At 35.7% G+C, this 72,089-nt stretch overlaps 1 protein-coding gene across 1 annotated transcript; it reads right to left on the reverse strand.

The window, feature by feature from the left end:
- Positions 1-1,662: 1,662 nt before the first annotated feature.
- LOC148952663 (protein PBDC1) lies at positions 1,663-29,138 on the reverse strand. The gene is made up of 5 exons (XM_089087349.1): positions 29,039-29,138; positions 26,773-26,838; positions 25,515-25,574; positions 18,552-18,692; positions 1,663-1,905 (listed from the first exon to the last, which is right to left on the reverse strand). Exons 1-5 carry the CDS (start codon positions 29,057-29,059, stop codon positions 1,687-1,689), a joined length of 507 nt encoding a protein of 168 aa, XP_088943475.1. The 5' UTR covers positions 29,060-29,138; the 3' UTR covers positions 1,663-1,686.
- Between the last annotated feature and the right edge of the window lie 42,951 nt (positions 29,139-72,089).

Genomic DNA, 72,089 nt, shown 5'->3' on the forward strand with positions numbered 1-72,089 from the left:
GGAAACCCCTACAAAAACAGGGAGACATAGCAAAGTACAGAGTAGTTGCTAAGAACTATCAACTTTCTAGTTAAACAATCCTTTCTCCCGGTTTCCTTCTATTTCTATAAACCGAAGGATTATGAGCCCTGGCATTCCTAAACTGCATCAAAGGTTAGAATACGCTTACTGCTCTTTACTTTTAGACTTGACAGAGACAAAACACTTGGCTTATGATTAATATTAATAATAATAAAACAAAAATTGTAAGAGTCCCAAATAAACAGTGTAGATAATATCTTGCGTTGTACATAATTGGATTTATGATTTTTACCGAAGTTACTCACTTTCACTGGACTTGGATAAACCAGAACTGCAGCATTATAATTGGATTTTAATTCGTTGAACAACTTGTTTAAATTAGTCCACACAAAAAGTGACTATAACTTTAAGAATAAACATTAAAGGTAAAATAATAACCTTAATACTAGGAATGACACATCTTAAAAATTCTTAATTTTCTTAACTCAAGAATTTTATAGTATTCTTCATCAGCATCACCAAAATAGCGTCAGCTACAGAGATGAGGGCACTATTTTACAACCCTGGAAAACTCTATTACTCTCCAATTTCTTATTATGTCATAGCTTTAACTGGAAATTAGATGGCTTTGTCATCAACTCTACATAATATATGAGTAGACCAGTAGCTGAACTAAGTGACTGCCCGCACAACAGTTTCTTTAGTAAGAGGAATCCTTGAATATGTCTAAAGCAAATTCATCTTCATACCTCCTCTGGTTGCAATTAGGTTGACTCGAGCATAAGTTAAATAGTGGTCACATATTGGGTAATTGGATCTATCGCACTGGTTTACATAGGTCTCACAAGAATCTAAAATTGTTTCTAATTGGTGGATTATATTTAGCTGGCAAATTGGAAACTATTTTGTATTCGTACGTTGCGGGATGCCCACTGACACTGGTGAAACCTCTATTAAATTTAATGGCATAATCTCATTTATTGATATTAGTCTTATAGGAGCGGATCCAGGGGATGGTTTTTCGGGCACGTGCAACCCCTTGAAGGTTTAAAGTTGCACAAGCTATACGGGGTGAAGAGGTAAAAAACAGCCTAAGTTTCATTTGTGCGTTTCCCAAACATTAATTCTGGATCTGCCCCTGTACATTCAACGAATTATTTTGTGGCAAAATATAATAAACAAGTTAGATGAATACATTTTAGCAAGTATAGTTTACGAAGAAACTCTAGGCGTAATCTAGAACCAAAGACAAAAAATATGTTTTTTTCAGTGATTTTTTAAAGAAAAAAAAAGACTTTTTTTTGTTGTTTTCGAAACTTCTTAATTTCATGAAAGACATTATTTTATATACTAGCATTATTTCTCCATTTTAACCCTCTCACTTCAGACCCAAGACGGGGCCAGAGTAGGAGGATGGCAGTTAGACATATTTTCATTGGTCCGTTAAAAGTATTCTCACCCCTGCCTTTACCACTATCAAACGCATAGAAATAAAATTTGAGTTTTCCATGGTTAACATCTCTCCTTATATACACCCTTAACCATAATTATGTTAGTAGCCACCCCCCCCCTTCCAGACAGATTATTCTTAGTTGTATGTGTGCTTCACCCCTTAAAAAAGAAGAAGAAAGAACACAAACATTACAAGAGTGATAAATCAGTTTATTAGCTATTTTTTCCAAGTTTTTGGGGTTTAAATTTTTCTTTTAAAACCTCATTAACACCTTCTCTATTCCTCGCAAGCTCGATAGCTAAAAACTGGACTCTAGGGACAATGCACGTGTTTTCTTCACTGTAATCTTGATGAGCATCTAATCTCAATAAAGTTGCGAAGTTGAAATCTTCAACCAAATCTTTGAATGATTCACAAAAGGGCCGCCATTTCTAAAACAAAAGATAAATATTTGAAGTAACAAGAAATTATAACAGACACTCAATATTAGATTATATAGGTCCAATTCCACACATACTTAGCTAGACATCAATATCATTATCAACCAATCGTGATTCGCTTTCTCTGTCATAAGCAGGCCACAAATCGTTCGAAGTGATGATGGCTAGAAACTAACGTTTAGATAAGCATATGTGTGAACGAAACATAGAAAAAAAGAACAAGTCCATCATCACAACTCCCTCCGAACAGACAATCGCAAAAACTTCCCGGAGGGTGTGGGGTGTGGGGGGGAGGGTGTTGGTGATTTGGAGGAAAAGTGGGATAATTTAAAATAAGTTTATTTGCCAGAGAAGCATAACATTTTTTCGTGCCTTTTTTTTATATATTTGGTTCTTAAGGTTGAAAGACGATATCGCCGTCAGTCCCCGTTATGAGCAAATAGGCTGGGTAGCCTTAATTAATATCCCAAGAAACAACAGAGTTAAAATTATAAAGCAGTTTTATCGATTCGGCCTAAGCTAATCTGGTTCAGCTCAAAAACTCAGAAACATAATTTTTAGCAGCATTAAATTCTTTGTTCTTTAAATGAAAACCAAATCAACCACTGTACCTGGAAAAAAGAGTAAAAACAGAGTTAAACCATTACAACTGTTTGAAAGCGCAGAGTTTAATTTAATTTAATTTTGCAAATATAGCTTTAGAATTTCATAGACATCTCAATTTAAAATAAGGCAATGTACCTGTTACGCAACATACCATGCTACCGACCACTAGAACGCAAAGCTTTCATTAGTTCTTGGAGGTACAGAAAGCTGGTTCCCCAATGAAACCTAATTTGAGGCAATTAAATTTAGATGGCGATAATGTTATACAGAGGTAGCAAAACCGAACATTCAAATAAAGGAGAACAATCTATTTCAACTTGAAAATAGATAGCGTAGTGAATAAAGCCATGACTGGAAACTTTCGGGACTGAGCTTCAATCCCGTTGCAAGGAAATTCAGAAGAATTGCCAACGTAATTTGACATTTTTTTTCCTTGTGATAACGCAGTAGACGAAGCTGCACTCCCCAATCAGAAGTTTGACGGTTCAATCCCGCGTATCGCAAGGAACTGTCAGAAAGTATCACAAATTTGTATAGTTTTCGGGAGTGAGAATTCAAAATTTTGGCACTTGACAAGCTAAATTTGATCAGAGAATTTTCTTTATGATACTGAGTGAAATATAGTTTATTCATAGCTGAAGAGATTGGACTATTTAAAGCGTAGTTGAAAAATAGTGCCAATATGAACAACCAAACTGGCTCCTTAGGTAGGGGCCCAGCAGCACCTATTAGTGTTGGACATTACTCAATGGTTCAAAACCCTATGCAAATGCCTATGAACAGGGCTCTAGGACCTCAGTTAATACAAATGCAGTGGAATGTGCCAAGCACTATGCATTTACCCAGTATTTATGGACAACAAGCACACAGCAATGGATCTATCCCCAACACATCCAACTCATCTCAATATGCTTGTAAACAACATATATAGTCGATCTGAAGTCAGCCAAGTAATGCCCCATGTTTACGGAAAACAAGTCTATAGCAACAGTCCCATTTTTAATTCAAAGGAAGCATCAAATATGTTACAGTATGCATGTAAAATAAGCAATAGATATAGTGAAATAGAAGTAGAAGAGTGAGTGTTAGATGGAACTGTTCAATCCCTTCCTGAAACATAAACAGGTGACATGGCAACGATAAATCAAAGATAGCATAAGGCCTATATCCTGTATTATTTGAAAAAAACTACGTTTTCTAAAGAGTTAAAGAGGCTGAGTTACAAGGTCGAACCTTAAAACGTACAGGGATTAGGAGGCACAGTTGGGGGCTGCCGCCCCCAAACCCCCGCTTTCGCAGCCTTTAAATATAAAAAAAAATTTCTTTAAACTGAAAGTAAGGAGCGACATTAAAACTTAAAAAGAACAGAAATTATTCCGTATATGAAAGAGGCTGTGCCCTCCTCAACGCCTCGCTCTTTACGCTAAAGTTTTTATTGTTTAAAAAAAGAGTTGTGAGAAAGTCAAACTTTAGCGTAAAGAGCGAGGCGTTGAGGAGGGCACAGCCTCTTTCATATACGGAATAATTTCTGTTCTTTTTAAGTTTTAATGTCGCTCCTTACTTTCAGTTTAAAGAAATTTTTTTTATATTTAAAGGCTGCGAAAGCGGGGTTTGGGGCGGCAGCCCCCCACTGTGCCGCCTAATCCCTGTACGTTTTAAGGTTCGACCTTGTAACTCAGCCTCTTTAACTCTTTAAAAAACGTAGTTTTTTTCAAATAATTTCTGCACGTTTTTGTACAGTTTATTACTTATTATTGCTTGACTAACTGTTAGCTGATCGTGTCAGGAGTTAAAGTTGGGGGGCTGCCGCCCCCAAACCCCCCGCTCTTGAACATTCTTGTGTTAAGGCTTTTAATTCCTGAATACTCAAATCACGTCGTACAGGGTGCCTCCTAATCCCTGTACGTTTTAAGGTTCGAACTTGTGACTCAGCCTCTTTAACAGCCCCCCAACTGTGCCTCCTAATCCCTGTACGTTTTAAGGGTCGACCTTGTAACTCAGCCTCTTTAACTCTTTAGAAAACGTAATTTTTTTCAAATAATTTAAAAAAGAAACTGAGTTTCTTTTCAAAGTATATAAAAAAGTTGCTCTGATGGTGAATCGAACCCGAGTTTTCCGCCTGAAAGTCTAAAGTCTCAGCCGCTGGACTATACAAACACAATAGTAATTGTTGTTTAGCAAATAGAAGGTATTTTCGACGCAAGCAAATTCCCAAAAATCTTGATATGGGGTTTTTTTAAATTAGTTAATGAGTTATAAGATGGAGCTTAAATTTCGACGAGAAGCTTACCGACCAAAGTATAGACGTTAATATTAATTTCATACCTTTAAGAAACCTTGCTAGGGGGGGGTTGTGGATTTACATATACAACGTTGATCAGCTAGTACACATAGGTTTTTCGTAAATTTAACTTATTTTTATAATATTTTATTTCTTAAAATATCAAAAGTAAATATCAGTTCAATGTCTGCTTAAAATGAGTCATCAGTCACCCTGATCCGTTTCCATCGTGTGACTGTAGGAGTTGATAAGAAACAAGACAAGCGCGGTCTAGTACTGTTCGCTCTTTGGTTTTTTTGACAAAGGTGAAGGAGTTATCGGAGTCAGCTGAAATTTCGATGATAAGATCCCGAGCCCGAGAAACGCTTAACCTCTAAATTTCAGCCCCATCAGACAACCGGAAAGGGGGGATGTGGTTAGAGGGTCCAAACTTCCGGCCCAGTTTACCCCAGGAAGAAAAAGTCGGAGGAAGATGAAATTTTGCAAGTATCTTAGTTTGAGCTTGTTCTACAAAATGCAATTACCGCCGTCTCTCTGCGACCTCTAGGACATGAACTCGCTTAACATTGTGGTGGGTCGCCTCTTTATAGAGGCACAAGTGTGCCTCCTTGATAAAATGAAAAAAACTTAAAAAGAAGGGTGATATAACAAGAGATAAAACAGAGATACAACAGAGATCTTAAAAAGCTAGACGACCATCTATCAGTCAGGGGGATTTTTGAAGCTAAAGTGATCCCAGGCAGCATATGGTGTTTTGCCATACCACAGAAAAGTCATGCAGTGATACAAGTGCCAAAAGTATGGAAATTTAAAAGAATTGCCAATCGAAAGAGGTTTGCATCAGATGTCCATAGATCCATCAAAGCTGAGATTGCCCTTTAAAGATGGAAAGTGCAGATGAAAGGACCAACAAATTCAAGTGTGCGAATTCCAAAATGAATCCTTCAGCAACTTGATCAATTTGGCAAGTAAGAAGGGAAAATAAACACGTGCTAGAGGTGACTGAAAAATATGGAATGGATATTAAGAGAGCATGATCTACATATAGAAATTATGCCTAGACAGTACAATCAAGTTTGAACCCAGAGAAAAAAGGTATAAGCGAAAGCGCATCAGAATTGCAAAAGTGGACAGAAAATAAACTAGTGATTGGAATGGTAACAGCTCCTGGGATGTTGAATATCCAAAACTTACCGCTTAGCTAAAAGATTGACAAATTGTGTGACTTGGTAGAACTACTGAAATTGGAAAAACTAAATCGCAGTGATATATCAATGGCCTGCCAAATTAATAAAGAATTGATATGACTATTAAATCAAACCTGAAAATTATGCCCTGGAATGCAAGATCATCGGGTAAAGAGAATAAGGACTTAGTACTAGACTTTTGTATTAAGAATAATATTGATGCATTCAAGAGATTTATTTAATAATCTCTTGAATAAGAGATTATTAAATAGAGAGATTACTATATGAATCCATCATTCAGAGATTATAAAATAGTGAGATTAAATAGATGGAATAGAGAGAAAGGGGGAGTGATTACTCGAATAAACAATAAAATCAATTATATTACAATTAATTTGTCAATACAGGAGGATTATCAGATGGAGGCTGTTGGATGCAAACTATATCTCAAAAATAAAATGAAGCTAAATATATTCAATATTTATGTACCAAATGGTAACTCGTTCTTAAGTGATCGAGTTATTGAGAAAATTATAGAAAAAGTTCCCGGGAAGGAGAAATTGCTGATTCTAGGAGGTTTAAATGTACACAATAGTCTTTGGTGTGGATGTGGAAATGATCAGTTGCAAAAATTAGTTATTAGAGGCAAGAAGAAGGTATGAGCAGTTTCCAAACTTTGAGGATTTTCTATTGTGTCAGAGAAGATATGCAGCCTTTAGGCACCAAAAAGTGGAACCAAAGAAAAATTTATACCAAGAATTTCTAGAGAAGTTGTATTTTAGACAGACTGCAAGTAGAGTGTATAAAACAGAGAAAAAATTAAGTACATGAAAGAAAGAAGATAATGGTAATCCACCCTTGTTTGTCAATGGAGAGGAGTTAGTGGAAGAACAAGAGTTAGCGAATAAAGCAGTAGATTTTGTAGAGTCGGAAGACCAGACGATTTTAAAGATGATGAATCTACATTTGCTATGGTAATAAGACTCTCTAAAATAGAAAATGATACAGATTATAATAAATATTTTACGTTAGAGGAGTTAAAAAAAGTGATTCAAAACTTACCCCTAACAGCACCATGTTTAGACATGATTTACTAACAGTATATCAAACATTTAAGTGACAAATGGATAAAGACATTGCTAGAAATCATTAACAAAGCCCGGGAACACGGAAAATTCCTAAAAATATGGAAAGATGGGGTAGTGACTCTGATTCCTAAACAAGGTTAAGATAATTAAAAATTGAAAACCTCAGGATGATTACTCAACTAATTTTGTTAGGAAAAGTCTATGAAAGAATTGTTAAGGATAGGTTTACATGAAAATGAAAAAAACAAACACATTGAAAGATGTCCAATGGGGGTTTAGAAAGGACAGATCTACTATAGAAGTGTTACAAATGTTTGTGAACGACGCAGTATGGAAAATAGGAAAATCTTATTAGCAGTGTTCTTTGATGCGAGTAGTGCTTTTGATAGTATGGACCATCGACGAATACTAGGAGTGATTGCAGCAAAAGTTAGGTGACGCTTACTAAGATTTTCTTATGATTATTTAAAACAACGAGAAGTGACAGTAAAAGTGGGTAAAGCATATTCGGAAAGAAAGGTGCTGAGAAACCGTGGCGTTCCACAAGGCTCCTCATTGGGACCAGATTATTACAATATAAGTGAATTTGATATACGACTGGATACCTGAGAGGATGGAGCTGGAATTTTTGCTGTTGATAATGGAATATAGATAGTATGTGATAGTGTTGAGGAGGGGCAACAAGTGGCCCAGGAGAATTAGTGGAAACGTGGGCTCAGAAAAACTGTGTGCAGTTTTTGGTCCAGAAAACAAAAGCAATGGTTATCAGGCGAAGAAAAGTGCTCTGCTATTCATCTTTTTCTAAATAGGGCACAAATTGAAATCGTGAATGAATTTAAATGGCTTGGAAATACCATTGATATAAACCTGACATTTAAAGACCGTATAAAACAGTTAAAGAGAACATGTGCAAAAAGATTAAATGTTATGAAGATGAGCAAATTTTAGCCCAAAACCTGACTTTTTTCTGGAATTTTACACAAAATACATCAGAGCGAAATTGGAATACAAAGGAATAATCCATATAGCGGGATCTAAGTCGTCGCTAGAGGAGCTGGAAACCAGTCAATATAGTACTATTAGGACAGCTTTTGGAGCTAGAAAAACAACTCCAAAGAGTTTTCTCAAACAAGAAAGTGGAATTGAGAGTCTAGGTAGCAGGAGAGACACAACAACATTTAAGCTTTTACGCAAGACATGAATAGCTTACCAGTCAAACCCAATTAAATCAAGGATGCTAAAAGAGGGAACTTTATAGAGTTCATGAAAAAAAAAACATTTGGTATAGTGAGGGCAAAGGAGATAATGGAAGAGTTTCAAATGGATTGCCAGTTCACATATATGTTGAGCGTACCTAATATGTACATAACCCCTCATTGAGAATCCATTCCATACCGTTGCAACACTGAATTTCAAAAGTGGGATGATCTGGATTATGATCGATCATTCAAGATGACAAAAAAAATGTATTACATTGACACTGTGGATATATTCACAGATGCATCCAAAGTTGATAATAATAAAGAAGGGGCTGCTTTTGTAATTTCCACCCAAGAATATAGTTAACTTGATAAAATTAAGTGATATAACTACAGTGTTTCAAGCAGAAGTAGTGGCTATAGCCAAAGCAGTGAGATACCTTATAGATTCTGCATCAACAGGTGAAAAATATAGAATCTGTTCTGATTCAAAAAGTGGTTTGAACGCAATCAAGAAAATCTATCTAGAAAATAAAGCAGTTCCTGAATTGATTTTTTGCCATTAAGAAATACAGAAACTACTGGAAAAAGAAGTAACCATCACATTGGACTGGGTACCGGGCGGGACATGTAAACATTAGTGGAAATGAAATGGCTGACACTGCAGTAAAACAAACATTCATAGAAGACGGGCAAACTTGTGTAACTAATACTCCCAGGATGGTTAACCAGATTGAGGAAGTGATAAAGAAACTGAGAACAAGGGCATTCGAGGATAGCAGGGCGTTCTCAACAAATATATTAGCGACGCAGAAGAAAGAAAGGCGATTTCAAAAGAAATTATATGGAGCGCTAAGCAAATCCGAGGCCAGAGTGATATTTAGATCAAGGTCAGGTCATGCAGGAATTCAGACATATAGAGCCCGTTTTTATAATGAAGATCCGGGATGTGCATTTTGCGGAAATGAGGAAACCGTAATACCACCTATTATTTGAATGTACGGGAACAGAAGGTAAGAGAAAGGCTATTATACAGGTTATTAGAGAATAAAGAATTCCACAGAGTAGTGACATACTGAGTGGAGCAGGCTTGGACAGTGACTGTGCTGATGAACTTGCAGCTGATATGCAAGTTTTTAAAGGATATTAATCGGATAGATTCTATATAAACCAAGTGATATAGTGATCATAGTCGTTAAGCCTCCTGAGTCGTTGCAGGAAGAGAGGAGAAATCATCTACTTCAATTCAGTTTGGAAATACTCTTTATCTGTAAAAATAACAAAATTAACAATCTGTTGGTTTCCAGAGACAAGTACACATTCAAAGAAAAGGCACTTCTTATTAAACTCTTTGGTGCCGTACGCTATTAGCTTATTTTTGCTGTCTTTTTACGCCCGCGTTTTCATTTTAGTTTCGTACCCACTACTAAAAATTGCATAACCAGATATGGAGGTCTTTTTCATTAAGTATTGAATTCCCAATTTTTCCTAATTTTCTAAAATATATACGACTCTGAAAGTTCCCACTTAACCAACTCGAACGATCAGAATTCATTTTCACTGTCTTTGATATTAAAATATCTTGAGATCTTTAAACCGATGGATACGGTCTTTTCACCTCTTCTGCTCAAGCGCCCATAAAGCAGCTAACAAAAGGTGTGCTTCACATGGAGGGAGCTACAGTTTGACTAGTCGTCCAAATATACTAATGGACATTGTTTCTCTCTAGTATCTTTATCATTGACACATATATTAATTTCTCAAGTCTAGAAGGGGGGGGGGGGGGTAAGTGCTGAGATGCGATGCCACTAAATCTTTCTGGGTTTTTTTTAATGTGACACATGCAGTATGTTCTGCACGTTACTATTAGATGTTGGTCATAAGCAAACAGACATTGTTTAACAGTTTCTTCACTATCCAAGCACTTGTGGCAAACAGGAGGGGGGGAGGGATCTTGGAGTCCCCTGGTGAGAAAATTGCTAGTCAACATCGAGTTTTCAAACTGTAAAATAGAACTCCATTTTCTCTTGCTGGAGAGAGACGTAGACTACAAGAACTTGGGTATCATAGTACAGTTTGACTCTTGATAATCTCTTGTGTTGACTCTGGCGGTGCTAGATGCTGGAGGGAGTTTAACAGCCTTTTTAGCAAACAAGTCTTTCAAATCATTATAATTTACAGCCTTGTGATTAGGGACATATTGAAAGCACCAAGGGTTAAATTTATGCGATGGGGCTCTTTTGACAAGATAGATGAGCCAATTGGGAGAGAAGCAAACCCATTAATGTTTAATTTATCTATGCATGTACCCAGTTCAGCCTCTTGACCTTACACTTGTGCATGAACATGACCCGAGAAGGAAATTTTAATAATCGTCGCTTCAACTTCCTGATTCATGGAAGATCTGGTCACATTTGCAACTTTTGACAAAACATGGACAATTTTCAGTTACATCTTGGAATTGTATGTCGTTGGTTTACAGTGAGCAATCAGTGTATAAATTACGCTGGTTACCAGTTACCATATTATCAGTGAAAATGCATTGACCTGAATTTCTAGTCATATGTACCAATTAGCTCGTGAATTAGTTTACACTGACGTCTCACATATTTTAATACATTTCCTTGAATGTCCCCTAGAATTGGCTGACTCGTGTTGCAGAATTTCCATACCAATTCTTACCGTTTGCTTGAAAAGAAATCTATTCACTGTAGTTCAGGTTCACATGAGGATATTTTCCCATCTACAGATCTTACTTTTGCCCCCCCCCCTCCTGTCAAAGGTATGAATAATGATTAGGAAACAGTCCATTCAATTACCATCGATAATACAATATCGATAGTACAAAATACAATGTAGGATTCCATTGAAAAGATCCAGCAGGAGATTCATTCACAAACATGAAAAGATTCTTAAAATAAAATGATATTTACTAAATATCTACAATAATATGATACAACTACGTTAAAAGGTGTCAGGATGGCTTCAAAAAACCTAAAATTATACATATTTTCAGTCTGTATGGTTGACAATCCTCCCCCCCCCCAATACCCCTTCTCCAGACCCGAAGGAAAAATATTATTGCCCAAAACTACGGTTGATCGAACGTTTTGACTACATAATCAAATTTAAAATTTGCATTATAATCCAAAATTTTAGTTCTTCAGCAGAAAAACTGAAAAGAAATTACAAAAATTCTTACAATTAACCTGTGTACAAAAGATGATAATTTCTTAGACCACACTTCTTTTCCATTTACGAAAATGGAAAAGCAACTTTATTGCTCACTGCTTTATCTAAATTAAACCATTATTTCTCTCTTAACTTTTCGATAATAAAACCCAAAAGAAGAGGAGCAATAAAGTCAAATAACGAACAGGTCAAACTTCAAACGAAGAGAAATTCTCGCATATACGAGCAAGGCTACCCCCTCTAAAGGCTAGAGTAGCGGTCAACAAGTTATAACCTGCTGATCACCAAGTGACTAATATCAAGTGGCCAATTTAGTTCACAAAAAAGCGCAATTCAAAAAAATATTGTAGCACATATCTGAACAAAAATCTGTTAAAACACATGTTAAAAAACGTAGCTTAAAAAAATGTACAACAAAAACAAGAAACGAACATTTTGACAGCAGAACAAATGAAAATAAATATTAATAACAACATTTTAGTTCGATGGCAGCGATAATAATAATACGAAATAAAACGAAATTCTTCGAACTAATTGTATCATTATTAGGAATGTGGCGTGACATTCTATCAGTCATAGGTCGTATTCATTAGCTCAAGGATAGTGACACAGTGTTGTGCAGCTAAATGATTATTACGCATTTATCTAAAGTGGCGTTCACATGCGTGTCTAGCTAGAATCCCATATATAGACATGTGCTTGGCTAGACATCAATGTCTAGACAACTAGTCGTTGGATTTTCTTTCAACAATGCTCGCTTGTGGAACATTACCTTCTGCATGCATTTCAACTCGCATTACTAACACTACTGCTTCTTTGCTTGATAATATTTTTTCATCGTTGACCTTGGTGTAAAATGTTGTGTCGACGAGTGATATCTCTGGCAATTTTCCTGTTTTTTCGACATATGATTTTTCAGATGCGTTGCCGAGCAGGAACCAAGGAGCAGGTTTTTCCACTTTAAAATTTAATGATCAGGGTTTGCATCTTCTTAGATCACGGTTGGCGGGTTGTTTGTGGTGTATTTCTGAAAATGAATCTGATATAGATTCTTTGCTTAATTCTTTGAAAGAAGTTGCCTGGGATATATGTGTTGCGCCCTAGTCGAATCTGGCAAAGAACAACCCCTTTGAATCCTTGGATGACTCCGGGACTCCTTAAAAGTTGGAGGAACAAAAATAATCTTTGGAAGGCTTACAGGTCCTCTAAGCCATCTTCTCGTGATTCTCGACTTCAGCTTTTCAAAGCTTATAGAAGAGTTCACGATTCGCTTTGCCGAAACGCCAAATCATTATTTTATTACAGAAAATTCTCAGCGTGTGGTAAAGACAGTAGGAAGACATAGCCAGCAATCAATTCTGTTATCAGGCCATCTTCTCTGCCTCCATCTGCCCCTTCAACTATTGTGATGGAAGGCGAAAATGTAGAGGGTGAGCTAAAAGTTCAAGATGCGTTTACTTCCTATTTTTCTAATATCGGCAAAACTACAGCCTCTTCTGTAAGTCCTTCTTCTTCTCTACCTGAATTTAGTTCTTACCTTGGACCGCCTTGTCCTAAATCTAGGGTATTGGAACCTGCCTCTGAAGCTGAATAGCCACAATTGTCAATGGTTTGAGGGGTTCTTCATCTTCTGGCCCAGACTGTATTCCGACTAAGGTTGTAAAGTTCATTCTTCCTGTCATCATTTCTGCCCTCACGAGACTTATCAATGTTTCCTTTGAAAATGGTGCTTTTCCAAGTGCTTTAAACCCTGTTCGCGTAATTATTCTTCTCAAATACGCATCAAGGAATTATCATGCAAATTGTTGTCCCTTATCTCTTTCATCAATTTTTAGTAAAGCTGTTGACAGGGTTAAGCCTTCTCGACTTCTTAATTTTCTTAATTCTAAACACTTTTTTCATGATTTTCAGTTTGGTTTTAGGACGAAGCACTCAACTGAGCACGCATGCGCAACTCTTTTGAATTATTTACATTCAGTTCTTGACTCTGGTCTGATACCTGCTGCTCTTTTCTCGATGTACGAAAAGCATTCAACTCATTAACACACAAGATTCTTCTATGGAAACTGTCCCGTATTGGTATAGGAGGGAATGCTTATTCTTGGTTTCTATCATATTTATCTGGTCGAGTCATCTCGGTTGATCCGCACTTTTCTAACCCTTCGGGGATAGAGTTTGGCATTCCACAAGGATCTGTTATTGGGCCGATACTCTTTTTAATCTACGTCAATGACCTTATTAATGCGGTTCAAAATCTAAAACCTACTATTTGCTGTCGTCTTTGTCAACCAGCATCCGTCACTAATTGTGACAGGAGTTCGTCTTTACCGGATACACTTATTGCTTTTGCTGATGACAGTACTCTTGGCATAGCTGGTAGAACTGAGTATGATCTTCGTTCAAAGATAAATGCCCTTTTTGAAAGAGTTATCCAATAGTTTGATGTAAATTATCTTGCCCTAAATGTCAGGAAGTCATTTTTTCTCATTTTTCCAGAGTTTCAAAGACTTGCCCTGACTTAAATGAAATACACATATCAAGAGGTTCTGTAAGTCGACCTAAGGATCGTTACGTTCAATTCCTAGGCATCTTGCTTGACGAAAATCTTTCCTTCAAGCATCATATTGACCTCATTAAAATGAGTCTCCAGGAGTCTTGGAATCCTTAGAAAGCTCAAACACATATTTTCAGGGTCGATTCATAGAATCTTGTTCAACAGCCTAGTTCAGTCTTATGTTTCATATTGTTCTCTTATTTGGATGTCAACTTTTTCCTCGTCTCTGATGCCACTTTCAAAACTTTATGATAAAGCAAGGACTCTTATTAAGGAAACTAACCGATCTTCACTTAAACCCTTGCTTGATTTGAAATCCCTCTATTTTCTTTCTTGTTCTTCTTTCATTTTTTTACAGTTGCACGGGCATCTTCCTGCTGCTCTATGTAATAACACATCTTTTATTTCTGATCAATCGACTTATCATCTCCGCACTTCCAGCAATTTACAGATTATCCATACTCCTTCAGTGAGGTCTGACTTCAACCCTCTGACAACTTGCAACAGGATTTAGAACACGCTCCCTGTGTCTGCACGAAGCTGCCACTCGTTTGGTATGTTCAAAAATTATGTTAGAGATTTTCTAGCTAGTAATTAAGTTTTTTTCCGGTTTCCCTCGGAGTTGGTGTCTCTGGATTGAATTGGATATTTATTTGAGTTGGTGTATTCATGTGTTATCCCCTAGCCAAGCTTGTCATTCTGGGGATTATTAAGGTGGGCGACTGGATTTTTTTTTTTTTTGATTTTGTTTATATATTTTTTTGTGTTGGTATTTTTTTTCTTCCCTGTTCTTTCCCGGCCATGGAGCCTTATGAGGGATATTTTGTTGATGTAGTTTTTTGTTTATGATTTTTATTGTTAAATAAAGAACTCACTCACTCACTCAATTCAATTTATCAATTCAATTTATTCGAATAAAAACATAACACAAACATAACACTCACTACTGTTCACAAGTAAAATCTGGTGCTTGACTAGACAAGTTACAGCTAAGCATCCAGTTCTAGATTCTAGAACTCAAAGTCTAGGATTTTCGATATAAGCCAATCAGAATGTGTCAAGTTCCACTATTTTCATCATCTATGTTTACATTTTTAAACTGAAATTTAATTTTTGTTTTCTCATCAATAGTTTTTTTTTCATTTTAGGCAAATATGCAACACCAGACATAATAGTGAAGCACAGTAAAGCAATTCTTTGGCTTATTTCATCCATCATCTTGTGACAGTAAAAATAGGGATTACAATTTTGAAAGTTTTGCCGCATAAACTCTCTTGATTGGCTAGAAATGACAACTGTAATCTATTTGAAACTAAATTTGTAGTTTTAGCTAAGCACTGAATTCTACTTGTGAACGGTAATATCCTAGACATTGATTTCGTGCCAGACACGTGTCTAGACACGAGATTCTAGCTAGACACACATGTGAAAGCCGCTTAAGAGATATAAACAGCGTGGTAACCATGGATTATCCAGGATTTTTTTGTTTGGGGAAGGAGGAGAGGGGGGGGGGGCAAATGTTTCTTTTTTACAAAACGCATGAAAAATTAACTTATACGTCTTTTTACTACTTTTTTACGGGTCAGACAAAAACTTGGGGGTTGGGGGTTCAAATCCGGTACCCCCCCCCCTGGATACTGCCTTGATGCTAACACTAAAAAAAATAGACAAAGGAGAAACACAAAACAAGAAAGAGCCTGCAACAAGATGTGCAGCCAGACAAGTTTGGATATATTGGAAATGGTGACATATTGATATGTAATTTACGTAGACATTATTACAGCCAATACCTACGATATCGGGCGACACTTTTCTTTAGAACATGGGGGGAAATGACAAACTAATATTAATACATTGGTAAAATCATATTCAATTTTAGTAAACAAATAAATTATTATGCCTTTATTGCCAGTTACAACGACGCTATACCTACTAGCTATATTGCAGCTCTTCGCATTGGTAATTAAGAAATACCATTTAAAGACAGCGAGTTTTCGAAAAAAGTATTCATAAATTGCTTCGAACACTTATTTAATGACTGCAAACAGAAAAAAATCGAAAGAATCGAAGAAATGTCTGCTAGAACAGTTCGACATCGCCTAGAAAATATGGCAAAAATATTAACGAACAAGCCAAAATGGTTTATTATATAGTGACAAGTATGTAAGATGAGTAATTTACAAGTATATAACTAATAATATAGTTAGTCTCATAAGAACTTAACCGGAAACCTTAAGCTATAATCAGGGAAAATCATTCAGACGTGCATAACATATATTTTTAACATATTAAGATTCTACATATTCATTAAATACTTAATAATGTATTTGTTGAATTGTAATCGCGTAAGGGTATTGGAAATTTAATATTTTTCTCCGCCTGAAACAATCATTAATTTAATTACTGAAAAAAAGATTAATTCTGTTTTTATCACAAATCAATGTAAAAAAAAAAGTAAAACAATACCTTTATTAAGTTGATAAGGCTACTTTGTATTTGATGTTTTAACCCGTATTGTATAACCCGAATGTAATATATATCTGCAATAAGAGGGAAGCTATCACCCACAGCACCCCTATTACAAACTTCGTCCAAATATACTCTTCAGATTAAAAAGAGATCAGGTTTCTGAAGTGTTTCATTCCGTTCAGATATGATAGTAATATTCATACCTGCGCCCAGGGGTGGAAATAGGGTAGTCTTTCAGATTTTGTCCTGAGGGACTCCAATGCAAAAAATAAATCTTAAACGGTGACCCATTTTTTTGTGCTTTGGCTCCCCTTCATCGAAAAAACATATAATACCACCTCACCCCATGCTCACGCTCCTATGTCAAACACAATTTTTTGTTTTATATATATATTTACATTTAGTATTCACATCTGACTAGTTTGGACCCCACAGTAAAAAAAAAGTCGCCGACAATTTTGCTAGAGTGTCATTTGCGCTCTACTGAAAGCAAAATATATTCATATATCTGACAATTTTCATCAGTGTAACACGGAATAATTGAAAACTGTTCAAACGGCCAAATTTTTTTTTATACATCTTGTTTTTTACAAAATCAATAGTTTCATTAAACTAAACATACTAACTTCATTTGCTTTAAAAAACTATGTTGCTTTTAAAAGTTTTAATTTGTCACTGATGTTCCATACTTTGAATAAAATACAACCAAAAGGAAAATTGTTTAACAAAAAGAGTCTACTTTTAATATAACAATATTAAGTTGAAAGCATAAATATAATTACACTAAAACATGTTCTTTTATTTCATATAAATTTTTTCAACGTTGTTTTTGCCAACGTTTAGACAAACATGAACATACTGTTAAAAAAAAAATTATTATTTTTAATAGATCTCAAACGACACAAGCCCATTAGAGGATTTGAAGGGGAGATAGCCCCACCCTTACAAATGATGGCTCTTGTTTGATAAGCGCTGTAATTTTCTGTTTTTTTTAGGATTGGGTAGGCTAACCCCTACCCAATCCTAAATTTTTCCAAATTTCTCGACTCCTTTTATTCAAAGTCTCAAATAAAATTTGTTTATTTTGACTGCCCCAGCAAAAAAAAAAAAAAAAGAGAAAAAAAAAGAAAATCTGGCTATGTGTCTGATGACAATGACAAATTACACTTTTAGAAATACGAATCATTCTCATTAAAGCACAAACCAGGCAAATTGTGCACAAAAGAGCCAAATTGTGCACAAATGACTAAAGTAACTTCACCTTAGTCTTTAGAGGTAAGTTCTTGTTTGTGGTAATTTGTGGTCATTTCATTCATCCATATTTGTTACCTTTTAAGTTTGACTTAATTATTTTAATACGATTAATATGACGTGATTAGTTTGACTTAAAGCTTTCTCCAACCCCATTATTGTGACTCATACTGCAGTACCAGTACCAAAACTACTCTACTTTCCAAAAGCCTTTTCAGGAACAATATTTCTCTTAATCTCCCTTTAACCTTTAAACGTCTATACTGGCGTCTATACCGTTTAGACGTCTATACCAGTGAAAGGTCTCCCTTTTACCATTAGACGCCTATACCATTAGTTCTCCCTTTCACCATTAGACGTCTATACCATTAGATCTCCTTTTCACCATTAGACGTCTATACTGTCTAGACGTCTATACCGGTGAAAGGTCTCCCTTTCACCATTAAACGTCTAGAACATTACAACTCCCTTTCACCATTAGACGTCTATACCGGTGAAAGGTCTACCTTTCACCGGCATAATTTGTTCTGGTGAAGAGGAGCAGACAAGTTAATACAAAGATTTTTTTCAAAATGTGTTTCATTTATTTAGAATATTACGAGGTTATTTCCTTTATATGGTTGAAGGATCTGGGAGAGGGAGGGGGGATTACACCCTTTGGCCTGCACTATATATGCTGTTAATTACATTCTGAAAAAATTACCTTAGAGCCTACATTACTTCAGTAAGGTCAAGATATGTAATATTCTTCATATTTTCTCTAGTTAAAAAAGCGTTTATTAATTTATACAGAAAAAAGAAAAAGGTCACCTCTTTACTTTCCGCAGACTTTAGCTCGTCTTCTCTGATTTGCCGTACATCCAAATTTTTGAACTGGTTCCTGAAGTCTGAAAAAATCTTGTCGTCATGAGGAGTCAATCTCAGGAGCTTCGTCAGGATGGCACAAACCAGCTGAAGAAACAGTAAAGTTAGATACAAAGCAATACATAAAATAATCTATTTCAAAAGGAAAGGAAATAACGAGAAACAGCCTCCAAACAGGGACGTACAGCCCCCAGAGATCCAAATCTTGAATTTCTGGACACCTCTTATTAAACTAGTCAAATAATTTTGCTTTATTATTGGGTGCCCTGAAAAAAAAAGATACATACGCACCTGCTTCCAAGCTCCTTTTCTTACTTAAAAGGTCACAAAGTTATTTTAAAGCTGCTTTTTACGATTTCCAGCTAGTAAGCTCATTACACTTGGTGATAATCTATAAAGATCCCCTTGTGCAGATTTATTTTTAACCAAATTTGAGAAGAGCTCAGCCATTCCTCCATCCCTAGTCGTTCATACCATTACATAGTTACTGTCCAATTTAAGTTTTGGTCCCAAGTCCTTTTTATTCTACCTTTAATTGATGAACATCGTCATAATTTCAGGGTTAATCTTAGATTCTGCTAATTCAAAGACATATCACAGGTACAGAGAAACAAAGGGTTTACTTGTACAATATTTTATGATTCAAAAACAATAACTTTCAAATACTGTTCAATCTTACCCAACTGTCTAAAAATTATCCCTCTGCAAAAGTTACTGCTGACAGGGTGAATGATGTCGATCAAAACGTATATACAAGTTCTTGAATATAACAGTTTTTGTTTATGCGAGTCTTTGTATATGCCAAGATGTAAGTAAATTATTAAATTCATAAATAAAATTAATAAATTATTAATGATCTTTGATGATAATTGTGTTCTGGTAAAGCATAGTATATATTAAATACGTAACCTAACCTAACGTAGGTACCTCTTGCCCCCCCCCCTAAACCCCAAAAACACAGAAGAACCAATCAGGTGAATTCCAATTTTGTTCTTTTTTACTAGGTTACCAGCGGAAGCAAATGAACTTGCTTCCGCTGTGTTAACATCTAATTGGTGTTTTCACTCTTGGTATTTGCCAGTCCAAATTCCCCGTGTGTAACTTGAGCATTTACAGACCGTGCATGTCCCTGGACTTTCCTAAGTGATACTACTGACCTTGGTTCTTGATAATTTGATTATAAGGTCTGTATCATAGTTCTTTACAATTCAATAAATAAGAGACGATACTTTCATTTTAACAAGTCTCATGTCTGCCACAAAGGAACCACCTGAAAACGACTCTGATGTCTCACCTTTCCTGCGTTCAATATGCCCCTTAACTCTAATTACCCCCCCGGCTCATATGTCTAAATCAACCACACATCTTAAGGGGATACAAGCCCTAAACATCCTTCAAGCTAAAAGTACTGGTGAAACCCCTGGCAAAAAAAGAACAAATTATTCAATTAGATCACCCCGTGAAGAACCCCAACCCGAGATTATATCACTCCCTGATGATTCCTAACCAATTGAATTACTTCCTAGCTCTTTAGATGAGCAATGTTATTACATTGCGAACATCAAGAAAACCAATGGTCGACCCTTTACTAGAGAGCAGTTAATGGATATTAGAAAGCCTACATTTCTACTCGCTAACTCAACTTTTGAAGTAGTCTTACAAAATGACAGTCTGATAATTTTTTATTTTACCTCTCACAAGGCCGCAGGTTCAGTCCTTTCAAGGTCCAAGGAATTAATCGTTGAGGGTTCCAAAATCTTTGCCACTTCAAAAGAAGTAGAAAAGTCGTATAAATGCGTGGTTTATGGTGTTAACACCAGTATACTAATAGAGGAATTTACAACTGAACTAATTGATTCTTCGGGTCATCCCGTCCATCCAACAACAGCTACAAGACTCCGCTTGAAAAATGATGGTAATCTTATACCAGTCGCTCGGTGCTCGTTGCATGCAAAAACGAGTCGCAAAGAGAAGTTTTTTTTGTATGGTATGGCCCTTCCCCATAAGTCCTATAAACCAAAGCCCCTACAATGTGCAATTTGCCCTAGCTCATGGTCATAGCAAAAATACTTGTAAACAGTAACTCCAATCATGTCGAAAATGTGACAAACCTAGCCACGTTACAGAAAATTGCACCGAGAAAGACACCTACTGTAAAAATTTTACTAATAAGGGGCACATGGCACTTGAGAAGCAACTTTTTTCTACCTACAATAAAAGTACCAAAATCCTCCAAACCTCTGGGATATAAAAATTGCCCTACTTCGTCTTAGCCGCTAGAAGCCCTAGACAACTAACTCCAACTCGACCCTTAAATACCAAAACTGAATTTTCAAAGAACCAGAAAAAATAGGTACCACTCTCAATAGATAAAGGCTTCTCATTTATTCAATGTTCCACTCAATTTTCTTCACTTGACGCCAAATCGCAACCTTCCTCTTCCCAACTTCCAGTTTTATCACATCCACAAGTTATTCATCATCACAATCAAGAATGGCAAAGGTTAGCCACATACCTCGCAGTTTCCCATCTTATCGAGGTTGGCAGTGAACCAGTTGAACTGAAAAATATCCCTAAAAACAAGGTCATTACTACGTTCCTAGGAGAGGAAATCTGGCAAAAAGCTACGGTCCAATTTTTATCCTTCAAAGAAGGCATGGAATGCCATTCTAACTCAACATTTTCTACGATTCCAACTGTTACCAAATCCCCCAGAGATTTGAAAGAATCACCAGCAACTGAAACAATGATTGAAGCACCAAGCCAAAGCAAAAAAAAAAAAAAAAAAAAACAAGAAAAAAACCGACCAACACAGTAACACAGAAATTTACGACCCCACACCAAGTCTCTTCGGGCGAGGATGAAGTTCAAAGCAAAACCCAAGCGAGAAGATATCCAACAAAAATAACTGACGACGAATTAATGTGTGACTTTTCGTTTTTAACTAATTTATACCTATCTAATAACAGTGCTTTAAATTATCCCGATATAAATATTAATATCACGCCAGCCCTATAAGAGCCCCCCTGGTACCCTACAAAATCCTTGTTGTAAATACCTTGATTTTCTCGACTTTGCTACCAATGTGAAGCCAAAACTAATAAATAATAATTTCCTTAATGTTATTTGTTTCAACATCGGAAGCATCCGCGATAATTGGCTCAAGTTTAAAGATTTAATTTCATTCAATGGTGTCTGCCCTTTTGACGTAATAGGATTAACAGAGACATGGCTTTCCGATAATGATGACACTAGTGATTTTTCAGTCCCTGGTTACCAAATACCAAATATGGTTACCAAATATGCCCAAGAGGTTGACAAAGTGTTCTGGGGGTATCTCACTTTACATCCGTTCGAATGTAAATTTTACCAGGCTATCAGAGTGCGAATTTATTTTCTCTACACAAATAAATCTCAGAAGTATTTATTCAATAATTGTTAACATAGTTATCGGCCAAAACTCCTATATACTCTCCTTATTTTATAAACCTCCACCATTTCCGACCTCATGTTTTTGTAATCTGTTTGATGATTTCTGTAATTTTAATAATCTACATCATGAAAACGCAATAGTTTTTGGGGACTTTAATTGTAACCTACTCAATGTTGGTAAAAATATTGAATCTGATACCTTTTTTGAATCAGTGACCGCGAATGGTCTTCTAGCCACAATTTTTTTCCCCAGTAGAGTCGATCCTGTGAGATCAACTTCATCATTAATTGATAACATTTTTGTATCCACTTCCCTGGGAAATGACCTGTCCTCAAATATAATATTTTCGGATCTGTCAGACCATTTTCCTATTTACTTGTCACTACCTTCACAATCACTACCTCTACGCTCTAGAATTAATATCCCAGCACCAACTAGAAACTATAGATCTGTAAATATAACCCATTTTATCGATTGCTTAAGAACCACTGACTGGTCCGATGTTTTAAATTGTCAAGAGGTAAATTCTGCCACAAATGGTTATGCGCAAAGGCTAAGTGAGATCATGCATTCAACTTTTCCTATTCGTAAACCTAACTGGAAAAATATCCCTATATGTCCCTGGATGTCACATAGCCTCATTGTCTCCTCATTTCGTAAAAATAAATTACATAAGTTAGCCTGTAAGAACTGTAGTGATATTGACCTATCAAATTACAAAAATTATAAAACCTTATTCACTAAACTCATCCGTGAAGCGAAGAAAGATTATTATTATACAAAAATTTTCAATTACAAAGGAAACCTGAAAAAGATTTGGTCCACCATTAACGATATACTCTCTCAAAAAATAAAAATTCAAAGTCACGATATAATCACCCTAATAACACAAATTGCAGATGAGCTGACCCTTTACAGTCACCTGGCACATTTAATAATGGTCTTTCTAATATTGTCCATACTAGTTTACACACCTTCTCGTCTGATTGGCGCACCTGCTTCATGTCTAAATCTATGTTTTTCTGCCGAACTGATAGCAATGAGGTACTTCAAATCATGGGTTCTCTTCCTAATAGTTTTACACCTGACTGTCTTGGATTAAGTAATAAGCTCCTGAAGACCATATCTCCTTTTGTTTGCGAGCCCATCATGCATATTGCCAACCTATCTTTAACCCACGGAGTTTTCCCTGATTTACTAAAGTCAGCCATTGTTATCCCAGTTCTTAAAAAGGGCGATCCAACTGAGATAGGTAATTATCGTCCAATCTCAATTCTCCCTGTTATATCCAAAGTGCTCGAGAGAATTATCTTCAGACGTCTGCCTACCTTTCTATTTGGCAGCGAACACTCTATTTCTTTGATTTCTTCTCACCAATACGATTTTCGGGCATTATTTTCCACTTCTCATGCTCTAATTGACGCCAAACAGGTAATACGCTCACAACTCGACCTTAAAAAAAACTGTATTGGGTTTATTTTTAGATTTTTCTAAGGCCTTTGACACGGTCGATCATAGTATTTTAATAAGTAAATTAAATAGTTACGGTATTCGTGGTATTCCCCTCTCTTGGTTTGATTCTTTTCTATCTGGAAGGGTACAGAGTGTGAGCTTAGGTGGAGTATTCTCTCAGCCCTTATTTGATCGGAGGAGTGTCCCACAAGGTTCTGTTCTAGGTCCTATTTTATTTCTCCTGTATATCAATGATCTTGTTATGGACCTGGGCCCTTCACTGTATCCTGTACTATTTGCTGATGACAGCAACTTCTTCATCACTGGCACCAATTTGCCATCGGCAATAACCTCTGCCCAAGTCCTTCTGAACAGAGTCCAGGCGTGGTGCCTTACGAATAACATGACCATTAATAGCAAAAAAAGTTAAATAGTATTATTCAGAACCCCTACAACAAAGACGTAATTCAACCTGCTCTTGGTCTCAAGTACTCCTCCGACATCCTCCCACAAGTGGAGGTTGCCAAGTTTCTTGGTGTATTTATTGACTCATGCCATCTCCATCTCTAATCTAATCATGCTTGTCCAAAAACTTTGGTTATCTTATTTTTCATACCCTAATTACCAGTTTCATTCACTTGCGTGTTAAATCAGCACGATGTCGCTACCTAGAAAGTTAGCAATCAATCTCAGCTTCCTTCTGAAGTTCCAGATAGAACTTGGGCATTTTAACTTTTGCTGGTTTTGTTATCCAACGTAGATTGGGTCTAATAATCATAAAATAGGTGAAACTAAAACTTTTGAACCTCTAGACTGATAGCCTGAACTAACTTTGAATTTATAGTAGCCTTGATCTAGTCACCATTGACTGATCAATCAATTTTTACTGAAGCATCACCCAACTTTAACAAAGACTGATAAATTTTTACCAACATTTTTGACGACTGAAACCGATGTTCCAGGATGTTGGTTAAATCAAAGTTTAATTATGCTAAAATCGCCATCCTTTGAACTGCAATTTTATGGTCTCATTTTTCCCTCAATGCTCCCTAGCTCAATCATGACATTTTAATTACGATTATATCATTCTAGATTAGAAGGGGTGTGCATTCCATTGGTCATTTGGAGTTGATGTAAAGTTTGTTTTTTATTTTACCTTATAGACTAGGTTATGGAGAAACTGTGTGGACAGCAATCTATCGTCAGGGGTACCTATGGTGAGAGAGAGATGCATAAAAAAACATCATTTTTTAGTAAAGAAAAATCGTAGTGAAAAAAACCGCATAAAATGTAAGGTTGAATCTCCCTGAATTACTCCCATGAGTCATTTATGAAAGTGAATTATGAGAGCTTTCAGGAGGGGTTTTAATCAGGCAAAAAGACGGAAAAATTATCGAATTTCATTTTGAGTATCAAATTAATGATGAATTCCATTTGAACCTCCATAAAAATATAATCGAACCAACAAAGTTTTACACAAGCCCAAATTGAAAAGCTAATTTTTACTATTCCATGGCATCTCACAACTGCAAACCAGAACTGGTGCCCAAATATTACAAAGAACCACTGCGACTACTTACGACTCCGACTATTTGCTATTGCGACTACTTGCGATTGCAACTACTTACGACCGCGACTACTATCAACTGGGAGTAATTGTAACTGCGACCTCCATGGCACCTCAATACTGCAAACCAGAGCTGGAGCTTACACTGGAAATTTGGTGACAAATCCTCTGAACATCTCCAGTCTTCACCAAGGCCTTAGAAGAATGTTTCCGTAGTGTTCTTCCTTTTGTTTGGTATACATGGAGACGCTAGTGTATAAATCCGTGCAATTTAAGGTCCCAAGGTAGCTGGGATCGAATCCCAGGCCATCAAGTAGACATCAATCCACTGTGCAGCCACAGAGTTATGCTTTGACAGTTCAATTATTTATACTTTTTTCTAAACCAACAAAAAGACACTTCAATCAAATTGACTTCCAAAAAGCCAAGAAAACAATAAATTAAAAGAATAACTTACGTTAAAGTAAACTTGAGAATGCTCAAACGCCTTTATTGCCCAAACTCCTTCAATTGTAGACTGGAAAAAAATACTATCATTTAAGAAGTATACTTTTCATATATAATAAAAAGGAACTACATGAAACAGCAAATAAAACTGACAAAAAGTTTTTTATTTTTTGTTACAAATTTCAAAAAGTTTGGAAGTATGAGAAAGGGGGGGAGGGTGACACACACGCTTGAAATATACTTTCTTTTTATGAAACCACACAACATGAACTTTAAAATTACTTTCGAATATTTTTCTTAAAGTTATATTTCAAATGTTTTGAACAATTTCTGACTTCTTAAACTCTCCAAATGGCAAAGATCAGGGAGCCACAAAGAGAGAAAAAGAAAGAGAGAGAGAGAGGGTGGGGAGGGGGGGGTGGTGGTAAATATGGATATAATGTTTCATGGCAGTCTTAATGTCATAATAACAGTAACTCTTTCAAAAAGTACTCAGGGCTAGCATTTCCTAGTACCTCATTTTGACATCTTAAACAAAAGTCAATGGTCTAACTCTAACACAATAGTTCCAAACTAGCTGGTTGTGAGTCATTTTTGGAGAGGGGGGATTTCACAAGTGGTTTGGGTTTGAGTGAGAAGGGTTTGTCTGGAAAAGTTCTGTTTTGCTGTGATATAAGTAAAACCCACCGTATACAGTGACAATTTATGTGCCATATTGCACTTTTCTTAGATTGCTTTCAATCCATTTGGAAGAACACTTGAAACTAAACTCCCAAAGACTAAACAATCTCGATTGGTAAAAAACGTTTTACTCTTGTTGCTAGCAGTTGGTTCCAAAGGTATTATTCCAAGCAAAGACAATTCAGGAAATGCATTGTGAAGTCAGAAATGACCAAGGTTTTGATGCAAGAAGGATGATCCTTTGGTTTGCTTGCTTTCCAAATGCTATAACAATTATGACCCTGTATTAGATCAGACCCTATAATTATTCAATGTTAAGAAGCAAGCAAATAGCTGTAGGGCTAAAGCCACAAAACAAAAAAATAATAACAATAGATTGGAGGCACATAGCTCTTCATTAAGTAATCACTAATGCATTGCTTCTGATTTGGTACATTAAGATTTGAACCAAGAGCAAAATCTGTGGATAACTTTATACAACCATTTGCCAAAAAGAAAAAAAAGAGGATACATTAAATTCTGACCAAAACCAGTTTTAAATTTCCCTCTGTTTGTTTTAAATCCAAAAAAGAAGGGAAAATACTTACATCATTTCCAAACTCTTCTGCTGGGCGACTAAGGACAGATGCTCCAGCTACCAACTCACTAATTCCCTGCAAATGAATCAATTAAATTAAAAAAAACAAACAAGATAAAAACTTATAGTGATGGCACTTGAACAATACCATCAGAACTAGAATGAAACTTATGTTAAAAAGCCTAACCTTGCTTTCATTAGGGGATTAAAATAGTAAATTATTTAATTAAAGGAAATATGAGCCTCATAGGAGGGAGTAATGAGGCTACCTTTGAAAAGATTTAGATAGTGGAGAAGTGTATGGAGTTAAGTTGGACTTGGGCAGCTTTGGGCTTCCAAGAGTTATCAGCAGAAGTAATAGCAATAGTACAACACAATATATAACTGAGTCAAAAACAGAGAACAAGATACACAAGTAGAAGAAAAACAATAAGATAAGAATTGTAAATACTTAATCAGGCATGCAATCCCATGTCAGAATTGTCCAATAAACACAGCTCTTTAGCCCAAGATTAGAATATTGGAAGCCTATTCCCTCTCTCTCCAAAAAAAACCTTTCAATGGTTTTTTAATTTAACTTTTTAAGTTTTAGCATAACATATATAACACTAGGCTTTAAACTAAATTCTGCTGATTCTGTGGGCTTCTATGTTTTCTCTTGCTTCTCATCTAGAGTTGATTCATAAATCCAATATTTGAAAAAAAAATCAGAAAAGTTTTGCATATAGCCTAGGGCTATATCTAGATATTACAGAGGGGGGGGGGCTGATTTCCATGGTTGTGCCTATTAAATCCAGAAAGAGAATTTAATAAGGAATTGAATGATATTACACTTTTGTTGGTAACAGTCTTCTGAAGGCTCTTCTGAACTAAACATTAAAATGGCAAAATAGTAGTACCATTTGATTTCTGATTTAATACTCTTTCTAAATATAATTATTGTTGTCATGACAGTTGCATCCCATTACCTCAACTCTAATGATTTCACATTTGATCTTAGTCTATATATGTATAAATACATTATATATGAATAAATAAATATATATATATATATATGCTGTTTCAAATATAATAATCACTTTTGCCAAAAATGAATTTCACCCCCACCCCTATATATATATCATTTCAGGGTATATATTTGCATATTAGGGGTGGGGGTAAAATTTATTTCTGATGCAAATGAGAGGTAATTTTAAACTTTAACCCCCCCCCGATGTGCAAATATATACCCTGAATTGGTATATATAGGGGTGGGGGTAAAATTCATTTGTGGCAAAAGTGATTATTATATTTGGAAAGAGCATAAAAAAGGCATAAGTGGTATGTTCACTTTATCTATAAGTCAATAATATGAACAACAACAACTTTACCCCTACCTCCACTCCTTCTCTCTCTAGAGGGTCCTGACCTTTAAAAATATGTGTGTTATAAAAGGGAAACCTTGCAAAATAGATCTTCTGTTTAAACAAAGTAGGCTACAAAAAAAATTGTTATCAGTTTCACAACTTTGCTCAATCCTAATTTATAAGGTTTTAAAGATATACAAATACATTTCATAAATCTTGAAAATAAAAACATTGATATGGCTTAAAATTCTACTCAAATAACCAGAATTAGATTTTCAGAATTAAAGCCAGAAAAAAAAAGAAACTGATAACTGAAAATTAATGTGAAATGTTGTTTTGTCAAAATTTCAAAAGGTATAGACCTTTAGTGTAGGCAAATTTCATAACCCTCTAGAGGGAGAAGGAGTGGATGTAGGTACTTTAGAGCATTGGCATCCATAGCCTAAGCTGAATTTTAGAGGGGGGGGGGGGAGGGGCTTAGCTGGTCTAATTGCCACTTCCAATGCTGTATAGCCTAATAGAAATCTTAAACAAAATCATAAAATATGAGGCAGCATCATTCAGCCAGGGGGGTGCTAGAGCCCCCCACATGGGCAACCCATGCTTCAAATTACCTTCCCTGGACACATTTTAGCCTGTAGACCCATTCCTGAAAGTTTGGTATTCCTAACCTAGCCCCTTTCCAAGATAGCCAGAAGTAGCTGAAGTAGAATTTTACTGCCCAAATTATATATTTTCTGTGTGTTCGTGCCAATGTGTCTCTTGTTTTAACTAGTGCACCCATAAATTTAATTAGGCTAACTGTAACATAGCCTAACAAGAACCAGAAAAACTAGAGTGACAGGAGACAGCATGCATGGGAATTATATAATTTGGGCTATAAAGCAACAATTATCCCAAAATGACAGTAAATAAAAAATGAGATCTTACTAGGTGTGAACTTATTTCCATCTTGTTTGTTGTTTTTAATTTAATTCTATTTTACCTGCAGGGTTGCCGTCAGACTGTAAATAATTGCTGCAACTTTGAAAAAAGTTACTAGACAAGCCAAAAAATTATTAAATTTTAAACTTGACTTCTTTCTTGAAAGTGTTAGAAAAGGTAAAGTTCGTATTATCTACTTCTTTAGTAAAACTTTATGTTAGCTGTTTCGTAGAAATGTAAATAATTCTGGATGCAGACTAAAAAATTGTGTCAATTCACGAGAACTAGGGAACTGGGCAAAATATATTTTTTTAAAGTGTACGGGTGGAGCAATTTTACTGGTCTGAAAATTTTTAATATGTATATCATATAAAAGTTTAACCTAGAGGCAGGAGATAAAATTAAGGGGACACGTCCCCCCTCGGAATTGAGACCGCTAGTGACAAAAAAACATGCTTGTTTATAATAGTAATAACATTATGCCAGATGTTATTACTTAGATTAGTTTCATCCAACTAGAGGACACAGGAAGTTGTAGAAATCATCACCACAGTAGGTTTCATGTTGGTTCGTTGTAGAATATCACTAGCCCCTTTTACTGACTAGTTCTATTTAACCAATAATTCGCATAACAACCGTTTCCTTAGTACTTTATAACTTTGAAAAATATAACTTTGTGCATTATTTTACTGCAAGAAGCAAAGAAGGACACCGCAGTGTTCAATAACATAGAATGGTTTGCAGTTTTTCAGTGATTCGCCTTCAGAATGTGGAGTCGCCTTAAAAAATCCTGGTTCAATTTGTCACGGTTCTCGGCCATTTGACTCGTCTTCTCGTTCCAAAACCGTTCAAAGAGAGGGGAGGAGCAGCTGCTTTAGGCGCCATTGCTGAATGGGGGTGACATGGCTGGAGGGCTGCCTAATTCAATCAAATTTTTACTTTGATTCATTATTTTTTGCTTTTATTTGAGCTTGGAGGGGGGAGGGGGGGGGGTACTGTAAATAATTTTTTTGCAGGTAACCTACAGCCTTAGGAATGGCTCTGCCTCATTCTTGTGACACTGTTCACTTTTTGTCCATGCATTTTTGGTCTTTGGATCCAGAAAGAAACGACTTGAAGGTTATGGTACCAGAAACAGCTATGAATCATATAAGTAAGATTTTTTTGGGATGGAGGTGGAGTTTTATCAGAAAAAATTTAAAAACACAAAAATTACATTAAATGTAAAGCATTAACAAATATAGTATAAATATCAAGCCTTGGGATCACATTGCAGCAATTGTTTATAATCACTTGGTCTTGGATTTATGGGTACACTGGATAAACAAAAGAGACACATAGGCAGATTGCATGGGAAACATATAATTTGGGCTATATATTTGCACCCAAACTGGGGGAGGGAGGGCACCCAAAGTAAGTATTGCGGAACAGCAGTCTAAATGTCTTAGCTACAATTAATCTGTATATTACAAAGTAAGAATTGTTTTCTTAACATGTGTCTTTCTCGATACTAGTATTTCAATACCATTATAACCTTTACCATTATTTCGAGCCCTTAACAAATGCCTTCATTTCTACTATGTAATGTTCAGTTATATGAACTTATGGTGATGGCTGCTCTGGTTATCAGAATTTTCCTTGTTTTGATAAAATTCTAGATGATGGTCATTTCGCCATCTTAGAAAACTGGGATGAGGAGACACAGGTAACAGAGCAGAGTTCCAGTCTTACTGAAGGGAAAATCTTGGTAAAGATTTATTGGTTGGCTCAGGGCTAAGTTTAATACTTTGACGCTTCTAGGTCTAAGCAATTTTGCCGCTTCGTTATTGCAAGGTTTTCGGGAAAATTCCCGGAAACTCGAGAATAGTGGAAGCGCTGATCAGAATGCAACTGATGAGTCAGAAGTAGTGAAAGATATTAGTGATACTGAACTCTAGCTGACATTCTTGGGAGACTGACAGTTCATAAGCGGCCACTGAATTCCTATGTTGTTTTAAAATATTTTTTTTGTGAATACACTGCTTGGCATTTAAGTCTATCTGGCACATTGATGATAAATTACAGCAGTCCAGTTTTTGTTAAGAACAAACTCACTCAATGATAAATTAATTGTGCCCTCTCGCATTACATGCCCCTAGGCCCAGACCTGGGGGCCTATTGGTAAATCTTGGTCTGGTTTGGCTTCTCCTAAAGGGTATGCTATAAAAATCTAAAAAATAGGAATTTATAATGTATAGTTGTATTGTTTTTCAACACGAATCATTTCACTTTACCTATTCCCAACCTCCTTCCAATGGTCAAATATGAGGCCCAAACTGTAAATATTCTCCAGCAATTGTTCCTATTGCTTGATGTTTTGACATTGCTTGTTTGCCAAGCAATTTTAAGAAAAAGTAAGTAGGCTATTATACAATTTTAAAACTAGGCCCGTTTTAAATTTTACACTGTTTCTGGAGAAACTTTTAGGGAATGTTTTAAAGGAGTTTTGATTAAACAGAAAGAGTATATTCATGGAGGTTTCCAAAAGGATATATAAGCAATATCATAGGCAGCACGCCACTATAATTGATGATTTAAAGGAGTTCGTTTGCTTGGAAATTAAAATTTCAAGTACCTTCTTTAAATGTCAAAAGTGACTGGAGGGCAAGAGGCTCTCCTCCAAAGCTCATTGATTATCAACACATATCCAATAAAAATGTCAAATAGCTATTTTGTTAAGCATAATTGAGCGGTTCAGTAACTGTGTTTCTAAAAATATCGGGTATGTCAAGCCTCCACAGTTATAAAATTTGCCCTATTATGCTTTAAAACTAAATGTTGCTTTAGAACTCGATCAAAAGACACTGTATGTATCGTGATTGCTAATAAAATGTCTCAGCAATATCCAAAGAACGATTGATAGTATTCAGTTTAAACTTTCAAGGCTACAACAGTAATTATAACCCATGCTCTTACAATTTAACTGAATCAAAAGAATGTAAGCGTATCCTGGTTCTTAAAGAGGTGAGATACACTATTTGGAGAATGGTATTAACTTTTGTTTAAATGCCAACTTGAGAAGGTATAAAATTAATTTAAACAATACTATTTGTTTCCAAATTTCTGAAAGGGTGTATGCTGTTAAAAATTTTTGAAAAAATTCTCTTTAACGTACAGGTAGCAGGCCAATTAAAATGAGCAGGAATAAAGTCCAATCTTTCTCCAAGCGTAAAAATACCACGAATCAGTGTAAATAACTAAATGGAATCCAAAACCAACAGAAATTTACATGAGCAGGGTTACAGGATTATGATATTGTGTGGGGATATCCTAGCCAGTTCAGTCGTTAGGGCAAAGTAGAAAACATCTTTTTTTTCGGCGTCGGCTTTGTTTGTGGGGGACAAGAGAAGAGAGGAACTATACAGATGTACTGCACAAGAGGAACTACTTGTAACACTTCAGAGATCTGTATATATTGTTATTTCAAAGGCTCTTACAAACACGTTCTACTATATCGAAATTGTCCGAGGTCCACTTTATGGCACTATGAACCTAGTTTTTCTGGTTCCAATTTCCAAAAGACAGAGCATCATAAAATCTCTAAGCCTGTGTTCTACTTAGGGTTTATAGAGTCCAGTAGGCTATAAATTTCAAAGATAAAGTTGACCCACATTACATTAAAATTAGGTTTCATGTTTCCTGTTCCAAGACTTACATTCTAAAGCTTACATCATTAGCAACAATTACAGTCCCTGGGTATTCAAAAGAAATTTAGGTCAGTAGGCTAATGCCCGTGCCACATTATAGTCACATTTGTTGATAAAATCAAAATTACGCACGACTACAGCGCCAATTAAGTTCGCCGTTCGTAATTTCTCGAGTTGAACATTGTTCACTTTTCAAACATAAATTTATTGACTGACCAATCAGGGTCATCGTTTAAGGCATAATTTTAAAACTAGAAAAGATGGAAACTTAGAGCAGCAGTTTTTCTATCTGGGAGAGGAATCTGACAAAAGTTAAGAAGACTTGCAATTAGTAGAGAACAGTTGGACACAAATTACTGTTGGTACAACCTCTTTAAATTAATTTCTTGCAATTTAAATTTTTTGCTCTTTAAATACAAGTGTGACGTCAAAATCAAGAAAATTTGCAAGTCATTCATAACATTTGGCTTTCTTTATCGATAGATGTGATTATGATGTGGCACAAGCAATACGTTTTTTCTCGGGAAGAGGTGTGATAAAACTCGGCCTGTTATATACTTTCGTCATACTTGGATGACTAAAAATTACTAGAAGTCAGTGACGTGGTTGACAGTCAGAATTCAAACAGGTTTTTGTAGGAAACTATATAAAAAAACAAGTTTTTTTTAACTGAAAGTAAGGAGCGACATTAAAACAAACAGAAATTATTCTGTATATGAAAGGGGCTTTCCCCTCCTCAACGCCTCGCTCTTTATGCTAAAGTTTTTTTATTGATTTAAAAAATAAAGTTTTGAGACAGAGTCAAACTTTAGCGCAAAGAGCGATGCGTTGAGGAGGGCGAAGCCCCTTTCCTATACGGAATAATTTCTGTTTGTTTTAAGTTGCAATGTCGCCCCTTACTTTCAGTTAAAAAGACTTGTTTTTTTATTTAATTTCTGAATGTTTTTTAATTAATACAGCTTTGATTTTGGCTCACCGTACAAGAATAATTATAAGAAAATTTGTTTGTTCATTTAACTTTTTTTTTGCTAAACGGCATTCACATAATTTTGATCTGACCTAACTTACGAATTAACTTTTTATTTTTAAATTGAAAAAATCGTTTTTTTATCTAATTCATTATCGTTTTTTTAAACAATGCTGGAAAATCCGGTGTTCTTTTCATAGCAATGTCCCTTCCCCATGAAAACTTCCTCCATGCAAAGATCTTCCCACTTAACCCCCGATCCCCCAACTACCAGAACCGCCCTGAAAATTTCTGTATACTTCCCAATAACCATTACTATATGTAAACATTGGGCAAAGCTCATTACTTCCAGTACCTTCCTCCGGGGACTGTGGGGGATTAAATCATTCTCAAAGACATAGTTATTGTATTTTTCGACCATGCTAAACAAAATGGCTATCTCAAAATTTCGGTCGGCTGACTTTTGGGAAAAAAATTAGCGTGGGAGGAGGCCTAGTTGCACTTAATTTTTTTAGTCAATTAGAAAGGGCACTATAACTTCTATTTCCCGTTCAAATAAGCCTTCTTGCAATATTTTAGGACCACTGGGTCGATGCGGTCACCCCTGAGGAAAAAAACAAATAAACACACATATGTGATCCTTCTTCTGGCAAAAAATACAAAATCCACATTTTTGTAGATAGGAGCTTGAAACTTCTATAGTAGGGTTCTCTGAAACACTGAATCTGATGGTGTGATTTTCATTAAGATTCTATGGCTTTTAAGGAGGTTTTCCTCCTTTTTTCGAAATAAGCAAAACTTTCTCAGGCGTGTAATTTTTTATGGGTATGACTTGATGAAACTTATATATTTGAGATCAGTCAAAAAACCTGATTCTTTTGATGTATCTATTGGTATCAAAATTCCGTTTTTTAGAGTTCCGGTTACTATTGAGCCGGGTCGCTCCTTACTTACAGTTCGTTACCACGAACTGCTTGACAGTTTTAGTGCAACAAGGCAACAGGAAAAAGTAAGTTATTTTCCTTTTTCACTTAATTATAATGCAGTCAAGACGTTCCCAAATTCTGCAGTCTATGATTGTGAGATCATTCATAATTTTTATTTGTGAATCTGGTGATTTTCACAGCAACCCGAAAATTTCCTTCAACATAAATGAATAATCTGGTTTTGCTAACATTGCTGAGACTCGATAATAACCGCATAAAAATAGGAAAATAAAAACCGTTGTCTAGAAATATTTATTAAATAGTTTCTTTAAGCTAATTGTAAGAGACGATGAGCTTCATAACAATGTAATAACCCAGGGAATTGATTGAGAAAGTGAGCAAATATCCCTTAATTTCGAAATAATTTGGTGTATATCTTTAAAAAATTGAAGAAAACACTAAATTAACTCTAAATTTTCCTGAAGTTGCTAATGGCAGAGAGACAGGTTTAGATTGATCAGAAGTTTTGATCAAAGAAGGGCTTTTTCTAGATGTTATACTTAGCAACCAAGCCTCTTAGAGTTGGAAATGAGTTAAATAGTAAAAAAAAAAATCGCTGTCAGACCTCATATTTGTTATACATTACTTTTATTTTATATGAAATTATTCTTTAGCCGCAGATATCCGGCAAATACTGATTTGATTACTCTCCCCCCTCCTTCACCACTCCGCAAAGGTGAAAATTAATAATGGGATGTGAAAATCTTAACTTCTGTTCGTTTTTATGTGGTTGTACAAAGGGCAATTGAGGGGTTTTTTCTGTGATTAAGCTGATTTCTCTAAGCATTTCAAGAAAAAAAAAATCCGTTGCAAAATCTTTGAGGTCAAACTGCATTTTTCCTATATTAGTCATAATACTACTGCTTCTACAAGTTCTAATACCGCTGCTATTGATACTTAAGGGTATTTAGGCTAGCAATTTAGGGAATGTTGAAGCACTATTGAACTAAATCGAGACGCACTCTCTGCATACAAGCAGTGACGTCAGTAGTGTAGATGTATGCAGTGCCAGGAGATATTGTATAAAGCGAGCAAACACGTTACATTTGGAAGGAGATATTCAGAGCTAGATCGTATAAAGCGACCGGACAGGTTTCTGGGAGAGTTAAACCCTTTTCTGGACCAACCAGAGACAATGGATACAGAGGGTACTCCATAGACAGTGAGTTGAATATCATGACTGTGAACCAATCCATAGCAACAAGATTCAATATAAGGAGTGATTTTTATTGTAATTCCTATTAGTAAGAGAATTGAATTAAGAGAGAAAGCAGTCTATTTTTTATACTCTATTATTAGACAAGATATTAGCATAATAAATTAGTGCTATGTTTACACTATTGGAGCTTGATGGTGGAGCAGGTAGCAGCAATGATAAAAAGAAGGGAGTAACGAACGTAGCAGTAGAAATTACAAGAGGATCTCAACTAAACCTTGAATAGAATGATTTGTAAGCAAGATATTTGATGTCATTGAACAATTTTAAATTGGAGGAGTAGCTATACTTTGCCGCGAAACTTAATGTAGTGCATATAAATAAACTTGAAGCTTCTTTAAGTACAATAGTGAAATATATCGAGGAAAATAAATTGTATCAATGATTATTATTGCTATTGTAATTATATTTAATAAAATTGTTTCTAAATCGAAGATAGTTTTTATAGTAGGTTAAAGTAGAAAAAGAATCTTGGTTAGTCTGAAGTTGGTTGTGATAGTGTTAGGACTGTACAAGATGGATAGATTTAAGAAAGAGAAAATGTTACGGAATCTTGAGTTATGGAAAAATGTTTGATTCTAGATGATTATTTTCTGGAGTTATCTCTTCAAAGGATGATATTTTCTCAGAGAATACTTGTCAATATTATGAAAACTGATTCTCCGTCATTAGTCTATTGTATCAAGCTCTGACGTTGTGGTCCAAATGCATTTACACAATTTATTGACATATTAATCCAAACAAGACCAAACGATATTGTGGATTTGGTTTTGAACACACTATCTTATTCACGAGAAAGATATTGTTCAAGCAGGATTTACTCTTCTCTCTCTCCATATCAATTTGCCAATCGTATGTCACTTTCATTTTGGCGATGCGAGTGTCAACACACAAAAAATGTTCTATACATGCCCACTATGCATGTATACACTGGGATGCTGGTCATCATGTGAGAATTGCAAAATGATTGATGAGCATGATGAAAAGTGCAGATTATGCAACCTGTGCAAATTGCAAAGAGGATATGCCGTACAAATTAAAGGTTGTAATTCTTGTCTTGAAGAAATGTGTGACTCTCACCCTAGAGTACACCTATGCTCCAATTGTCTTTATGATAACTGTAATCAGTGGGAGAATACATATCCTGGTATGATTGGAAAAAATCCTAAACACGACCTTAGTCTATTAATAAGAGACTGGTATCGTCATGGCTTTAAATCGTTTTGGGAGGAGGAACCCGGTCAACGATTCAACTGTTGGAATAACAAAAGAATTTGGTTTCTACTTCATCTTTGTGAAGACAATGGCTACTATGATTATAAGCCTACTGATTTTTATTTAGCTGTTACAGAATATGACTCACCATTTGAAGACACTGCATGTGACATTGCTTCAAATGAACAAATTGAAACGCGTGAATTTTACATTATGAATGAAAATAGTATCATTGACAATACAAAGAGACATGAGTAGAGTGAAAGTACATTATACTGTAGAAAATGTGACCCTGACGTTGCGGCACATCAGGATCAGTATACAGTGAATTCAGATGATCTACCCGCACTATTTGTTCTCGACAAATACCTATACATAGTAGAAGAAGAAATCTAAAGTGTAGAAATATCGTTTTTAGTATGTATACACATTATTTTTGTGAATATAAATTTTATATACATTTTAGAAAATTTTATTCGTAGGGCACTATAATCAATATTAAAGACGTTTGAAAGTATATTTTCCACTAGGAAGTCGTTCAGACGAGGAATGTCAGCGTAAATGTTGAGAAACTGCTTGTAAGTATAGCCTCGACATCTTAACATGAAAAAGAGTAGTGCATGAAACCCACAGATCTTAGTCGTTAAATCCTGTACTCTCCTGCAATTTTGAATAATAGTGTTCCCACTTCTTTCAATAAAGTTGTTGATGTGTGGAGTGTAGAATTTATATGATAGGCCAAGAGGATACAAAAATTCTATATTCTTTGCTGTTTAAAAGATGCATAGCCAACGACCTGTCTCCAAACTCGACAGATTCTATTAACAATGATTAGGGTATTGTTAACACTAGGAACTTTTTCAATGAAGTCAGATCGTATATAATGGGATTTTTATTGGGACATGTATAAATCCACACTAAATAAGCTGATTATTTGATTTGTGTTCATGGTGCAAGGTCTAATAGAACACTGCCGTTGGGTGTCGGGGGTGAAACCTATTTGAAACCTATTATGAAACCTCAATAGGTTTCAAATTGACTCAGTGATATGAATGGGATACTTTCAGGCAAAGCATCAGCAAATGCGCACTCCAAACATATATTCCCCATTGGGACTATGCTCATATTTTGAGTCCCAGACAGCTCCAAAACAATTTCACCATGATTTTTGAAAACATTGAATTGGTTATTCCATTTTCAAATAGTTTTGAGTCATGATCTAGGGATTGCATAGTCAATTCATACAGAGTTCAGTAGGATTTTTTATCAAACGATAAAGTGTACAAGGCGAATCTATTTACTTTGCACACAAGGCTAGATAGACTAAAAAATATAATAAAATCATGGAGGGATGCAGTCCAGGATCCAACGGCTCTAGCACTCTTCACAAAGGCCAAAGCAAGTTTTGATGGGATTTCTCCATTGATAAATGATGAATCAGTATAACTGCGAGAACCAGTGGCAATTTGACGTTGATTGGTGACCGTGTGGAGGACAAGAATTTTGATATTGTTACCATTGACTCTCAGCGTTTCCACTGCCATTACAACAGAGCTCATAACCATTTCATTTGAAACGTGACGAATTGCTGAAATGATAATGACATTTGCATCAAGTGCTGCAGCAAATGTTTATCTGAAAATGAAATTGAATGGAGCTAGTTGTAATATTATTACCTTAAATTACCTTAAATCACAGCTTGGAGTGAAATAAGGACTTTCGATCCTGTTGAATCACTCCTTATGATGACTGTTGTAGTTGGTTAAGTTCTGGTGGAAGATTCTGGTGCTTCCCAGTCAAACTTCCATGGTGTATCTTTCCACTCAGCATCCAGATGGCGTTTGAAAGCATCTGTTGATTCAGCAGCCACAGTGTCCTCCTTGAGGTTATTCCAGAGGTTCTCAATCCGATTCAAGAAGAAATTGCATCTTGCTCCAGTTGTAGCGTGATGTTTGCAGATTTGTCTAAGGTGTCCTCGTGTTTTGTGGGAGGTGTCGATCTCCAGGATCTCATTTTCTCAATTGGTTGAGAGGAGTTTGTGTGCCTGGATCATGTCTCCCCGTTTCCGTCTATATACTAAGGAGGGGAGGTTGAGTTCCTTCAGCCGTTCACTGTATGTCTTGTTTTCCATGCCGACAATCATCTTAGTGGCCCTTCGTTGGATTTGCTCAAGAACTGCCTTGTCCTTTTTGAATCGAGGGGTGGCCAGTATCGTCCCCACCTCCAGTCTAGGTCTTACTAATCCCTTATAGAGTTTGGTGATTACGTGTTTACTCCTACTGGTGATGCTGTGTTTGATGATGCCTAGGGCTCTACTAGCATTGGCTGAGATTTTCTGTGAGTGGGAGCTGAATTTCAACTGGGAGTCAACGATGACGCCAAGGCCACTCTCCTCCTGGACAGGCTCAATTGTGTGGTGACTTCCAGAATTTTGGGTCATGAGGTACTGATGTTTGGGGTTTTTGTGTCCGAAGTGTATGACCTTGCATTTTTCTGCGTTGAATTCCAGCAGCCATCTTTTGACCCAGGAGCACATGTGGTTGAGATCAGTTTGGAGGGATTGTATGGAAGAAGAGGTGTTGGCAGGACCTATGAGTTTCGAATCATCCGCATATAGGGTGGTTTTGTTGCTGGTGATGAGGGGAGCTCATTTATGTAGATGTTAAACAGGGTGGGGCCCAGGACGCTGCCCTGGGGAACCCCACTAGTGACTTTGATTTCGTCAGAAAGGACATGGCTGTTTGGTCCAGTTATCACTTTCACTTGCTGTGTTCTGTCCCTCAGAAAGTCCTCTGTCCAACTGACCACTTGTGGACTAACAGATAGAGTAAGTAGCCTGTGAATGAGGTATCGGTGACAAACCTTGTCAAATGCTTTGGCTAAGTCTAACAATATAATATCCACAGGTAATCCTCTCTCTAGTAGGTCAGTTACAAGACTATATGACTCAAGAAGGTTTGTGTCCACCGATCTCTTTGAGCAAAAACCATGCTGACTACTGCTGATAAGTGAGTTGGCCTCAAGATGGTTAATGATACGCTTGTTTATGATTCTCTCCATGACCTTGCATGCCACACATGTAAGGCTGATAGGTCTGTAATTTGCTGCAGAAGTTTTGCTACCCTTCTTGTGAATTGGGATGACTATTCCCTTCTTCCAGTCCCCAGGAAGCTTTCCTTGTGCAAGCGACAGATTAAATAGTTTTACCAGTGGGGCTGATATTACAGGGCTTAATTCCTTCATCAGTCGTGGGCTGAGACCATCAGGTCCCGTCAATTTATTGGGATCGAGGTCCTTAAGCTGTTTGGTTACTTCTTCGATTGTGACTGGTGAGTGTACCATCGGGAAGGGAGTGTGAGCCTGTTCTGCTGGTGGGGGGTTGATTGGGGGTCATCCATGGAGAACACTGAGGCAAACTGCTGATTAAGCAGGTTTGCTTTTTCAGGGGCGCAAGAGGATATAGAGTTGTTGTTTACCGGGTCTGGTACTGTGTGTCTGCCTGGCTTCTTATGAGAGATGTATTTCCAGAATAATTTTGGGTTTTCCTTGACGTTTTTGGCCAGTCGTTCTTCGTAGTTTGAGGTCAGTTTTCTAGTTTCTTTTTTGAGGAGGTTCCTTGCAGTTTTGTACTGCTCGTACATAGCTGTAGTCTTTTGTTTCGTGTACTTCTCCCAAAGTTTTTTCGTCCTGTTGTCCAGTTTCTTGATTTTTGGGGTGATGAAAGGTAGAGTTTTGGGTTTCTTTTTCAATGTTACACTGGGGTGTTTTGCTTGGCTCTCTAGTAAGGTCTTTTTTGAGTTAGCCATGAGGCTTCGACATCTTCTGATATAAGTGTTTCCAGGTTAGCATCTAACAGCTCTTCCACCATCATCTTGTAATTTGTAAAGGATTGCTTGGTATATTTTGATGGTTTGGAGTTGAGTTGAATGGATGAAAGAACTGGCATGTGGTCACTTGAGCCAATTGGACTGAGAGTGTGTGTGTTGTTCACCTTTTCTGGGTCATTTGTTATGACTAGGTCCAGTATGGAGGGATTTTGTCCTGGGCGCATTCTTGTGGGCATAGTTACTGTTTGGTATAGAAAGTTGTCGGAGAGGGCTTGTACTAATGGGTTTTGTTCAAGGCTTGACTTAGTCATACCTTGGCCATCTACCCAAGACACATTTGGGAGGTTGAAGTCCCCTGTCATGAGCAGGGTTGCCTTTGGGTAATTGCATAGTATGAATTGCGTCATTTCGGCAATTGCTGTTTCAGAGGACAGCTGGCAAGGGCTGCTGGGGCTGTCAATCTTAACATTGGGAGGCAACCATAGAGATATATTAAATAGCTCATGATTTAATTTTCCAACTAAATGATGCTCCTGGGTTACCAAAGTAATTAACTCACCGACAGTATCAACATTTGATCTATATTCATAGCTCAGTGCCTGTCATATCAACTCCTTATATGACTTTGGAGTCATTATCACAAATTGTAGGTAGCTTGCGTAGTTGAATAAATTATTGCTAGTAATCACCAATATTCCATTATGAATAAATTAATTTGTTTGAATCAGTTGTGTAGGGTACAGCTTTCAAAGGACAGGCCATTGCTAGCAATGGGAGTCTTATTGTTGGGATTTTTTTTTTCATCACAACATTTAAATCAATGGATGTTGATGATAAATCAATGAAATAGTCTTCATTGGAAAATGTCTGAAAGTGTATATTTTCCGACAGGGGTTGTTGAGGCTGAAAATTTTCATAGTACCCATACTTGAAACTGACATCAACATTTTAGACGCTGGCATCAGCATTGAGTAGATTCAATCAGGAACTTACTGATGGATGCAATTCTTTGTCGGGGAAATAGGTCATCTTAGTAGAAGAAATTCTTCGTTGGTCTAAGAATCTCTTTCTTCTTCTTCTTATAGCTCTTCTTCCCTTTTTTCCCTTAAAGTCGTTGTTGATGTCTTTTGCTTCCCACCTGGGTAGAGACTGATGAGTGAATGATAACCACGTAGCCTTTTTATTCCTTCCCATTGTCTGAGATTTTAATTGTTTGCCAACGGCTCTTGCTGAAGATATAATATTTTCTTTAACACTCTCGTTGAAATTTTTACCCGACCCCCAATCCTGTAGTATTAAGGCAGCAAAATTTAATGCAGCAGGTAAAAGATATTTTCTGGCAGGGGATAGTGCAGAATGAAATAGCCTAGCAAACGAACTACCAAGACCATAGCCAGACATTGTAGTACGCCCATTGTAATAGTTCATGATCTATTTGATGAGGACTCTAAGCATCAAAAGAGCAGTCAATATCAGGAAAGACAAATGGAATTCTTCTATTGCTCATCTTGTGCAACGATGGGTCGAAAATTACACTTAATAATAGCGAAAACTTTTGTTGTTGCTAGAGGATTACCCAATTCACTTCTTAGTGTTAACTGACAGAGTTCCAAATTTGAAGTGTTTACAGGAACATACTGAAGATGCTTTATATTATAGTGATAAACATATTCATTGGTTGTTTTTCCTTCCAAAACACGTAAGAGAGGGACATTGGAGTTACCAACCCTCGATGTTTTCACAAAGGATGCATAAAGAAATATGCAAGGTCCAAAGCGAAACCAGGTTGATAATCTGCAAAAATAACATGATTCCTCCCGCTAACACTTCCAGAGTTTGTAACAGTGATCATATTCTGTTTAAAGCCAAGAACACCTCTCAGATAATCATTGAGATGAATCATTTCATTGTCAGCAGGTGAGCTAATGTATATCCTGTCATGTTCCATTGAATAATTAAATTGGAATGAACCTTTCTAACAAGATGAGACTTTTCTATTTTTTGTACGAAACAAATCAGTCATACTATTATATTCTTTGTATTTCAGTTTGACATGAGGATATTCACTAGATTTAAGTGCTTCAACCATTCATACTCGACAAAGAGAGACCAATCGAATGGCATAACTTTTATCTCAAAATTTTTCACAGGATATCATGTGTATTTTTTAGAATACAATCGACAGGAGCAATTTCGTACTTTCCGTCATCGAATTTGATGCTGGGAGAGAGTTTTGTTCAAAAATTACTTGTTTTATTCAAATCATTGTAGAGAGGGTCGGAGAAGTTGAACATAAGAGTTAGGTAAAAATCATTGGGCATTGTTAATGTCTTAAATATCAATCCAAGATTCAAAATCAGAGTTGTATCCCACCTTACGAACAAGTAAATGTTTCTTACCCCTGTGAGAACGGCTCTTTAATATCTTTTCAATTTGATAGATTTCATTATTTTTTTTTAGTTTTTGTAGTTTATAGTCATAAAAGCCACCGAGAATCTCTTTATCTTTAGTGTCTTGTAGACGATAAGTTTTAATTTCTAGGAGTTTTGACACTTTATAAAGTTCAGTGAACCAGAAGTAGCTCCCCTATTCAAAAACATTAGTTGTTCTTTCAATTCAAACAGTATCACCAACACTGATTTTTTCTTCACAACCATTTCATTGGAACACTGTTTAAGAAAAGTATCAAATGTATTAGGATCAGCATGATGAACTTCCGTTGGGGTTGAGTAGGACAATGATCTATAGGGTCGTTGATTATAAATCAATATGATTTTATCTAAATCATGAATAAAAGCAGCCGTATTTATCAATGTGGAATATCTTGAAATCAAAAGTCGAATTTTTCTTATCAATCGTTCGGGCAATACAGCCTTTATAGGACTGTGACTATGATTGAGCATTGTATTATATTTCATTAGTACTTTTTATACATTTGGATTAAAAAATTCACTACCCCGATCCGTTTGAATTTTTGTATAAGAATCTTGTTCAAGAATACTTTCTATAGCCTGAGCAACTACAAAACCTCTCTTTGTCCGAAATGGAATGGCATATTCATAGCGACTAAAAACACTGATTGCAAGTAGAATGTACTTGTATGGTGTATTGTGACGCATTTACATCTAATCTTGAGTTAAGAGATCTGCTTGCATTATATGCAGTGCGAAAAATGCTTTAGTTTTTCGATAATAATTACCACGAAGCCTGTGATTTTGACGTAGAGTTTAACTTGATTCATTTTGTAGATTGTCTTGTACACTTTTAGTGTCAACACCAGTGACTTTGGAAAGAGTGGTGATGGAACTTAAACTTCCCGTTTCACCAATATTTTCATAAACAAGTTTCAAAACTTCATTTATTTTGAACGTAAACACGTAGTGTAACGTCCACTACCTTTTTGTATAATAGTGGGTGATGATGTTGATGTTGAGTTGATATCAATACGTCTTCGCTTACGTCTAACTACCACTGGTCTTTTCATCATCAAATCAATATTGGTACTAGGTGTGCTAGTATTTTCCAAGATTAATTTAAAATATTCACTTGTTTCTTCTTCCTCTTCATCTTCTTCTTCTTCTTGTTTTAATATTGTTGATGATGGACTATATTCATTTAATTTATTTGGGTTTTGCTATTACCAATAAGACTTTTAGGGAAGTTTAATGTATTTAAAAAGTTGTATAGATGACTGTCAAATGATGACAATCTTTTACGATTTGTAACCATATCTCAAATTAAATCAAGTAGATTATAACTCTTCCCTTGAATTATAATTCGTTTCCTATTGTTATCAACTTGAATATGATCTTGACCACTTTCCATGAGATATGTTGTGAGTCGTTTACTTTGTTCACGATATGAGTTTGGCATTAGATTTCCAATGCTGGACACTATTGAATTCAATTCCTCCTCCACCTTTAATTGTCTTAATGTTCCAGCAGCACTAGAATCTTGAAGAGATGTTTCTTTTTTATGATCAATGACACTTACATTGACTGGTGTCACACGATAGGGATCATGTTTTTCCACTTGACCAAGTGCATCTTGAATTAAAAGTAGTTTTTTATCATAGCCATATGATATTTTATCATAGCTTCTTATTGTTAATAAATTTAACTCAGATTGCCCACAAAGTGTTCCACTGGTTAAAGAGCGAGTTCTATTTGGGTCAATTTATAGGGTCTAGCCATCTAGAAAAACCTGTTTACAAGTCCTGCAATTATTGGCAGTAAAACTTTAAAAAAGCTACCACCCGCTTGAAGAAGACGTTTCCTTTTAAAAAATTTCCTTTCTTTTTACAAGCCTAGGCACGAACAATGGAACGATGTTGCTTTGCATGTCGCTTAACTACTTCTGGCAGTTGAGCATTGCCCTTGGTTAAATTCAAACAAAGTTCAGATATTAGATTAAGGAAATCATTGTTAATACCACATTTGAGTGTGGCTTTCCTAAGTGGTGTTTTTGCAGTGCTTAAAACGGAAATAAATGTTTATTTTCATGAAGTTTTTTCACTCTATAGACTCTATAGATAATATAGTAGGTGGAGTTCAAAGCAAGTGTTCTCATACATTTGCTCTGATGAAAGAGATTGTGCAGAACTAGAGTAACGGAAATCTATCCATGACGTGAGTGAAAAGTAAGCAATTGTAGCGCTTCCTGAGACCATTGTTCAATGGACTCAGCAAAATCGTCAATAATCAGCCAAGAGTCTGGTTCAATAACGTCGAAAAAATCAAGCACCTTTATGAATTGTACCTATATCATTGTAGCAATATCTTTTGTTTTATCATATGAGTCCTGCCAAACACTATAGTAATAGTAGATTTTTTTTGACTTTTCCATAAACATTTTATCACAATTGTTGATTATTTTAGTTAAGAGTGTCGTTTTGCCTGAAATTGATGGACCACACAGAAACAATCTGAATGGTGTTTTAAATTGATACATATTGCTGTTCGCTTCAACAGCTCACTTACAACTAACTGTAAACTACAGATGTCTAATAAGTAAATAATTTCTCTAATGCTACTCCTTTCAATAATAACAAGAACAAGAACAAAACCAATGAAGAATCATATTTTCTTTCATTTTCAACATAAGAATTGTGTACTTTATAAATAAAACAATTAGAAAATGCGCTATTTTTCTACTGAATGAATACACTTAGTCGGAATTTTTTCTATTTACAAATTTTTTTATGTAACAACAAAAACAAAAACATTTATTTGAAATACACATTAGGCGAAAACAATTTTTATTAAACAACAAATACACTTAAAATAATATCACAGTTTTTTAATTTTATTTACAAATTTTATTTTTTACAACACATTTAATGAACAACAACATTTTTAATTTGAAATGGGGTCCACTCACCCATACTCCCACGAGGGTGGCCACCGTGGCGGCCGAAGGCCAAACCGGAAAGCAAGGGGGGCCCGTTGCGGTTGGCTTGCCGGGATGGAAGCGTTAAATTATGAAGAAATAACTGTACCTTGCACAAGCACACACAGAAAATTTATAAATTTTGATAGAAATGTTTCCCCACCCAGCCTCCCCACCTTGTATTATGAAGTGAAAGAATATAAGTTAATTTATCCAGAACAAGTTGTTTTCTGTACTCAGTACATTCAAATCGATCTGAAATCAGATAGTGTCTGTGTGGAAGTACCTTCACACCATCCTCAAGAACATAAACTTTGTCTGATATGGTGGACATGGCATTTTTTTCAACTCTAACTGTGTAGTTTTTATATTGTAAGGAGTGAATAACCATGACATTCACTCTTGGGACTAAACTACGTTCTACACAGTTTCTATAAACACTCGCATTGAAATTATTTTTACAAAGTTTGTAGGCACCCCCTTAAGAACTTGTTTGATATCCAAATTTTAGGCTTCCACACAGTGCACCTTCGGACAAGGAAACACACCATTGAATATTAGGTAGCTTCCCGTCCCAGATTTTAAAATTAACGATTGATTTGGGGCCTGGCGTTTCACTACCTCCAGATAGAGGGACTTGTCCCAGTTGGTGTAATCCATCCAAGAGCTAATGTGCTCTTCATTTTCCAAATTATTCAGTAGATTTTCAGTTTTAACTTTTAACTTTGTCCCTCAATTGGCCATTGCACCTTTCACACATTGTAATAAAATGACAACATCAGTTTTTTTAGATTTCCGTTATTTCACTCCCACCTGCAATTTTTTATTTAGAATAATGTTTCTTTTTTTTGGTGTAGGAGGACCATATCAGAGTCTATGATTGTGAAAGATGTGAAGTTTGGGTTGGTGATGATACGAGCGCGTTCTTTCTTGACTGTAAAATGTCACATTGACTTCTGTTTCACACGCTTTCGTACATTTTACCGAAGGCTGAGTTTAAAATGAGTTTGTAGATCTCTATTTCAACCTTTCTTTTCGCTTGTGAACGTTTACTAACAAAGATGTCAATAAATGTTTTCATATGGCTTTTGATCGAATTTGAGGACTCTCGTTATCTTTGTGACTTTGAAACAATTGGATAATATCCACCGCAATAGCACATGATGAATAACAATATTCTTTTTCGGGTTAAGATCAGTAATAAGTTTTTGCTTTGAAGGTGCCCAGTGCATACCCCTATCCTCTACCAAAGATAAATTGTATGGAATAAGCGAGTCCTTAGCCACATATCTATTTGTGCACGGGAAAACAAAAAGTTTTACCGAGTTATGGATTTCCATGGGTATTTCTCCATCAATTTAAAAAAACCTTCCTTGCGGTCCAATCTCCTCAACGGTAGCAATGTTGGGAAAATTTAAAGCACAAAGATCGTCAAGCCATTTGTAATTGCCACATGGCAAGCAGTAGTGAGACATTGCCGGCGGATAAAGGGAATTCATAAGAAAAACTGCATCAGACTTTTGATCGTTGTGCTGTCCTGTCGGATCAGTTTTGAAGATACTGTCCCCATGAAAAACATACCCTCTCTCTAAAAACAGATGCTGATCCACGTCTGTGATCAGACCTATTTCTTCTTTGCTGATTTTAAGAATTAAACCCATTACCAGATGAGGAGTAGAAAAATAATACCCCAAATCCAACCTAAATTCCCCATAGCTTTTATCCGTGTTCTTGCAAACATTCTCAAAAACAGTCAATGCATCACTAACCAAGTACCTTTGAAAGTATTCCCACCCATTTTTACATCCTCTCTTTTTCCAAACCCTCTTGGCAACTTCTTAGTTGCCAGTGGTGCACTGACTGTTCGTAAGGGAATTGTAAAATGCTTCGATAGGCGGCAATGACCCTCATCTAGCCTTGAGGCAGAGTTAAAGTATTCATAAGCATATATGCCCTTACATGTTAATAAATCATACATTTCATCATCTGGGAAGCACTGTTTAAGGAGAGGGAAACTGTCAAAACTGCCAATTTTCTTTACCGGAATCAATTGACTTAAAGACTTGGGGATAAAATTAAAGGAGTCTACAAAACAGATTTTGTTCAGGCAAGTATTACCCTTGTCTACTGTTTTCCACTGGAATTCTAGGAGCAGCAGCTTTTCTGATGACTTGGGTATGATATTATAGGAAAAAGAAATATCTACTCATGCGTTATCTACAACTCCACCCTTCGCCATGCAGGCCAACGCCGGTAAAATAAACTTTAAATCATAATTGGAATTGTGTATAAAAACCAGTACGAAATATTGCTGACTTACGTTTATATTGCACGATTGATGCGCCACCCCTCTAAAGTTACTCCCTTCCAATGAAATTCCAACCATAAATGACCATGATCGATCATCTTCCTCTTTCCCCGCTTCCCCATACCATCATCAAATTCTCCCTTACAAATGCAACAAATTGTACGATTTTGAATGGCCAATCTGTCATCTGGTGATAGAATCACTGGATAGTTTATATAGCACATGCATGACATTGCACCCTTTGCTGTTTTAGTGAGATTGGTCAATGCCGTGCGCACGCAATCCTCCCCCCAAAAAAAGCTCAACTACATATAATACTTGGATGGTATTGCTAGAGTCTCTTTGAGCGTGAGCGTAAGAGACTCCGATGGCTTCATTTATATTAACACGATTTGGATTCGACAAATCGTACTCGTCTGTGAGTTTGGCCTTGCAGTCCAGAGCGATCTTGTTACTCTTCAAGAGCGAGTTTTGGGAATTCTTAAAACGCAAGATTGCTCTATCACCGCTAACCATTTCCTCAGACTGGTATCCATGACGTTTACAATGTATCATGTGATGCTTATGCTTTAAATTACTGCGAAATCTTGACAGGCATGTTGGACAATAGTAGTATACACCACCCCGATTTTTAACCTCACTTAAAACCCTACTAATGCCTGCAATTTGGTTAAAATGTCCAATTGAATCAGGCTCTGAAGGAGGCATGTATAGAAGCGAGGCCCAGTTTTTCACTGATTCAATGAACGGAGCTCTCACTAGAAATATTACACCCTTTTTATTACTGCGTCCCCCCCTCAAATTCTGTAGCATACAGTAACACCGTAACACCAATATTTAAATGTTGATTAGCCCGCTCAAAAATATCTTTCCCTTTTAGTGTTACGGGGAATTGGCCACTGAAACAATTCAAATCTACTTTAGGAAACTTTGACCAATCCCCATTAGATGCCAATTTGTCCAAATTTATCTTAGAAGCATTTTACGCAGGGGCCAGAAGGTTGCGATCAACATTGCATACTTGAAACACTGTAGCCTAGTATCGAAACAAATTCGTTGCATACCTTGACAACCCTCTAAATCTGAATGATATTTTAATTCAAAATGGCCACTCCCCCCTCTTAAAATAATATCTTTTTTAAATCTACAAATATCAAAGTTAAAATTTTCAATAAATAAAACAGCCGACCCACTAGCCCCCTCATTATAATTACTCAGTTTAGTTACGATGCTATTAACCCAATCTAAAAATACCTTTGGTAATTTTCGAAATGCAGTCGAATTGGTAGCATCTCTGTATGTAAATATATAGAGTATAGTTCGCTCACATTTTCAGTAAATAAAATATTTTTAGTGCTACTGACGCTTTTAATTTGTCTTTCCTTCCCCAATCATGCATCTGTTGTTCAAGAAGGGCTCAAATCTTGCTATCGTAGGAATATGTAATAGCCAGGGGGTCTGTTAATATACCCCCTGACATTAAAAAATTAAAGAGGTCACCGAAAGCGGACGCATAAACAGTGGTATGGTGCAAGGCAGAGTTAGACAAAAAAATATGGTAGTGTATTTGCTGGTGGTGGTGGTGGTGGTGGCGATGATGTTTCAATATCGGCATCACTACTCTCTTCAACCTCAATAGGGGGTGTGGAGGGTGGCATAAAATCTCCCAATTCAGTACCACCACCAGTCTGTTCAATCTCAATAACGGGGATGGGGCATGGTGTGAAATCACCTAATTCACTAAGCATAGCTTCCAGTGTGTCGGGGCTAAGCTGATCAGCTATTGCGAATTTATCTTGAACTTAAATATTGTCCATTAAAATAGTGGGATAAGGGTTTTCAATTAACCCACGAGTAAAATCGTCAAAAATAATGCATGTGTTTGGTGATAGCTGATTAACCCACCCAACATCGTCTTTTGACACAATTTGATTTTCATGTCTATCACCGTGAATAAAAGTACCATGTGAACCCAGTTTAAATGTACTTGGGGGGATATCACCTAAATATTCATTTATAACCTATTGGACCATTCTGGGTCCTCAGTCATGTCTATATCACATATTAAATCATCTAGGCTAGCTATATCACCGAAAAGATTGTTTAAAAACCCCCTTTGCCATGCTGTATTTTCGTCAACTAGAGCACTATCTTGAAAATCCATTGGCTGTGTAATGATCTGTGTAGGCTTATTGTAAATAATTGATCATCGAGATGATGTTGATGGAGCAGGTGATAATTCGCCAATGTTAATCTATAAAAACAGGATTTATTTTCCATGTGGAATATGCACTATTCTATAAACTCAAAAAACTCTACCAATTTTTTCTCCCGGTCAAATCTTACTTTTCACTTACTATTATGCTGGCTAAATACTTGTCCACTTCAGTCATATAAAATAGCTGCAGACAACTTAAACAATTTTATGTTTCGCCTTTTTACGATATTAATTCTGCAGAAAATATTTGAGCAGAAAAAAGTCCGGTACTTATTTAGTAGTCGGTAAACACGCAAGAAGGGAAGTTTGGTTAATGCTAATGAATTAAAACAAAGTATGATAAAAATATAATCGTTTAGAATCAAATTTGGGCTATATATTTTCACATTAGGGAGGTGAGGTGGGGGTAAAGCATGGCATATATTAAGTACGTACCCTAACCTAAACCAACCTAACCTTGGTATTTTTTCTCCCCTTCAACCACAAAAAAATGAAGTTTAAATATTTGTCACGGAGTCAGCAATACTTCACTAGGCAGCGAAAACCTGTTTCCCATATAGCATCTTTGAGATTTCGACGTGGCTCTACTCGCATGTTTACTGACTACTAAATAAGTACCAAAATTCCTACTCTGATCCAAACTTAAAACAGTATCTGATTAAAGATTAACACATCAATCTTAGTTTATTAAAACCAACCGAGAATTAGAAAAGGATGTTCCTGCCTCTGCACTTGCCAGGGATGTCAATTCTACAAGGAAAATTTACCCCAAGAGTTTGAAAAATACCTGGTGAACAGAAATTTACTGAGCGTAATGGAGAAAAAATTGGATATTATAGTGCTTAGCTTAGACATGATCAAAAATGGGGCTACCCTCACTTTCCAAACGATAAAAGAAAAAAGATTATTAACGATTCTCATTTATGTAAAATACAAATAGGGTTTTTTTGTGCCCCCTCCACCCCCGCCTTTTCCTACAATTAGGTCCATGAGTCAATACACTAACACAAAACTATCGGTCGTGATCTATTTTCATTTGGGAAATTGTAGGGGTATTATAAACCTGAAGAAAAAAAGAATATTAAGGATTTTCATTTATTTAAAATATAAATAGGGTTTTTTGTGCCCCTCCACCCCTATTTTTCCTAAAAATGGCTCATGAGTTAATATACGTAAATAACTAATTAAGTCAGTTACAGTTACGTCAAGAGAATCATTGGGCGGCGTCATTTGAGACATATCATTAGCTAACTGTTCAGATATGTCCTGGTTAGCACTTGGATGGGTATACATGATCACTGATCCCTTGGACATGTTCTTTAGGCAATCAAGTCTAGATAATCCAAGTTAGGTTCGGATCTGTCTTTGGTCTTTTCTGATCTGGATATTGATCACCATTTTCCTTGAATAAAAAATTAAATTTTAGTTTTTTCGTCAGGTAACACCAAAAGAGGGGATCATCACGCAGGACAAAAGAAAAAAAATTATGTTTTTTAAACTGACAGGAACAAACACAATTAAAACCTATGGGGGTAAATTATTTTGATCAAAATTCCACCAGGTTAAACTCTTAAATCATTAAAAAGAATCATGGCTCCCTAAGAGGAGCTCAACCTATAGAATAATATTGTAGATACGATGCACAAAAAATATAACACAATTTGCATATTAGTTTCAACGGATTTTATTCCGAATATGAAGGGGGCATCATCTCTCCTCAATACCAAAACAACCTTACACTAAAGATGTTTTGCACTTTTTAAAACACTCACTGTATATTTTTAAACAATTTTAAATCTAACGTTGGCTTTATTTTCTTCACCAGAGGTAAGCTGATTAGAAGCTTTTAGTCAAAAGGATTTTAAAAACCGGAAGAGACTTAAAGCAGCGGAAGCTACCCACAGAAGAATTAACATGAGTATATACCAAGGTACTACTTCTACCACTTTACGTTCCTTCCGGTTTTTCTGGTAGGTAAACAGGTCATTACACTCGGTCATTACACCTTTGCCGATAGGAACGAGTATAACTTGATTGATGATTAGGATTTGAATAAAAGGAATAGTTTTCTTTACAATTCATATTAGTAAGAGAATTGAATTCAAAGAGAATAGTTTTTTTTATTTGCAAGGATTTTAGTGGAGAAAAAAAAAAATGAGTGTTGAATTTAAACTATTGGAGATTAATGATGGAACTGACAGCAGCGATGATATACAAGTATCCAATGTAGCTGTGGAAATAACTGCTGGCTGTAGACTATGTCTTCAATGGGACACTATGTATGCTAGATATGTGATATCATTAAGCAAATTTAAGCAGGAGGAGAAGCTGTGTTTTGCTGGAAAAGTAAATATTCTCCATATAAATAAACTTCGGTCGGCATTAGATGTCCTATCGAAATATATTGATGAGAACAAAATGCATCAGTGAATATTATTATTATTGTAATTATGTTCAATAAAACTGTTTCTAAATCAATGATATTTTTTTCTTTTTCTATAGTAGACTAGCGTATATTTTTTAGAGTAGAAAAAAGAAATTCTGTTTAGTCTGAAGTTGGTTGTGAGAGAGTTAGGACTCTAAGAAATGGATAGATTGTAGAAAGATCGAATCATGAGGAATCTAGCTCTTATGGAAAAACGTTTAGTTCTAGTCGATGATTTTCTTGTGTTGTCTATTAAAATTAAAATATTTTCTTGAGGGATGATTGTTGATGTAATGAAAAGTGATTACCTGTGAGTAGAGTATTGCCTGAAAATTAGATAGTGTTGTTGAAATGCATTTAAACAATTTATTTAGATATTTATCACGACGCATAAAAATTATATTGTGTATATGCTTTTAAAAAATAGTTTTTAGATTCGTTTGACTTTTTTTTCATAAGGTATTTTTTGAAATAGATGATTGTCGCCTCTCTCTCTCTCTCTCATACAATTTTTTTTTTGTTGCTAGCAATGGCTAATTTTTTTATTGTGAGTGACAAAGATAGAAAAAAATTTACAAAAATTATACGTCTGTCATTACAAAACTGTCCGTTGGTCATCATGTGAGAATTGCACAATGATTGAGGAGTATGATGAAAAGTGTAGATTATGCAACCCGTGTAAATTGCATAGAGGATATGCTGTACAAATTAAAGGTTGTAATTTCTCTCTTGAAGAGGTGTGTGACTCTCATCCTAGAGGCCACCTATGCTCCAATTGTTATTATGATAAATGTAAGCAGTGGGAGAGTACATATCCCGGTATGATTGGAAAGAATCCTAACCGTGATTTTAGTTTATTGCTACGAGATTGGTATCGTCGTGGTTTTAGATTTGTCTGGGAGGAGGAAACGGGTCAACGACTAAAATGTTGGAACAGAAAGGGGAGATAGGTTATACATCAGTGTTCCGAAGACTCATTATGTTTTTATTATAATCACACTGAATTTTATTGCGAAGTGACGGACTGCGAGTAGACGTTTGAGGGCACTGTGTGTGAAACTGATTCATATACTCACATTGAAACCGGTGAATTTTATAGAATGAACGCGAATAGTATCATTGACTATACAAAGAGATATGACAAGAGTGAAGTCACACTCTACTGTAGAAAATGTGACCCTGACATTGCACTACATCAGGATCAGTACACCGTGAATTCAGATAATCTACCTGCACTAGTTGTTGTCGACAAATACCTAGTAGTGAATGAAATCTAAAGAGTAGAAAAGTCGTTTTATCATGTATATATTTTTTTTATTGATAAACAATTTAACATTAATCTTTGGAACATTTTATTCTTATGGCACTAAAATAAATATTAAATAAATTTGTAATTATATTATCCACTAGAAAGTCGTTCAATTGAGGTAAGTCAACGTAGATGTTGAGAAACTGCTTGTAGGTGTAGCCACGACATCTGAACATGAAAAAGAGTAGTGCATGAAAGCCACATGTCTTAATCGTTTAATCCTGTACTCTTCGTTGATTTTGAGTAATGGTTTTCCCACTGCTTTCAATAAAGTTGCTGATGTATGGAGTGTAGAATTTATACGATAGGCCAAGAGGATCAAAAAATTCAATATTCTTCGCTGTTTGAAAGATGCATAGCCAATGGCCTGTCTTCAAAGTCGATGGACTGCTATTAACAATGATTAGGGTATTTTTAACACTTGGAATTTTTTCAATGAAGTCCGAGGGTATGCAATAGGACTTGTACTGGGACATGTATGGATCCATACTAAATACGTTGATTAATTGGTTTGTGTTCATGGTGCAGGGTCTAGTAGAACACTGCCGTTGGATATGATTTCCCAATAGGTTTCAAATTGACTCAGTGATATTAGCGTGATACTCTCAGTCAGAGCATCGGCAAATGCACACTCTAAAGGTACATTCCCAGTTCTTACTATGGTCACATCTTGCGTGCCTGACAAATCCAAAACAATAACCCTGTGATTTTTTGAAAAGATTGAATCGGTTATTCCACTTTCAAATAGTTGAGAGTCATGATCCAGGGATCGCATGGTCAACTCGTACAGATTTCTATAGAATTTGTTTGTCAAATGATAGAGTTTACAGTGGAATACCATTCACTTTGCAAACGAGGCTAGATAGATCAAAAAAATTAAAATCGTGGGAGGATTCAGTCCAGGACCCAACGGCACTGCCACTCTTCACAAAGGCCAAAGACAATTTTGATGGGATTTCTCCATTGATAAATGATGAATCGCTATAGCTACGAGAACCGGTGTGCAATGTGACGTTGATTGGTGATCGTATGGGGGACAAGAAGTTTAATGTTGTTACCATTGGCTCTTAGCTTTTCCACTGCCAATGCAACAGTTCATAACTTGTTGTTTTCGGACGTGGAGAATTGTCGATGTGATAATAACATTTGCATCGGTTGCTGCAGGAAGTGTTTTTCTCAAAATGAAATTCGATGGGGCCATCTGTAACTTTATGTCAATTTTGACATTGGGGGGTAGCCATTGGGATATATTGAATATCTCATGATTTAATTTTCCAACTAGATGATACTCCTGGGTCACTGCAGTAGTCAACTCACCGTCAGTATCAACACCTGTTTGATATTCATAGCCCAATGATTGTCCTCTCAACTCCTTGTAAGCCTTTGGCGTCATCATCATAAATTGTATGTAGCTTGTGGATAAATTATTGCTAGTGCTCACCAATGTTCCATTAATAAATACATTAATTTGCTTGAATAGGTTGTGTAGAATACAGTTATCGTAGGAGAGACCATCGCCGGCATTTGGAGTTGTATTATCTGACTTTTTCTTCACCACAACATTTAAATAAATAAATGTTGACGACAAATCAATGAAATCGTCTTCATTGGAAAATATTTGAAAGTGTATATTTTCCGAGAGGGGTTGTTGAGGGTGAAATTGTTCATAGTAGCCATACTTGACACTGACATCAACATTTTCAGCGTTGAATAGATTCAATGAGGAACTGATTGATGGATATTATTCCTTGTGGGGGAGATAAGTCATCTTAAGAGAAGAAATCCTTCTTTGATCTAACAATCTTTTTCTTTCTCTTCTTGTGCTGCTGCTGCTGCTTATTGGCCGTCGTTGTTTTATTTCTCAAAGTCCTTGTTGATCTCCTTTGCTTCCTTCCTGGGTGGAGACTGATGAGTGAATGACGCGAACGCATCCTTTTCAACCCTTCCCCATTTTGTCGAGATTTTAATTGTTCACCAATGGCTCTTGATGAAGATCTAATATTTTCCTTAAAACTCTCCTTTAAATTCTTGCCCGACCCCCAGTCCTGTAGTGTGGAGACAGCAAAATTCGATGCAGCAGGTACAAGATATTATCCGTCAAGTGGTAGTGCAGAACTATATAGCCTAGCAAACCAGCTACCAAGACCATAGCCAGACATTGTAGTACGCCCCTTGTAGTAGTCCACTCCATTGCCTATTTGACGTGGACTCAAAGCACCAACATAACAGTCAATATCGGGACAGACAAATGGAGTTCTTCTAGTGTTCATTGCTTAGGTTATTGTACCGTCGTTGTCGTTGACCATGGGTCGAAAATGACATGTAATAACTGCTAATCCTTTTGAAATTGCTATTGGATAACCTAATTCAGTTCTTAGTGTTAACTGACAGAGTTCCAGATAGGAAGTGTTTACGGGAATATACTGAAGATGCTTTATATTGTAGTGGTGAACATGTTCTTGATTGGTTTTTCGTTCAAGAACTCGTAGGAGGGGAACATTTGAATTACCAACCCGAGATGTTTCCACAAATGAAGCGTAGAGAAATATAAAAGTGTCCGTGGAGAAGCTGGGTGCATAGTCTGCATAGATAACATGGTCAATACCACTGAAATATTCTGTCTTAATAATACGTTTTTTAAAACCAAGAACCTCACGTAAATTCTCATTGAGGAAAATTCTTTCATTCTCAAATGGATTGGTAATATAAATTCTCCTTTGTTCCGTCGAGTAATTGAAAGTGAAACCGCCTTTTTTTCGACTTGCAATTTTTTTGTTGATAACTCGACACAGTTCATGCATGGGATTGTAGTCCCTGTAGGAGATGTTGGCAATAGGGTACTGATTAGAGTCAAAAGTTGCCATTGCACCTTCATCACCGAATTCAAACGTTCTTATTTTTATTTCATATTTACGATCCTGTCTCAGGATGTCATATTTTTGTTGGAGAATGGAGTCAACAAGACCCACTTCATACGCGCCGTCAAATGTCACGGTAGTGGAGATTTTTGTTCAGAAATCTCTTATTGTATTCAAGCTGGTGCAGAGAAGAACAAACACTTTGGACATGACTGTTACATAGAAATCATGGGGCATTGTCAATATCTTCAACACCAATCCAAGAATCAAAATCCGAGTTGTATCCTAGCCAGCGAACAAGTAACTGTTTCTTACCCTCGCGAGTACGTGTCTTTAATATCTTTTCAATTTGATAGATTTCACTAGCATTTTTAACTTTTTGAAATTCATAGTCATAAAAGCCACCGAGAATCTCTTCATCTTTGGTATCAAGCAGGCGATAAGTTATGGGTTTAGTGTCTATGATTTTTGATACTATAAAAAGTTCAGAGGACCACAAGTAATTCCCCTTTTCTAAAACATTAGTTGTTCTATTAATTCGAACCGTATCACCAACATGTAATTCATTTTTCTTCTTCTTCTTGACTTTTGATTCATTGGAATATTGTTTAAAAAAGGTGTCAGTTGTATTATGATCCGAATGATGAACGTCAGTTGGTGTAGAGTTGGACAATGATTGATGAGGTCGTTGATTATAAATCAACATGATTTTATCTAGATCATGAATAAAAGCCGGCGTATTTTTCAATGTACAATATCTTGAAATTAAAAGTCGAATAGTTCTTATCAATCGTTCGGCCAATGCAGCCTTTATAGGACTGTGCGTATGATAGAGCAGTGTACTATACTTCTCTAGTACTTTTGCAACATGAGGATTAACAAATTCACTACCGCGATCCGTTTGAATTTTTTTATTTGAATCCTGTTGGTGAATACTTTCAATGGCCTGAGCAACTTCAACACCTCTCTTCGATTGCTATAGAAGGGCATGGGCATAGTGACTATAGACACTGATTGCAACCAGACTGTTCTTTTACTGCATATTGTGACATCTTTGAAGCTCGTCTAGAGTCGATATATCTGCTTGCATTGTATCCAGTGGTTAAAAGGATTTAGTTTGTCGATATTGATTGGCACGAAGTCTATGATTCCGATGCAGAGTGTAACTTGGTTCATTTTGTAGATAGTCTTGTAAAATTTTAGTGCGAACACCCGTGACTGTGGAAAGAGGTGTGGGGGAACTTAAACTCCCCGCCTCGCCAATATTTTCATAAACACCTTTCAGAACTTCAGCCATTTTGAACGTAAACACGTTGTGTAAGGTCCGCTACCCTTTTGTATACTGGCTGCTGCTGGTGGTGGGGACGTTGACTTGATACGTCTTCGCTTTTGTCTAGCTATCAGTGGTGTGCTATTATTTTCCAAAATTGATTTAAAATCTTCTTCTTCTTCAAGTTCATATTTTAATATTGGTGATGAGGATGATGCTTGCTCATTTAGATTTCATAGAAGTGGCGTAGGGACAATGAGACTTTTGGGGACGTTCATTGTATTTGTAATTTTTTACCGATGAGTATCAAAAGATAAATATCATGTACGATTTGTAAAAATTTCATACATTAAATAAATTTGATCATATATATTGACCCGAATTATAATCCTTTTTCCATTGCTCTCAACTTCACATTGACCACTTTCCAAGAGATAGATTAGGAGTCGTTTTATTTTTTAACCATATTTGTGGGGCAATATATTTACAAATTTAAAAAAAAATTAATTAAAATAATCCATGTTTAATTTTGTTACAACAGCAGCAGCAGTAGATTCTTGAGAAGATGATTCTTTTTTTGGATCAGCAGCAGCAGCAGTGGACTTTGATCGATAGTGTCTGTCCATTCCGTGAATTGCATCTTGAAGTAAAATCAGTTTTTTATCCTCATCCATAGTTTCATTGTCAAGGAATTTACTCAGATTGTCCTCAAAGTGTTCCACGGGTGAGAGAGCGAGCTCTATTTGAGTCAATTTATATTGTTCTGCCATTCTTACTATGAAAAACTGTCTACAAGTCCTGCAATTATTGGCAGTAAAAATGTGAAAGAGATACTGCCCGCCTGAAGAAGTCGTTTCTTATGAAAATTCTTTCCTTTGTTTTTAAAGGCCATTGCACATAAAATGGATCGGTGTTGCTTTGCCTGTTGCTTAACTACTTTTGGTAGTTGAATATTACCCTCGGTCAAATTTAAACAAAGTTCAGATATTAGATTAATGAAATCATTTTCAATACCGTGTTTGAGTATTGCTTTTCTAAGCGGAGGTTTTGAAGTGCTTAGAACTGAAAACAAATGTCTATTTTCATGTAGTTTCTTCAGTGTCATGATAGCGACTAATAGGTCTTTTTAGTATTCACCGGGAGATATACTGTAATTTTTGATCAGAAAACATCTGTTACTACAATCAGATTCTCGGGTGTATTATGATTAATATCAACGAGAATATAGCTCTGGGGTTTATTAGTTTCTTGAGTGTATACTGAGATCAAAAATTTGATGTCTCCTGTATAGTGTTCTGTATTGAAAGTTATTAGAGAACTATAATCACGGTCAACTCTGTAAATGATATAGTAGGTGCAGTTCAAAGCAAGTGTTCTCATACATTTGCTCTGATGAAAGAGATCGTGTAGAACTAGAGTAACGCAAATCTGTTCATGATGAGAGCGAACAGTGAACAAGTGCAGCATTTGCTTAGGCCAGTGTTCTATATATTCAGCCAGATAGACAATATTCAGCCAAGAGTTTGGTTCAATAATGTTAAACACATCAAGTCCCTGTATAAATTGTATCTGCATCTATCAAATGGTGATGGTGGCCGCACTTGCTGTTATTTTATTGTATGACTCCTGCCAAATACTATAGCACTAGTATATTTTTTTCGGCTTTTCTGCAAACATTTTATCGCAATTTTTAATTATTTTAGTTAAGAGTGTTGTTTTGCAAGACATTGAGGGCCCACACAGAAACGATCTGAACGGTGTTTTAAATTGATACATGTTCCTTTCAACAGTTCACCTGGACAACTAACTGTAGACCCTAATTGTCTAATGACTAAATATTTTTTTCCCTACTACGACTACTACTCCTTTGTTCTTCAAGAAGAAGAAAAAGACAAAGACAAAGACTAATAAATAATAATATTTTTTTATTTTATTATATTCACATAAAAAAAAATTAACAATACATTGAAAAAAAAAATACACTTTTTTTAAATTTATTTATAATAAAAAATACAACAACATTTAAATAGGTATACACACGGAGAAAAAAAAAAAAACACTTTTTTTTTTTATTTATAGAGAGAAAAAAAACATTAAATTAGAGAGAGAGCACTTGAAAAAATACACTTTTTTTTTTTTTAATTTATTTATAATAAAAAAATACAACAGCAACATTTACATAGGTACAGAGAGAGAGAGAGAAAAAACACATTTTTTTTTTGTTTATAGAGAAAAAAAAACATTAAATTAGAGATGGCACTTGAAAAAAAAAAAATCTGCTCTAAGTCCAAAAAAAAAAAAAAGATAACTTTGGTGACGGTGCGCCCCCCGCGCTGGCGGCGGCGGCCCCCCCCCCCGGGCCGCGAGGCCCCCCCCCCCCAAAGGCCACGAGGCCCCCCCCCAAAAAATTTTTTTAGGAAATTAGTTACAGGACTTTATTTAAACCGAGACTTTCCCTGTGGGCAGTACATTCGATCCGGTCTGAAGTTAAATAGTGTCCAAGGGGGAGGGTGGTCACACCATCTTGACAAACATAAATCTTGTCGGAAATGGTACTCATGGTTATTTTCTCTACATTTACAGTATAGTTCCTGTAGTTTAATGAACGAATTGCCAACAATTTGGCTCGTGGAATTGTATTTTCAACAATACAATTCCTATAAATGTTCATGTCGAAATTCTTGTCCACATAGCGCATGGTTACTCCTTTGCAACGTTTTTTGATTTCCTCGTCGTATGTCTGTATAAAGTACACCTTCGGACCTACCAACATACCACGGGAAATCAAGTCGCTTCCCGTTTCAGATTTAAAAAATAAAAGCTGATTGGGCGCCCGACGTTTTACTAGCTCAGTGTAAAGATCACCACTCCAATGGGTGTAGTCCATTCGTGAACTGATAATTTCACCGTGCGCCAAATCATCAATTAGATTTGGTGTTTTAACTTTTAGCAGTAGAGAATCCGTGTCACCGTAGCAGACCTCTACTTGCCCCTTTTCCGGCCACCGTACCCTAGCCACATTGTAGTAGAATTCCAACATGAGCTTTTTTGAGATTTCCAAGATAGCACTGCCTGCAGAAATATTTTTATTCAGGACAATGCGTCTTTTTTTCCTATTCAAAAGTACCATGTCCGGGCCAAGGATTGTAAAGTAAGTATAATTGGGATCTACAATAATTCGTGTCCAGTGTTTCTAATCGTTCGCAACATCGCCACTAGTTTAAGTATGGAAAATCAACCAAAGTGGACCAAAAGCCAACTTCAATATGAGTTTCTATAGAGCTATTTCGCCTTTATTCTTGTCGGCGAAATTTTTGATGACGAAGGTTTCAAAAAACGTTTTCAACTAGGGTTTTTGACTACATTCGAGTGCTTGGTGAACCTTCGTGACGTTGAAACCATTGTTGAACATACAATTTCACTCTACATGGTTTACAAATATGTTTTTTTTCGGCAGAAGGTCAGCAATAAGTTTTTGTTTTGAAGGTGCCCAATTCAATCCGTATACCTTGACTAAACGCCTATTGCGATGACTCAAAGAGTCTTTAGTCACAGGTCTATTGATGCACTGTAAAACAAAATACTTTACTGAATCGTGAAGCTCGACTGGTATCTCTCCATCAATTTCAAAAAACCATCCAACAGGTCCATTCTCCTCAACACTGTCGTCGCCAATGTTGGGGAAATGGGGAGCTTGAGGGTCATTGAGCCATTTATAGTCGCCGCAAGGTAGTGCATAATGGGACATGGCCGAGGGGTAGAGAGAATTCATATCGAGGAAAACTGCATTTGATTTTGTCCCCGTCTTCTCTCCCGTTGGATCGGTTTCCAAGATACAGTCTCCGTGAAAAACAAAACCCCCCCTCATTGACCTTTTGATGAACAGGTGCTGATCAATGTCAGTGATTAGCCCAATTTTTTCCCCACTAATTTTCAGGATGAGGTCTATCACTAGATGAGGCGAAGAATAATAATATCACAAATCAAGATTAAACTCCTCATAGATTTTATACGTATTTTTACACATAATGTCTAAAAAAGTTAACACGTCACTCGACAAATACAGTCTGCGGTATTCAAATACATTTTTACACCTCCCCTCTGCCCAAACTTTTTTAGCAAAACTGTATTCCTTGGGGGTGCAACTACGATCGTGAAGACTGTCGTAAAACGATTCAATACCGGGAATAGCTTCCTCGGCGAATCTCAAAATGGAACAATAATAGTCATAAGGATAGATGCCCTTGACCGTTAACAACTCATATAAATCATTTGGGCGTTGTTGCTTGAGAAGGGGGAAAGCATTGCAGCCGTCATCTTTTTTCTGCACATGAATTAATTCGCTCAATGATTTGGGGAAAAAACTCTATGAATATAAAAAGCGAATTTTATTCGTGTACTCAACGCCGGCTTCAACAAATTTCCACATAAATTCCAAAACAAGCAACTTCTCTGCAGATTTAGTTATGATTTTGTACGTAAAGCTGTTTATCACCCATACATCATCATCATCATCATCATCATCCAGTGTTCCATTTCTTTGAAGATGTGCCAATGCAGGTAGCACAAACTTCAGATCGTAGTTAGAGTTATGTATAAAAACCGGTAGAAAAAGTTGTTGTTTAATTTTTAAATTACACGAATTATGAGCCCACCCCCGAAAGTTACTTTGTCCCGTTGAATTGGGGTCAATAAGGTGATTGTGGTCCTGCATCGCGTCTTTTGGGGAAAGGACACCCCTACAAACCCAGCAAACTGGCCCCTTTTCCAACGCCAGTTGCTCTTTATCCGACATTGTCATCGGATAATTGGTATGACGTAATCGTGAAATTGCTCTGTTTGCCGTTTTTATTAAAGAAACCAATAACTTTTCCATTCTGCCCTCCTCTTCCATAGTAAAAAAAAAACTCGTCAAAGTGCATGTTATTGTTTGCGTCTTGGCGTGTGGGCGCGTCGGAACATGCAATTAGTTTGTGTTCCTTGTATATCTTTGGCATGGATGGGTATGATACCTCACCAAGTCTTGTTTCACAGTCCAAAGACACTTTATCAGATTGCAAAAGAGAATTTTGAAAATTTTTAAATTGTAAAGTATCTTTGCCTTCTACCGGCATTTCTATTCTTTGATTTCCATGAATTTTACAATGCTCCATGTGATCTGATAATGTTCGCTCGGATCTAAATGGGGAAAGGCACATGGGGCAATAAAAGCATTCACTTTCTGAATGCCTTGAGATAGGAGTCGACTTATCGCCGTAACGGGGAAAAAATGACCATAAGAATTTACATCTTTGGGGGGTTGGTAAATAACCCATACACAATTTTTAACATTATCCACCATCGGTGTCCTCACTGAGTACAAAATTCCTTTTCTATTCTGTTTTTTCCCCCCATCTACCAATTCAGTGTCATTCAGGAGAACCTCTCCCCCCCACCCAACAATTTCAATTGCGTTCACGAAACGTCTTAATTCGTTAAAGGAACACCGAAATTTTAACTCAAAAAAGAAAAAAATTACATTAGGGAAATTTTTTACAACGTTACGTGCAAGTTTGTCAAGATTTTTCATTGTTGACTCATTATATAATGTCTTATGGGCTGCTGCTAAAAATGCATATTTAAAGCATTGCAGCCCTGTGTCAAAATACAAACTCTGAACTCCTTTGGTAGTCGACAAATCTGGGTGGCATTTTATTTTTAGATTACCTGCTCCCCTTAAAATAAAGTTTTTTTTAAATCTAATGAGATTCAGATCCATGCGTTCAATGTATAGAACGGTTTACCCACTTCCTCTATCACAACTGTCTTAATAATCTTACATGTGTGATTTTGCCATTCTTAAAAAATAGACTTAAAGTTTGCAAATACCTGTTAAGAGAGTCTGGTGAACTTTCGAGAAAATAAAATAAAAAATGTCTTTATACTTTTTCTTCTGTCCTTACACTTTTTGATTAACCGATGCTTTAATTCCCCCCCCCCCCCCCCCAATTATGGATCTGAATATCAAAAAGTTCTCGAATTTTGTCGATATAGCTAGGGAGATTTTTCACGGGTTCATTTAAAATACGGCCAGCGATTTCCTCGGTAAGGCTAAAATCTACCCTATATGTTTGCAAATGGTTTAGAGCAGATTCTAACAGATAAAAATCAGGCACGTCCGGGGACGTAGCACTATTTTCATGTCCTGACCCTGTTTGTTCAGGAGTCAATTCACTAATTATAAAGTTCTCATTAAAAATGCCCCCGGAAAAATGGGCCGCTGCTGTATTACTACTACTATTAGGTGGAATGGTGGAGGAGGGTGACAGGGAATTGTCAATAACACCACTCCCAGTCTGTTCGATCCCATTGGGGGGATGTGACATGAGGTCCCATAGTACATATTCCATGGTGTTTAGGGAAAATTGATCAAGACAGCCTGTATTGTCCTCTGATGGACTTTCGTTATGAGGACACGGGTCAAATTTACTTGTAGTATCATCTAAATATTCAAGCATGAAACTATTTGCCCGATCTGGGTCCTGAAGAATGTCAATATCACAGATTAAGTAGTCCTGACTGACAATTTCCCCTCACACGTCATTAAGGACACCCTCATGCCACTTCATATTCTCTAGAACCAGTGTAGGTTCATCCCTGAACTCTACTGGTGGTGACAGAATTGGTACTGTAAATATACCTGCTTTATCACTCGATTGTGCCACTGGGAGTGCTATATTTTTAATCTGTAGAAAAAAAAGGTTTAATTTTTATGTAAAATAACCATTTTTTTTTTATAGTTAATAAACTTTTTCGAAGTCCAATAGTCATTGTCCCACCACCACCAGAACAATTAAAATAAGAAGAAAAAAAAGTTACAACGCAATATTTCTTTCATAATGTCAAATGACCATATTAAAAAATATATATTTTTTTTTTTTAAGCAATATGTAGTCTTATTCTTAGAAGGGTAAGTTAGAACAAGAGAATGATAAAAAAAAACTAATAGTTTTATTCCAAAATTTTTTTTTTAAAATAAAAATGCAAAATATGAGTCCAATTCGATTGTTTGAGCCTCTTCATTATAACAGTCACTGAAATTTGACCAGTGTTTAACTGATGCAGTATGTTGTAGGAACACGCACTCCTAGGTTTTGTTTAATGGAAACAAAAGCCAGATGTCAAAGTGTGGGGGTATTGTTAATTTCTCAATAATTCAGTTTGTCCTCTTTATGTCGACAATAGATTTTTTCAACCTGGTCTAAATCAATGTTTTTGTAAGAGAGAAGAACTTTTTTCTCCATCCATATCAACAATTGAAATGTTGGCTGGTCCTTTTTAGAGCCCCCCGCCCCTCCCCAAACCCCCTCCCGGGGAGAACCCTTGGGAACCGGGAGGTTCCTTCGAGGTAAGAGGATCGATACCCTTTCCGAGTTGAGGGGGTATCGGACTCCACAACACTGTTCAAATAGAACAGTCTCAAATTCTTTTCTTGAACCTTTCAAAAACGAAAATAATTGCCCGAGTTGGTTCAAAATAATAATATTTTCTTCGTATGTGAAACCCGTAATTGGTGATTAATAAACCCTTCGTCATGTCACAGGAAACCCATTTACAATTCAAAGCGATGGGGCGATCTGATACAATGCAAATGGTTTTAGCGCAATAATATCAGTTTAAGGGTGGCTTGCCAAGCGTGAAATACCAAATCGTTTTTTTTTTGTTTAAAAGGTATTAATTGATTAGAATGTATCTTGGTTAGAAGTTAAAATGTAAGTTTTTTTTTTTTTTTTATAGAAAATTCGTATAAGCACACCTTTATATATATATATATTGAAAATTTGGTTAATGAAATAAAATTAAATAGCTTATAAAAAAATTTTAAGTTTTTTAAATCATCAAAAGCTATGCGTCGGAGAAAATGTTGTCTTATTTTTGAAAAATAGGGATAGAAAAAAAATTATGTATATGCTTACAAATTCTGACTGGACTTCTATATCTGAACTCCTTTGCAAAACTTGAAGGGGTTCGAGCTCACATTCTTCAGTAGGCTGAGTTGAGACATTGTATAAAGTAGCCCAGTCCCTTGTCAACTTCCTTCCAATTGCCATGGAACTAACGCGGGGGTCAGAGGGCTCTGTCACTATAAGTCGGGTGCTCGATGCATGGTCCCGATCGCGTGTAACTTTTCCAGCGAATTTGATAACAGACGCCCTTGCGGTCTGTATTAATGAAGGTTCGCCATATCTTGATTTCTTTTCAGAAGGGGGATTATTCCACGTCTCTTCTTCCTTTAAAAAAAAAGACAAAAATTTAGCATGTAGCAAAAATGAATTTTGGGTTTTTGGAAAATAATTCAGTTTATGTTAGACATCTAAAGTAGTGTGAAAAATATCTTGATTTCAAAATCAGGGGTTTTGATAGTGGGATGGAGGACCTTTTATAAACTGCTCCTCCCTCCCCCCCCCCTCCTACGTCCAAGCTTCCGTGACTGTATTTGTAAATTCAAACATAAAAAGCAGTATTTTAGTTCCATATTAAACAAAATTGAGAAGAATTGCATGTTAAATTAAATTAAAAATATGATATTTAAATAAAATTTAGAAATAAATATAAATTTAAGAAGTGGAAAAGTTAATTAGCATGGTTCAGTCAATCCCCTCCCCCTATGAGATAATAAGGTCCGTTAAATAAAAAGGATAGCTAAGCTAACAATGTTATTTATTAAATAGGGTAATAAGGTAAAAAATTTTATTTTTGAGGAACTGGGGGGGGGATGAGGGTTTTTAACGAATTAAATTTCAGGAAGAGATTCTTCAAAGCAGACTGGCCGGTAAATATTTTCAAAAAACACCCCTAAAAAAAAAACACTGATATTGATAAAAAAAATCACACAGTAAAAAAAAGGAAGCTTTTTTAAAAATTAATATATTAAAAGAAACATAATTTTATTATAATCCCAAATTAACTATCCAAAGCTAAGAACTTTTTTCAAAAATATTCCATAAAAAGGCCAATTATATTTATAAAAAATCACCCCTTAACTGCATACGGGCCTGTAATTATTTTAAAAAAAATTCATAAAAAAAAAAAAAAGCCACTTATCTTGATAAAAAAAGTAAGATTTTTTAAAAATTAATACATTTTTAAAAGATGTAATAACACAGTGTAAGGAAAGAATTTCTTCCTTAACTTAATGAAAAGACAATTTTTTTTTTTTGCAGACTGGGCTGGAAGTATTTTAGAAAAAACCCCCTAAAAAAAAGGGTCATTTATATTAATAAAAATAAAGCTTTTGTAACAATCAATAAATTAAAAAATCAATATTTTATTCTAAACCCAAATTGCTGATCGAAAGCTAAGCACTTTTTTCAAAAAACATCTAAAAGACCCATTGATCTCGATAAAAAAATCACACCGTAAATTTCAACCTATAAGAGAATTAGAGGTTTTTTCAGCTCCTAAAAACAACAGGCTTCTAAGTAGATAAGTACCCTTAGATCTAGTGTAAGGAACGAATTTCTTCCTTAACTTAATGACAAGACAATTTCTTTTTAATATAATAATGAGAATATTTTTTACTCACCAAAAATTGCTTAGAATTATCCATTTTTCTATGTAAATGCTTTTTGGAAAATAATTCAGTTTATGTTAGACATCTAAAGTAGTGTAAAAAACATCTTGATTTCAAAATCAGGGGTTTTGATAGTTAGATGGAGGACCTTTTATAAACTGCTCCTGCCGCCCCACCGCCCCCCCTCCTACGTCCAGGCGTCCGTGGCTGTATTTGTAAATTAAAACTTAAAAAGCAGTATTTGAGTTCCTTATTAAACAATATGGAGAAGAATTGCATGTGACAGTCAAGTAAAACTATCAGATTTCAATCAAATGTAGACATAAATAGAAATTTAAGAAGTGGAAAAGTTAATTAGCATGGCTCAGTCAATCCCCCCCCTATGAGATAATAAGGTCCGTTAAATAAAAAGTATAGCTAAGCTAACAATGTTATTTATTAAATAGGGTTATAAGGTAACAAATTTTATTTTTGAGGAAATGGGGGGGGGTGAGGGTTTTGAACGCATTAAATTTCAGGAAGAGATTCTTCAACGCAGACTGGCCTGGAAATATTTTCAAAAAACACCCCTAAAAAAAAAAAAACACTGATCTTTATAAAACAAAAATCAAACTGTAATAAAAAGGAAGCTTTTGTAACAATTAATACATTAAAAGTATCATCATTTTATTCTAATCCCAAATTACTGATCGAAAGCTAAGCACTTTTTCAAAAACATTCCCTAAAAAGGCCAATTATATTGATAAAAAATCAAACCTTAAATGCAGACTGGCCTGTAATTATTTTAAAAACCATTCATAAAAAAAAAAGCCACTGATCTTGATAAAAAAAAAAGGAAGCTTTTTTAACAATTAATAAAATTTTAAAAGAGTTAACCAAACATTTTAAGGAAATAATTTATTCATTAAATTACTGACAATACAATTTGTTTTTTTTTTTTTTTTTGCATAATGGCCTGGAAGTAATTTAAAAAAAACCCCTAAAAAAAAAAAGGGTAAATTATCTTTAAAAAAAGGAATCTTTTTTAACAATTAAAACATTAAAAAATAAACATTTTATTCTAATCCCAAATTACTGATCGAAAGATGAGCACTTTTTTCAAAAAACATCTAAAAGACCCATTGATCTAGATAAAAAAAAATCACACCCTAAATTTCAACCTATAAGAGAATTAGAGGTTTTTTCAGCTCCTAAAAACAACAGTCTTCTAAGTAGATAAGTACCCTTAGTTCTAGTGTAAGGAAAGAATTTCTTCCTTAACTTAATGACAAGATAATTTCTTCTTAATATAATAATGAGAAATTTTTTTACTCACCAGAAATTGCTTATAATTATCCATTTTTTCTATGTAAATGCTTTTTACAAAAATGCCTGTAATGCTATCTCGAATATAAACTATTCAAAACTGATGGAGAATCAAATATAAAATCTGAATATATACAAAAATAATTGGCGGGTAAAAAGAGACATCGGTTTTCTGGTTTTTACCACTAAAAAAAAAAGACACTGAACTTTGAAATTACGCAGATCCTCTTGACAAAGACTGTAATGACCAAGTGTAATGACCTGTTAACCTATCAAAAAAACCGGACAGAACATAAAGTCGTAGAAATGGTACCTTGGTATATACTAACATGAAGCGGTACTTAATCATTGCTATTCAGATATCTGATATGAACCTAGATGTCACATAATGATGATATAATTGGGCATACAAAATGTTTTTTATTATAAAGTAAGAAAAATATTTACTTACCAAAATCCTTTTGGAATTCTCCATGTCAGTGCGAATAATTAATCAAAAAGGCAAATAATCTATTCGACTCGTTGAAAAATTTTTTAAACTGTAGAGAATCATAATATTCACCCGTATTCTATACTAAAAAAATATAATATATTAGCCTCTGTCCAAAACAGGTATTTTTCTGGTAGGATATCCATCTCTAAATTGGCATACACTTCGTATATATATTAAGACAGGAAATCGGACCAGCTTGGCTAATGACCCTAGAAAGCCTGCCTGCAAGCTTTTTACTATCTAGCTCTGAATATTTAGTTCCAAATGTAACGTGTTTGCTCGCTTTATACAATATCCCCTGGTACTGCATACATCAACACTACTGACGTCGTTTTTGGGTTGGTGGCAAGGAGTCCGTTGTCCTCCCCATAATTTGGAGAGAGAAAATATTATGTAGCCCCTACCCATGGACTCTCCGTAGGTGGACCCCTCTTGCCCCCTCCCCCTATTAGAAAGGCTGGAGCTAGGCTTCTGCACACAGGTTGTCCAGAGGACGTACAAGCAATGTTTCAGAGACAGTTTAAGGCATTATTTGAAAAATTTCTGCGTGTGTTGCTGGGAATCTTGAAGAAAACCAAAGAATCTATGTACACGCTGCTACTGATGCTACTACTGCTTCTAAAACCATTGTTACTACTCAAGCTAAGGGTATTAAGCAGGGTTGTTATCCAGTAAAAAAATTCATAAGATTTTTGAAATAAAGTCTCTAAATCAGCACATAAATTTCTAGGATAATGAAGATAAATCACTAGAATTATAATGCTTTTCATCAGTGTAATTAAAAGTTATTTCGTTTCTTAACCATGATCTATACAGGCTTTCTTATAGGAAGGGGGTAAAATTACCCCCTAGATACGGAAAAATACCTTTAGATTGGTGTTTTATCTTTATAAAGCGAAAATTACCCTCGAAGATTTGAAAAATGCTTTTCCGTATCCTTATGCAGAGAATAGGACACAATTCTTGCAATATTGCATCCTCCCTATATTTTTCTGAAATGCTACCCTTGACCTATCTCTCAATCTGTGAAAATTGGTTATCAGTGATCTAATCGAAGTATTTACTTTTGCTTTTAAATTTTTTCTTTGTCCAATGAAAAACCCAGTTTTTCCCCCAAAGAAAAATAGAAGCTATTTTGTTTTAACTCTAATTGAGCTACTATAATTACTGGGACGTTTGAGATAATTTAAAAAAAAACTTTTTTTATATTTTCATAGAAAAATTTGTCCCTCCCATCATAAATGTGGATAAGTATATGTCTTTTTGTTTCTTTAATAAAGAAAATTCAATTTTGTTTCCCAAAAACATTTTTGTTTATTGGTGACTATTGTATATTCAATTATTCAAGCTATAAAAAAAAACCAGGACTCCTCACTTGGATCTATATCACCGGAAAACAAGATAGTTTTTGTATGTGTTTAATTTAAATCAATAAAAATGTAACAAAGTTCCAAAGGGTACCCTGAAAGCCAAATTTGGGCGATATTTCTGTAATGGAAAGGCTGGGTCAGACACAAGGACATCATAGAGATGTAGTTAGTGACCCATTTACATTTTTCATATATAGTTAATCCATTTTAGTAAATTAGGTTTAATAAGGCAGACATATATTACTATTTGACATCTAATAGTGTGCTTTGTGTGATCTGAAATTCCTCTCACCAAGCGAAACTCGGTCTCCTACTACTCCTTGTTAAAATGTATAAAAAGAGTATATGTTGATATCGCGTAAATGTGCACACAGAATTTCTAAATGGGAGAAATATATATATATATATATATATATATATATATATATATATATATATATATATATATATATATATATATATATATATATATATATATATATATATATATATATATATATATATATATATATATATATATATATATATATATATATATATATATATATATATATATATATATATATATATATATATATATATATATATATATATATATATAAAATACAATATACAATTTATACCTAAAAATACAATATACAATTGCTTAGCATTTACTATTTG

Source organism: Artemia sp. Qi Xiang Cuo, chromosome 4 (genome assembly GCF_049724085.1).
Source record: "Artemia sp. Qi Xiang Cuo chromosome 4, ASM4972408v1, whole genome shotgun sequence".
In the NCBI taxonomy this organism is placed as follows: Eukaryota; Metazoa; Arthropoda; class Branchiopoda; order Anostraca; family Artemiidae; genus Artemia; species Artemia sp. Qi Xiang Cuo.

Bases quoted from the DNA above. Each gene is read 5' to 3' on its own strand.
- LOC148952663 (XM_089087349.1), bottom strand. From the start codon at position 29,059: ATGGAAATAAGTTCACACCTA. The intron at 26,839-29,038 runs GTAAGATCTCAT...ATTCATTTGCAG, and splicing joins TGGAAATAAGTTCACACCTA to GGAATTAGTGAGTTGGTAGC. The intron at 1,906-18,551 runs GTGACCTTTTTC...CTTTTGTTTTAG, and splicing joins AGTCTGCGGAAAGTAAAGAG to AAATGGCGGCCCTTTTGTGA.